General features: G+C 45.0%; 1 protein-coding gene and 1 pseudogene across 1 annotated transcript; one reads left to right on the forward strand and one right to left on the reverse strand.

Annotated features, from left to right (window-relative positions):
• Positions 1 to 19,776: 19,776 nt before the first annotated feature.
• LOC120645637 lies at positions 19,777 to 24,713 on the reverse strand (annotated as a pseudogene).
• Positions 24,714 to 36,544: 11,831 nt separating this feature from the next.
• LOC120644436 lies at positions 36,545 to 37,112 on the forward strand. Its single transcript, XM_039921063.1, has one exon. The coding sequence runs from the start codon at positions 36,606 to 36,608 to the stop codon at positions 36,909 to 36,911; it is 306 nt and encodes a 101-aa protein (XP_039776997.1). The 5' UTR covers positions 36,545 to 36,605; the 3' UTR covers positions 36,912 to 37,112.
• The last annotated feature ends 28,686 nt before the right edge of the window (positions 37,113 to 65,798 follow it).

Consider the following 65,798-nt stretch of genomic DNA (forward strand, 5'->3'; position numbering starts at 1 on the left):
GAAGCGACAGAAGTAGAGTGTGTGCTCTGCGCGTGAGTGCAAGTGAGGGAGCGGAGCTGGGCAGGTGCGCGCGGGGGAAGAAAAGAGGGGCGCCGGTGAGTGCGGCCGTGGCGCGCTGCGAGCGAGCGCGTAGAGCCCCGGCGACAACAGCAGCGCAGAGGGTTGTGGAGGTGTGCGTGAGGGTGCAGAGCAGGAACGATGCGGTCGACAAGGCGCGACGTGGCGGTCGGCTGGGAATGGCCGGCACGACACGATGCGGTGGCACGGTGACAGTATAAGTGGCGATGGCGTGAGCGAGACAGCGTGGATAGGCGGAGTTGCTGGCAGCCGGTCGGCGCGCATGATTGGGCGAAGTCACGGTGCGGCAGGCGAGGCGGGGTAGCAGCGCAGGCATCACCAGGCACGCGGCCGGTGAGCTCTGGCGTGCACGTGAGCGCCCGTGAACTGGGCCAGGAAGAGAGAGGGAGGGAGAAGAGAGAGAGGGAGAGGCGGTCAATGCCGGTTGACTGCAGATTTCTCCAAATTTTCAATTGAAACTTGAAAAAAAATTTGAATACGAAAGTTGTTCAAAATTTTAAATCCTACAACTTTTGTTTCAAACACTTTTTCATTTGAAGCTTTGCTTGACAGTTACAATTTTAAAATCAAACGTATATGAAAATACCCTATACATGACATATTTCAAATTTTTCTTCAAATTTTGTGTAGCAACTTGAAAAACTTTGAACATGAAAGTTGTTTGTTATTCAAAACTCTACAACTTTGGTTTTGCAAAAAGTTCATTTGAGCTACGGTTTGAATTTTTACTTTTAAGCCTAATTAACACAATTTCCAAATAATTAACTGTTTGAAAATTGGAGTTTAAACAACTCGTCATTTCATGTGCAAAATTTCATTTTCTCCACCTGACTTCAACTAAACTTTGCTTTGTCATGACATTGGTGATATGCCTATTCAATTTCATCTGCATTCTTGCTGCGTTTTAAAAGTTATTTGCACCCCCTAACTTATGTTCGAAATGAGAGAGATAAATATTGTTTTATTTTTGGCATTCGTTTTAAATTTGTCTCTACGCTGTTATGAGTGAATTGGTTCTTATGGTCTTGACATAGCAATTTAAAACCCTGGGCTGTTACAGAGAGTTCCTATAATCTCCTATCTAAAGGATCCTGGTCGTGGTACAGAGAGAAATATTCAGCGTATGGCATTCAAATACATTTTGATCAACGATGAGCTTTATTGTCGGACCGCCGAAGATTTACTTCTTAAGTGTTTAAACTCGGATCAGGCCAAAGTCGCCATAGGCACAGTTAATGAAGGCATTTGTGATACTTACCAATCAGCTCTTAAAATGAATTAGTTGCTTAGGAGAGCCGGTTTTTATTGGCATTTCATGATATCGGATTGTTTTAGATATTATAAAGGGTGTGAAGAATGTCAGCGGTTTGGTGATTTACAATTGGTGCCCGCTGCGTTAATGTATCCTATTATTAAACCATGTCCGTTCCGAGGTTGGGGATTGGACTTTATTGGGCAGATCAATCCTCCATCTTCAAAGGGGCATTGCTTCATGTTGGTTGCTACAGATTATTTCACTAAGTGGACCAAAGCGGTTCCTTTGAAGAATATGACAAATAGAGAGGTGATTGAGTTTATAACTGAGCATATTATTCATAGATTCGGTATTCCTCATACTTCGACAATGGATCAAGGATCTTCATTTATATCAAAGGAGGTACCGGCATTTATCGAATCTTATAAGATTAAATTGCTCAATTCATCTCCATATAATGCTTAGGCCAATGGTCAGGCCGAGTCAAGTAATAAGATATTGATCAGAAGAAAACTAAAGAGAATCCTAAGAGGTGGCATGAAGTATTATCCGAAACATTATGGGCTATCGTATATCTCGTCATGGTGCTACTAAGGTCACTCCATTTCAGCGTATGTATGGTCAAGAGGGTGTTTTACCCGTTGAGGTGAATCTGGACGCTTATAGATTGGCTAAGCAAAATGACCTTTCCGCTGTTGATTCCCATAATTTGATGATAGATAATATTGATGAGGTAATGAAGCGACCCATCATAAGAGAGAACTTAAATGTGATATAAACATCAGTCCCAGGAGGCTGATGCCACATTTATTACATCAGATGGTTCATTACCGTACAAACCTCCGAGGAGGACACTCGATACAGATAATAATAATAAGTAACCAAGCTACGATATAACACCAGACCGCAACCCACATGGGGTCTAGCTCGGGCTCAGAGTACTGCGTCAGCGAAAACATCTCGAACAGGGCCGGTTCCACAGGCAAGGTTGGGTGTAGAACGATAACCCTACTCGGCGTCTTCTGGTACGAAGTCTGGGTCTTCTTCTGTAAAAAGTAAGAATGGGGTGAGTATAAACGTACTCAGCAAGTCCAACCACACCCACGGAGGGGGTTATATCATAATAACATGCACGGGTAAAACAAGGATAAGGTTACGGTTTAATTTGCAGAAAGCTCAATTTTTATGCAGGGGTTCGTTTAGCCGAAAACATTTAAGAAATCAGTTTTTATATTGAGTAAAACGGAGTTCAAGTTTTAAACTGCTACCGGACTCCCCGTCCGTCGTAGCACACGGCACAACTGCCGGACACAATTCCAAATCAACTCACGCTAGCCCAACCCAAGATAAACACTAGTTATGTGACCACACCGTAACTCGCCCAATACCGTGGGCACGGACTATTCGAATAGATTCTTAACTCTGCAGAGGTGTGCAACTTTACCCACAAGTGGGTACCACAACACGAGCACCGAAGTGTCGGTGTAGATCCCGACATAGCCATTACCCACCTTAACTAGACCTGATTCGCCATCACGGGATTTACCAAGGGGTCATCGACCCAACTCTGAGGTATAACCGGGGTATAAGTCACACTGAGCCTATCCCTTCTCCTTGGTCACCCGTTGCTCTCAGCCCTCATGATGGCTATCACATCAACTAGTGGGGTTTATGCAAAGCCGTTGCCCATTCAACGGTCGAGTGGTTTGCACGATAGTGGAGTTAGGTGAGATGACGCACCAACTCGGTCCTTAGTTGTGACAAGATGGATATCTCCCTTTCTTGCCTTGCCATACAGGCACGAGCACACCAAATGGCAAATCTCGCGGAAATGCCATCCATCCTGTCTAAACTCACTTTTCAAAAACACCACTTTTATCCCTTCCCACATACTCACACATTTTCTTTTATAAAACAAATAGCATTATGTGTGAAGCCCTAAGCATTCTAATGGCGATTAACGTCCTAGCAAAATCAGATATTAATCTAGGTGGTCAAGGAATGGTTATAGCAAATCAAGGGGTGGCTATCCAACCGTGTTTTCATGCAGTCAGAACATATGCAATTTTATAAAACAGGCCAATAGGTTATGTTTATAAAAACTAGGACTGAAACATGCATCAAAGGGCGGGATTGAACTTGCCGTCTTCAAAGCCTTCTGGGATGTCCTGTCCTTCGGGCTCGGGGTCGCGGAACGAGTCCTCGTTCATCTGCTCACAGTACTGCTCGTCGACGGGCTCTCCTTCATTCACTCTGTGGTCTACAGCGCACACAAACAAGCACACAATCAATACACAGAAAATAAAGATCTATCGTTGAGCTCGAATCGGGAACACATAAGATATGGAGTATGGAGTAATATATTCAAGCGGTTTCCCAATGGCATGGTCGAAACTAGGTTATGAGAGGCGTGGTAGAGTTTCGGGTTGATCAGAGTTCATTTGGTGCATGAAATGATAGGTTACATAAAGGGTTAGGGGTTAAATCAGGGTCCAGGGGCCTATTTGTAATTAAATTTAAGAAGGCAGGGGCTTGGTTTGTATTTTAGAAATTCTTTGGGTTATTCTAAAAAGGGTCAGGGCTTATTTATAAGTATGTTGCATAGTGGAGGGGTCTGTTTGTGAATATCATACAGTGTAGGGATGTTTTTGCATAAAAGCCAAAAGGTGGAGTGATTCTTTAATAAATATAATAGAAGGGAGGTGGTTATGAGCAAAATGCCCTGTCTTCCCCCTTCCCTCGTGCTGGAAAACAGGGGAGGGGGACGGCGCTCGCCGGCGGCGCCCGGGCGGCGGCTCTGGGGTTCGGGAGCGGCCAGGAAGAGGGGGAAAAGGGGAGGGCGATGTGGGAGGTCGATCCCCCCCTCGATTTGAGAAAATGGTGGCCCGTAGGGGTGGTTCTACGGCGGCGGGTGGCAGCAGGCGGTGGCGAGTGTGGGGCGACGCCACGGAGCTCGTCGGCGGGCCGGTCCCGGGGGAAAATGAGGAGGGGATCTCGGGGATCCCAAAGCCTACCTTGGCTCGGGCCGTGATGTTGCGGGGAGGGGAGCTCCATGGTGGCTGGCGTTCGGGAGCGGCAGCAATGGTGAGTGGCGGCGCTAGGAGGTCAGGGGGGCGGCGGTGGAGGTTGAGGGGGTGGCTGTCGAGCTTGGGGGTGCTATGCGGCCCTTTTTATAGGCGGCCAAGGCGGTGGAGGCGAGGGTGCAGCGGTGGCGGCCTGACGGACTCCGCGGCCGGCTTTAATGGCGGGGGCGGGGGGCGGCTCAGCACTATGAGGCACTGGCGTGGCGTCAACGGCGGCGGTGGTGCGGTCGGCGAAGCGAGCGCCGGTGACGCGACGCCTCGGGCGACTGGCGCATGCGGCGCTGTGCCAAGGTCGCCGGCGCTGTACGTGCGCAGGGCGATGGCGCGTGCGGCGAGGTGGGATGTGATGCGTCGGGCAGGCGGCGACCGGGTGCAGGCGGCGCTGTGCGGCCGTCAACGGCGGTGGTGTGCGCGCGGGCGGGGCGGTGTGTGTGTCGCGGCGTGGCCAGGCGGTGCTGGTGCGCGAGCGTCGCAGCGTGCGCGGGCCGATGGCCACGACGTGGCATGGGACAGGTGGCCGTGGCATGGCACGGCTTGACGCGGCGAGCGCGTGCGTGCGGGCGCACGGCTCGGGGGGTGGCTCGGCGCGGCGCGGCGGGGCCTGGGAGGGTGTGCGGGGTGAACGGGAGGCAGGGACGCGGCGGTGCGTGGGTGACCGGTGGCGAGGGTAGGGCGCGGCTCAGGTGCAGTGGGGGCGCGTTCAGAGGGAAGGGAGGCGTGCATGGGAGGGGGTGAGCGGAAGGCGGCCGGTGGCGAGGTGTGGACCGGGGCGAGCGGGCGTTCGGGGGCGCGCGGAGGTGAGCCGAGCAGGAGGGGGAGGCCGGGTCGGGCGGCGCTCGGGAGCAGAGAGGGAGGAGGAGGGAGGAGAGAGGAAAAGAAAAGAAGAAAAGGAAAAATAAAATGGGAGAGAAAAAGAAAAAGAAAAAGAGGGGAGAGAGAGAAAGAAGAGAGAGGGAGAGAGATTCGCGCCGGATCCACAGCACGCGGTCGGCCATGCGCAGTGCCGATTATGCGTGCTCGGTCGGGTGCGTGCGCGGGTCAAGGGCGAACAGGGTGGTGGATTCGGATGTCGGGTCTTTCGGGGATCGGGAGATCGGGCGGAAAAGTTCCGAGCTCAACGACGAAAAACTTTTTAAACCATTTTATCGCGTGAATTATTTTGGTGGATTTTTGGGATGTTACATGTAACCAATAAGCGGTTGAAGGCTTCAAAGGAGATTGAGAAGGACAAGCTTCGAGTAGCCAGAGCTTGCAACAAAAAGGTAAAAAGTAAATATTTTCAGGTTGGAGATCTAGTTTGGAAGACTATTTTGCCTCTTGGGATGAAGAGTAATAAGTTTGGTAAATGGTTGCCAAGTTGGGAGGGTCCATATAAGATTATCAAAATTATCTTCAGGAATTCTTATATGATAACGACGCTGCAAGGAGATCGTCTACCTTGGGCAATCAATAGGAGATACTTGAAGAAATACTACCACAGCGTATGGCAAGATGCATAAAGATAAATATGGGCGACATATTAATATCGCCCTTAGCATTATTTTTTGGGCATGTGCATTCTATGTAATACATGTAAAATAGGCTAGATTTTGATGCTTGCTTTTTGGCTTGCAAAACTCATGAAAAAGTAGGGGGACATATGCTGACAGCCAAAATTGGCATGCACCGAGGCCGACCGGTCTGAGCGGTTGGGCCGACCGGTCAGACTGGTCTGAGCCTGTAATCCGAGTAGGTTTAGATTTAGAGATAGAATTCCTTTTGTAAATCAACTTGTAAAGAGGTACGTCTTTCTGAGCCTACATATATGAAGGCTAAGGCCGATTGAGGTTATTCCCAATTGAATCACAAACAATCAAGTCTCAACGGTGTTTCAAGGCATTATGAGTGGCCTGCTGATCTTAGAGCAACTCTAGCATCAACGAGCTCTGATGGGTCCCTCACGAGCTTGTTGTTCTAGGTCTATGCGAAGCCCTGCACGCACCGGTCAGACCGGTCGGCGCAACTGGTCAGACTGGTCCACCTAGAGCTTCGTCGGTGTTGATCGTTTTGACAACTGTTCACACGTTCTAGCGCATCCGAGTGTGCTCGATGCGATTCTGTGTCAATAGGGTGGTGTCCTCTCATGAACAATGCCATGTTCTTCACAAAACAAATTGAACTCATTTGAGAAATACTCTCCACCGCGATCCGACCTAATATTTTCTATATTTCTCTCAAGTTGATTTTCAACCTCGACTTTATAGACCTTAAAATAATATAAGAAATAATGTAAGGCTTCATCTTTTGATTTTAACAAGTACACATAGCAAAATCTAGTGCAATCATCTAAAAGTGTCATGAAATATCTTTGCCACCTTTGGTCAACTCGCCATTCATTTCACACAAAATCGGAATGAATTAGTTCTAATGGTGCCAATTTTCTCGACGCATCAACCTTGTAAGGCTTGCGAGGTTGTTTTGATTGCACACATACATGGCATTTAGAACCTTTGACCAAATCAAATTTGGAATTAAATTCATACAAGCTAAGTGTGTTATAGAACCAAAATTTATTTGACATAAACACGAATGCCAAATATTTATCTTAGTGTCATGGCACAGAATTAAAATAAGCATCTAATAAAGACAAGCAGAACAAGTCTCCGCTCTCATAGCCTTTATCAATAAAAGTTCCATACTTAGACAGAATACATTTATTGGACTCAAACACAAGTTTATAGCCATATTAACACATCAAGGAACCACTAACTAAATTCTTCCCTATTGACGGGACATGTTGCATGTTCTTCAGTTGTACGATCTTTCCCGAAGTAAGTTTCAGATCAACCAAACACCATGAACAGCCGCACGCGCTCCATTCTCCATTAACAAGGAGGAAGTCCTCCTGACCTGATAAGAAGAAAACAAAGAAATATCAGCACACATATGAATATTGGCGGCAGTATCAATCCACTAATCAGGTGTATGACAAGCTAAAAGAACTGTAGGCAATAAATTGCCATACCTCGATGTTCCTTCATCAGCCTCAATCATGTTTGTAGATTTCTTGGGCCTATACATGCTGTTCTTGCATTCTATGGCATAGTGTCCCTCGACACCACAAGTATAGCACTTGCGCTTTCCTTTGTTCTACTGATTCTTCTTCTTCTTCTTCTTCTTCTTCTTCTTCTTCTTCTTCTTCTTCTTCTTCTTCTTCTTCTTCTTCTTCTTCTTCTTAAAAGGAGTGGTGTTCTTTTATTTGAGCACTTGCTTGAATTTCTTCTTGTGGGAATTTTGAGGACCTTTCTATACCACATGGGCACTAGAATTTGCCTCAACAACTTTCTTGCCACGGAAATCTTTAGCTCTCGCTTTCTCTTCAACGTTCAAAGAGGCAATGAGATCAGCAATACCAAACTCTTGTCTCTTATGTTTTAGACAAGTAGCAAAATCAGTCAAAGTTTGTGGTAGCTTGGCAATGATGCAGCCCGCCACTAACTATTCCAGCAGCACACAACCAAAATTCTCGAGTTCTTTCACCAGTGTTTATATATCATGAGCTTGTTCTACTACAGAACGGTCCTCAACCATTCTGTAGTCATGAAACTGTTCCATGATGTACAACTCGCTACCAGCGTTAGAAGCTCCATATTTGGCCTCTAGTGCATCCCACATCTCTTTACCACTGGTCGTCGGCACGTATGTATCCACTATGGAGTCCCCTAGCATGCTGTTCATTGCCCCATTGAACGTAGTATCTGTATCTATGAACCACTGCTCATCCTCAGCAATATGTGGTCCAAGCGGTCTAGGTTTGACAATGAAATAGCAGTGCATAGCAGTCAACCATAGAACACACCTCTGACGTCACCTCTTGTAAAGAGCACCCTTCAAAAGCATTCAGTTTCAACATTTGTGCAAAGCCGATAACCGAAAAATGCCTATCACATTTTTGGATTGTTAGAAATTTTGGCAATTTTAGTAGTAATTTAATCCAAAAAAGATAAACAACATATTTGTGACATCATATATGTGAACATGTGATCTAAACATGATGAACATATAGATGATATTGATTATCATAAGAAAAATGTACCCAGCGGCAGAGCCGGATGCACTAGTCAACATAGTGCTTGTTGGTATAGTCATCACGCTCGATGCAATGCAGAAGGAAAGCAATGCCGATCACCAGAGACACCGGGAAGAAGACGATCACCTCACCACCAGGAAGGAGAGGATGAAGCGAATAGTCATGCCACTTGCGGACACTCCCCAAAATCGTGCTTGCCTGCCTTCACTTGAGCAGGCGATCTCATGGACAACATATTTTGGAGGCCGACTCTTCCAGTTCTTGTGCACATAAGGACTTGAACGGGGTAGCAGGAACGCAACATAATAGTGGAGAAGCTATTACCTCGTATGTGTATGCGTATATATGTGTATGCTGGGATGAAGGTGCAACAAGAATGCAGCAATTACTCAACGTTCAAGCATATCTTGGCACACAACACACCCATTTTATTGTCACGCAGGGAGATAGAAAGCCATTAGACAAAACGCTGCATGCATGTCCTTTCACCTGTGCAACGGAGCCCAACAAATATATTGGCACTCAACACACCTGTGCATTAATGTTGCATGCACCAAATGACTCCACAGCTACCAGCACTAATGCATGCATGCAACATTCATCCTTTATCTATAATGCTCTCATTTACACATATCACTATTAGCATTGAAATAGCCCTTGGTATTTAACTGATTAATTAGATTTTATTACACCATAGGCCTAATTAATCTAACATATAATCAATCTCAGAGGATGATGTGCTGGTGGGTTATCATTTATCAGATGGACGGCTCCTATTTTTTTCAATCATTGTAAAATTTCTCTTGATATGATGCACTGAAAATTTATTACTTGCGCATGCAAAATACAGTTACTGCAAACTAGCTCGGCTACTGCGCGGGCGATTCACAGGCTTTGTACTACAAACAAAACATACCTGCGTGTTGCAGGAAGTATTTGCTCATCAAGAGTGTATTTATCAGAGATCTTCTCCGTCCGTGATTGATTTCTGTGGTGGCAAATATCCTCCTTGTTTTGTGTTGTGGCATCATGATCCGTCGACTGAAATTGGTAGAGGGATGGAATTAAGTTGTATTGTGACCATAATCAACAAGGCCGCCATGATGAGTAGTATGTATTATTCGAACAAAACTGTTAACAAGATGGCCATTCACCTCTTTTTCTCCTGTAAACGATGCATCATTTCTTCTTCACCAAACCTTTCCATTTCAAGGATGACATTATTTTTTTTTAGAGCAAGGATGACATTATTGGGATGGACGTGGACTGCGCGCCTCAGCGCCGCATCCACTCGCGAAACCTCCGATGGTGTAGCATATAAACAGTAGATGTGAGCGGTGACTTTCTCCGGTGAAGCCAATTTTGTAAAATCAAAACGAACACTGGTCTTCCTGAACATCCATACTGTGGGTTTAACTCCATGAGAGACCTCCTGAGAGAATAAGGAATTAGTATTAGCACATGAACAATCTTGGCGGATTTAACTCCAGTATTCATGAACAATAATGTGGGTTTTGATTCATATTGTTTTCAGGATCTCAGTCCAAATTTTTACGATGTTTTTCAAGTTCCAGCGAAGGGCCTGATGAGATGCTATAACAATTACATTCGGAAGTACGGAAGGTTTACACCTGCTAAAACAATAACAGTTTCCCATGTAGAAACCATGATAGAGAGAATAATAATAAAATTATGGAACCACCACTGCCGTTCATGGTTTATAGTTGACTTTGTTCAGTTAACTCAACTCCCAGGACATAACTCAACCAAAGTTTATAATAATTTCAGGTGGTACTGATAAAATGTTCTTTTACAGTTGGTGGGAAGTTCAGGTGGTACCAAATTCTGTACCTAGCTATAGCTCTACTACACCCTAAATGTAATTGTAAAAAAAGGCTTCTATATATATTTTTATTTGTAATAATAAAATAGGTTATAATAGCCAATTAAATACTTCTTTGTGAAAGTTAAAAAAGTACAATTCACTGTATCACATCATTCCTTTTGTTAAAGTAAGAAAATATAACAGAACACCAAATTAACAGTGATGGATATGCACCTTTCTCTGCACTTGTCCCCTGGTTGAGGCTATCCGCACTCGTGGTACTCTAAATCCAACCTCTAAACGGAATATTTCATCTTGGTCAGCGAGATTCTCTCATCTATATCCAGTTCTTCCGCACCCGTCCATACTCAAAATCTACCTCTATACTAACTACCATATATTTTATTCAATCATCTTCAGCTACCATCTCATTTCATCAAACACATTTCTTTTTTCTTCTTCCCCATATCTTTTTCTTTTTCTCTCTTTTCTTCTCTCCTTTTCTTTTCCCCTCTGCCCCCTGCTCTCTCTCGTCCTCCCTCTCCACGCCTCCCACCTCCTCCCTCCTCCCTCCCTCCCTCCCTCCCCTGCTCCTCGGCTGCCCCAATGGCTCCACGCCCGCCGCGCGGAGGCCTCGACTGGCTGGCAGCGTAGGAGCCGGGACTGAGGGATGCAGGGCCGGCAGGGAGGAGCCAAGCTGCGCGGGTCACGGCGCACGAGGCCGGCGGCGAAGGGACCGAGCCATGCTGGCTGCGGGGACGGCGGTAGGGCCGTTAGGGCGCACGAAGATGCATAGAGGTACGGGACTGGTGGCCGCGCGGTGGACCAGAGCCGCCGGTGCGCACGGAGGCCAGATCTGCGCCGGACTCGAGCTCCCCAGTGTGGAGGCCATGGCCGCGGGCCGTCTGCGCCGCCCCGGTCTCTCTCTCCCTCCGTCCGGACCACAGGGGTGCTGAGCTCCAATGGCGGCGGCCGGATCCGGGCGGCGGCGGAGCAAGGGAAGGAGGCACGGGGGCGAGGCGGCAGAGGCGTGCGGCGTTCAGCGGAGCTCACGGTGGCGGCGGATCCACGAGGTGGAGGAGAAGCTGCGACCAGCGTGGCGGATGAGTAGGGACGCGGCGGGCGCGGAGGTCGGCGGAGTGGCGTGCGCCGGAGCAAGGCCGGCGGTTCGGATGGCGCGCAAAGGCCGTGGATGTGCGGGACCCGCGCCACGCGTGCAATAGCAGACGAACGCCAATTCGCTGTATTTGGAGGACCGGCGGGCTTGCGCTATTTTAACGTACCCTTTAGTGTATGCCACTGCGGGGCATTTTCAGCTATCCTCGTCCTGGAGGACGGGATAGCGGAAGGCGACCAGTAGCCGCTGCGGGTAGCCTATGCACCGGTAAATCTCTCCTCCAGGACCACTATCAGCTGTGCTGTACTCTACAGTCTTCAATGAAGGAAGGTAGTTCCATCCAATAATTGATAGTAACCATGATATACTCTGACAATAAAGAACGCATAAATCCTTCAAAAGGCTGTCACAGAGACTGAATTCGAGATTTTCAAGGATTGGCATAACAGGAGCACCAAGTTTGCGCCCTGTAAACATGACAAGAAAACTCCATTTCAATTCAAATGACTTCAGCCTGCGAAAGTATCCATCACCTCCATACACAACTAACAACTTCGTCCTCGACGATGTGTGCACTGTGAGGCGGCAGAGCTCTGGAAACTTCCCAATGATTCTCATGTCCTGAGAACTAGAAAATTGACAGGCATAGACAAATCCGAGAGTTTTGGAACAAGAGAGGAGTCAATGTCAATGCACGTCGGCAGAATGGGGAATCTGTAGTCAGCTAATAACAGAACTCGGATGTGTCGAGAGAGGACTGCACCTGGAGCATTCCATCTGGACACCTTCTCCACCTTAATGGATCGCCACGAAAGATCTTGAACTTCAAGGTACTGCAGCTTGCACAAACTATTACGTAGTGAGTCCCCTAAAACTACCTTCCCGCAATCCAGCCCTTTGAATTCAACCTTGAGCACCCTCAGTTCCCTCAAGTTACCCAGCCCCTCACAAAACAGCATGTATCCTGATTCAAGTTTCCCCAAATCTATTGAGTTGTGATCCAAATCCAGTTTGACACTACTCGAAAACAAGTCTTAGGTCTACCAGTAGTACTGGTATAGAGATGAACAGGTACCTATGGATGAAATCTTTAAATGAGCCTTAGGTACCGGTTGGTATTATCAACCGGTACCTAAGGCTCTCCATAGGTACCTGGTGGTAACTTTTATATTAGTACCGGGTGGTACCACCAACCGGTACCTTTAGACGAGCCTTAGGTACCGGTTGGTGTTACCAACTAGTACCTTAGGAGCCTTAGGTACCGGTTGGTGTTCAAAAGGAAAGCATCTCCTTCTCAATCAGAAGAACTGTGTAGCTGAGATGGTAAAGGAGCAACGCGCAAGGCTAGAGGTCGCGAGTTCAAATCCCAGCCAAAGAGAATATTTTTCGTGAATTTTGAAGGCCTTAGGTACCGGTTAATTTACCCGGTACTAAAGGCTCAAGCCTTTGGTACCACTTTCGGGGTACCGGTTCAAAAAACCGGTACCAAAGGGCACCTGCAACCGGTGCCTTAAGGCATTTTTCTAGTAGTGTGAGGTGGCCAGGTTGGGAGTGTAGCGGAGGCCCATCGCCGGAGCCTTGGGCCGGAGCGGAGCGATTAGGGTTTCGGATTTATTATTCATCGTCTTGTAAGCCGCCGCCGCCGCAAGCGTGGCGTTCCTGTAAACACTCCAGATATAGTGAAATTGTGACTGGCTGGTGCCCGTAGTTTTTCCCTTCGCATTGAAGGGTTTTCCACGTAAAAATCTGCGTGTCGTGGTCTGTGTTCTTGGTTGATCATCTTCGTTTTGCCTCTTGATTCGCTAACAAAATCTACCCTCATGCGCAGCTACTGAAGTGATGTCAGCTTCTCAATGACGGCCCCGCCTGCATCCATGCTACAACGACCACAAAGGCACAATAGTTGTGTCAGCTTGTTGATTGTTGATGGCAATTGAGGAATGTGAGTACTCTATCCTGCCTGTGATGAGTGAATTGTCAACCGTGCGGTGTGATCGTGCGCCTGGTCTTTGGATTGCAGGTACACGGGCGTCGAGTGTCGACGGGGAGCTGCCGTGGAGGTGCTGTGGCCGATGGACCGTGAGGTGGACGGCGGTGAAGGGCAGCCGGGACCAGAGCTCGGACCGGGCGGCAGCTGTGGGTTCCACTCCTGGATCGAGGGCACAAGCGGCGACGGAAGGCGGGTTTCTTGGTTTGCGCCACAAAACCAAAGAGGCGGACGGCGGTTGAAGACGCCAAGTCGTGGAGGCACGGGCATCGGTCTCGGGACTGACAGAGGCGACGGGCGTCGACGGCGTCTAGGGCCTCGTTGCGGGCGAGGAGGTGACGGGTGTCGGGCGGCGTCTAGGGCCGTCAGAAAGCCGAGGCGGGAATGGCGTCTAGGGCCACGGCGTGGAGGCGGGAATCTTCCCGCGCGTGAGGTTTTGGCGGTTTTCTCAAAACCGGCCACCTACCCGAGTTTCGCGGACCCTCCAAAACCGCGGACCGGATCTTCGTCGATGTGGCGGCATCGCAGCAAAGACTTCGAGTCGAAGAAAGAAGCTCCGCCGTCGATCGAGGCTGTACAGCAGGGTGCTGCTGACCCAACTGGTCTGACCGGTCTGGCTGTAGCAGCCGGGTATAAATACCCCCACCAGCCCGTGGCTGGGGGAGTCTCTTGAGTCTTTTGTTTTCTCTGTGTTTTTCCTTCTCCCTGCCCCTGCTCTAGGTTAGGGCCAAGGACTCCAACGCAAAGAGAGTTTAGATTATAGCTATTCTCTTCAATCTAGTGGGTGGATGATGGGCGGATGGCTCTAGCTGTTGTATAGGTGAATTCCTCTGAGAATTAATGGTCTCTGAAACCGGTCTGACCGGTCTGGATTTTTGAATCTCCAGCCCGACCGGTCTGACCGGTCTGTGAAACCGGTCTGACCGGTCTCTGCAGTTCAGTTCTGCGATTTGCATCGTGTTGGCTCTTTTGCTTCCGCGCAGCTACCTAGGGCTTTTCAATAGGAGATAGCTAGTCCATAGCTACTCTCTCATATCCTAGGTTCAAGGGCTTGCGGTGATTTTGGGATATAGGCCGACGGATCGATTTCGGAAGAAATTTTGATCGGCTCCCATTCACCCCCCTCTGGTCGCCGGTTTCGGTCCCTCAGCAATTTTCTAATTTTTGTTTCTCCCAAGTCAAGTGTCTGTAAAAACTTTAGATCTCCTATTCCTTCTGGGCGCTCAGAAAATTTCATGCCATATAACATGAGGTATCTCAATTGGATTAGTGCTTCCAAATGTTTTATATGATTGTTCTGGGCGTCACAATCTTCCAAGGCTAATACACGTAAAACTTGAAAGCACGAAAATGATACCATCTCAGAAATAGTACATGGAAGGGAAACAAAGGACCTCATCTTTTTTATATCAACTGCAGGCTCAGGCTTGCACTCTATTCTTGTACTCTGATGGGATAACCTACGGATATTTGTATGTGCTGATGTGCCATGCTCATTGTCCAGTATTGTAACAAAGTTTACTTCACAGGACCAAGAACGGATTAGTTCGAGCACCATATCATGGAGACGGCAACCACCAGATGCATAGTCCATGTAACCCCATTGTTGGATCATGCTTCTGTTAATGAGTGCATTGAAGTATCTCTCCAACCTCAAATAACCTAACTCCTTGTTGCCCATGGACAAAACCTTCAGCTATCCACATTCATATCAAAGTCTCTTTCTTGATAACATAATAATCTTCTGGAAATATGCTTAGATATAATAAGCATGTCCGTAAATGAGAAGGCATATCATAGTAGCTCAAAGACAATATCTTCATAGTAGTGTCCACCTGACTATTACTTTGGCGGCTGAGACTTATAGAACTGTACACTTCGAGCCATTGCTCCCTTGGTAATGGTAGCCAAAGGTATACCACCACATTTCTTCAGAATTTTATCAGTTAACTATCATCCTGCAGATTATCCAAAAAAATTATTCCACTATGGAGTATCCTCGTGAACAACAATTCCCTTGAATAAAAAGAAGAAAGTGGCCTTAGGTTGTAAACAACGCCAGCTTCTTTGGCAACTTCAAGATTACGAGTAGTTGTGATTAATCTACTTCCACAATTATTATCAACAAGAGCCATTTTGATTATTTGCCAAGATTGTGTATCCCATATATACGTCATCAATTACGGTAAAGTACCTGTCCAGAAAACACATATTGCATGACAGATGAAAAAGTATAGACATTAAGAGCATCTTTATAAACTAGATTTTTGCGATATGAAAAATTTCAAAGTTACAAACAATTATCATGTCTTGTCCGGCAATGTTTATAGAAGAGGCACATATTAATTATGTCACTGCAGATTTAATTTGCACCAGACAAGATTTAAAGAAGGCAGCATGGATGTTTATGCAGGTAAATAATTTCATATCACAATATCCCCTACTTATTTGTGGACATTTTTGAATTTTTCAGTTGACGAATCTCATTAACTGGTTTTGGATTATACCATGAAGGTATTAATATTGTTCTTCGTTGGGATCCGTCCTGTACATCTTATTTGTTGGATTATAGGTTGCACGTGCTCCTCCACCCCGCTATCCACCACCACCTCTAGGAAATTCCCCATGGCCTCACAGCATGAGCTGCCCCGTGCTCACAACCACCACCCTACTGGCCTTCTACTTGCATCCCTCAATATACCATCCCATGTTCACACCCATTAAGTACTACCAACTGAGAAAATTCACCGATCAATTAATGGCAGTTGAAGGATATAATTAAGGAGTGATTTATTTATGTATTGTTGCAGTACATGAAGGCTGAGCCTGGCCTTTTATTTTCGTAAATGATATATGGAGGACACTTGAAAATAGCTGTACACTCGAGCCAATTCTCCGTAGAAGCCAATAAACTAACCATTGTAAGGACAGCCAACGATGAGCTTTTTTACAATGATTATAAAGTACCAATTGGATACTTTCAGGTATTTTTACCTTGAATTTTTTCTGGCCATTGATCAATGTAAGGTATTTGCAAAAATTAAATTAAATTAGTATTCAGACAATTTTTTTGGTATTTGGTCTCATATTTTTATACCACCAGGTACTTTAGTCTAGATATTTTTAGGTACTTCATACCTTTACCATGGTACGATTCTGTCAGATGGATGGCTCTTATTTTTTCAATTATTGTAAAAATTCTCGTGAACGATATACCACTAAATTTCAGCTCTTCAAATTCTTGTCAGTTAACTCATCAAACGTTTGATTATACAGAATATTTTTACACTATATATAGAATATCCTTGTGTAAAATAATTGTCTTGGATAATACACTACTACAGATCGGGCCATTTGTCCCAGTTCCAAAGGGCTATTTGTCCCGGTTTTGGAACCGGGATTCGGCCGCCGGGACAAAAGCCCCGGGTGGTAGAACCGGGACAAAATGTCCCTCGCGCTAAAAATCTTTACGCCCTGCGGGATTCGAACCCAAGACCTATTGCCTAGCGTATGGCTTCCTTGCCAACTCACCTAAGTAGTACATGTGACTCAGTAAAGAATAACTCTCTTTTGAACTAACACGTAGAGGGGCCTTTTGTCCGGGTTGGTACCCTTTTGTCCCGGTTGGTGTTACCAACAGGGATAAAAGGGTTGGGCCTTTTGTCCCGGGTGGAGCCACCAACCGGGACAAAAGGGGGACCTTTTGTCCGGGTTGGTACCTCCAACCAGGACAAAAGGCCCCTGTCCCCCCGCTGGCCCGGCTAGCCTTTGGACCCGGAACAAAAGCCACCTATTGTCCCAGGGCCAAAGGCAACCGTGACAAATGGCCTGGAACAAAGGCCTATTCTGTAGTAGTGATAAAACAGAGATGACTCTAGATGGAAAACAACACCAGCTTATTTGGCACCTTAAAAAATAAGAGTTGTACCAGAATAATAGCCAAATTAATTGTTTGGAAACATTGTCTATCCCATATCCTCTAACTGTCCCCATAAAGGAGCAGTAAGAATGTTTGGTATGTAACAATGAAAAAAGTGGTAAAACGAGGGTTTTCCAGTGTTAAAAAATTTAGTAACAGATAAAATTATTTAGAAATTTTGAAGTATTTATCTTTAAAAAAATATTAGACTTAAAATCTCAATGAAGGATATAATAGTCGACACTAATTGAATACAGAATACAATCAAGAAACATAACGAACAAATACAAACCCTGCCGGCCTGCCAATCATTAAGAGATGCTACAGTGACAAATTTCTTTACCATCATTTAGTGCTGCTGCATGTTCACAAAAAAAATACAAAGAGCAAAAGAGAAAAAAATCCATACATCAACCACAGAAAGAATATATTAATTTTAGAGCATACAAATCTACATACTCGATAACCGATGCAAGTGAAACATTCACATCACAGTATACAATACTCTATTTGGCTGGCTGTGGCTGGTGGCTTGTGTTGTTTTGTTGCGAGAGAAAAGTACTGTTGGCTGGCTGGTGGCTTGTGCTGTTTTGTTGTGAGAAAAAAGTACTGTTGGCTGGCTGGTGGCTATTGCTGATTTGATGCGAAAGAAAAGCATTGCTGGCTAGTTAGCTAACAAGCCAGCCGAACAGAGTGCATTGGGTGGGTGACTCATACCTCTTGTTGCCGAGGAATTCCAGGAGTAAGTCGATAAGCTGTTTTACATCCCTTGTTAAGCTGTGAATGTCCCTGAACTTCTCCTTGTCAAGCTCAAGTAGAACGTCTTTGAGAACTTTCTTCACGTCAGGATTCTGGCCCACCGAAACGAAGACATGCCATTTAGTGCTGCTGCATGTTCACAAAAAAATACAAAGAGCAAAAGAGAACAAATCTATATATCAACCACAGAAAGAATATATTAATTTTAGAGCATACAAATCTACATACTCGATAACCGATGCAAGTGAAACATTCACATCTCAGTATACAACACTCTATTCGGCTGCCTGTGGCTGGTGGCCTGTCCTAATTTGTTGTGAGAGAAAAGTACTATTGGCTGGTGGCTGGTGGCTGATTCTGATTTGGTACGAAAGAAAAGCACTGCTGGCTAGTTGGCTAACAAGCCAGCCGAATAGAGTGCATTGGGTGGGTGACTCATACCTCTTGTTGCCAAGGAATTCCTGGAGTAAGTCGATAAGCTGTTTTACATCCCTTGTTAAACTGTGAATGTTCCTGAACAACTCCTTGTCAAGCTCAAGTAGAACATCTTTGAGAACTTTATTCACGTCAGGATTCTGGCCCACCGAAACGAAGGCACGACATTAAAATCCCACTGTGAGTGTATCATCATACACAGCTTTTACTACAATTGTCTTGCTTAATCCCCCATCTCCAACAACAGAGACGCTCTTGAGGCTTTCCGTGGACTCCAGTTCCAACATGTGTCTTATTTCACTCTTCGGCTCATCGATACCAACAAGGTCGGTCATCTTTTTGTACATAGCTTCTAGGCGTGGATCTACATACTCGGTGGTACGACTAGCAACAATACAATCAACTTTGTTCCTATCGTACCTTTCCTTTGCCTCCTTGACAAGGGACTCAAAGTCCCTTACCTTGGCGGCCATATTGTGACGTCTTCTGATATTATACAGCGAGTTGAGGGTTCTCTCGACCAACACTTTGATGTTATGCAGTTTTCCTGCTTTCTTGCTCTCTACACGCACAAGGTAGCTGTCAATACTGTCCTCGATGTCGTAGGACAGCTCCCGGACATCCCTGGCCCAAAGTCTCGTGTTCTCATCAAGCTCATCTGCCGGTACACCGGACACCTTCTCGAAGGCAGCCTGCATGCTCTCAAGCTAGGCCTTCAGGAACCTGATTCCTCCCTTCACACTCTTCGTCAGGTCGTACTCCTCTTTCAGTAGCTTGACAAGCTTGGGGATGAGTGTGCCCAGCGCCCCTATGGCAAACTCCGCCATGATTATTGGCGAAGGTTGTGATGATTCTGGAGGAAGAGCTCAGATTGGGTCAAACACTCACGTTGGTGGCTCAGAGTCGGAGAGATCCAACCTCTGGCCGTCGGGATCAGCCATCTGCAGATCACATCTGCAGATGAATGAACCTGGCCGTGGACTATTGAGATGACAGCATTGAGTTGGATTCAGGAGGAAAGGCGGACTGTCGGGGAACCAGACGGTGATGGCGAGCTTTGACGTGGGTGGTGATGAAAAGCGCAGCTCGGTGGAGAGGTGTTGAGAGAGGCGATGGCAGATGTGGTCTGCTCAATAATAGAGCAGTAGAACAGGAAGGGGAAGGATAAATGCGGTATACACCGATCTTCTGGCTCACTCTGACTAAACAAAAACAAATCAAATAAATGTTTCAGGAGGAGATCATCTGGAACAAAGACATCTTCTACCTCCCGCAGGATGATCTGCCACCAGAAAGAATAGGAACCCTTGTGAGAGACCCTGAAAGGAGCTTTGCTGTGGTCGCATTCCAACGGTTTCCAATGAACTCCCAGAAAAATGAACAGCTAGCAGGCGTTAGCTCGAAACATGTGCACTCCCACGAGCGCCACAGAATGCAGTGATCTGGTACTCTAGGGCAGTGCCTGACACCAAGAACAGTGGAGAAGAACCCAAGCAAATCCTTTTCATAGTACTTATCCAAGACTGAGAAATGAGTGCTAAACAGACCGTTCCTGTCATGAAGAGTACAATCTGCAGGGCGCACCCATTGGCCCCTGTTTCCTACATTGGGTATCCATATCCAGGTATCACGTTTATTTCTTGGTTCCCATTTAAAAACTGACAAGTATTTGTATATCCTTGTTATGGTATCCACTCTCGAGAAGTGCTTCAAGTCTTGCGCCAACAGAGAGCATCCATAGCCAACATCAACAACTACTCCAATCAGTCTGAACTCTGTCCTGTACGATAATATCTCGGGGCCATAGAATGCTTCATCGATAAAAGGACCATCTTCTCTGCGGAGATATGAAGACCATGCCGAGTCATACAAGATACATTGATCTGCATACCTATATCCAAGATTTGACTTCATCTGCATCTTTCTAATTTGTGGAGCAAAACTTTGTGGATTGGCACTTCTTTGCATGAATTTTAACAAACATAAAAGAGTTGTGCTCGCTAGTAAAGGCGGGCTTTCAGCAGCGTTCAAAGCTACTACATTCTCTTTGGTGCTCTCACTAGTGTTCCCGGAGTCATTACTGATATGCAGTCCAATACAAGGGCTAACATCATTGGTGTTATTAGGCATCTGAGGTCCTTCCACAGTAGATAGGCATGACAAGACAAAGTCTGCTCCCTGGTTGAAATCTACAGTAGCACCCAAAGCCTTGAGCTCTTTCTTATATTTATATATTTCCTTCCCTGTTCCACTGCTTGAGTCACTGTCATCAATGAATGGTAGGATCGCAACTGCCATTATTGGTCCCCACGAGGAATCAAAGAGCACACATTTGTTTGGAGGCCTGAAACCTTGTGTAGTATGCAGCCACTTCTCTGTTCGCATAAACTTGAGAATATTGGCTGGGAATGTCTTGTTCTCATCACTCAGATCCTGGTAGCAGGAGAGCAGAGCAAGCCTGATTTCCTTTGTAAAGGAAGATGTTGACAAGAGTTGTTTCAGATAATAAATTATGTTATTGCTCGCCTGTTCCAGACTACCAATGACACCAATCTTCATCAGTTCATCCCGATATGTCAGGATTTCATTACCATAGAAAGTCAAATCAATCAGTGGAACAACATCGGCAAATTTAATAAGGCATTTCCACTCGGGTTCTAGCAGAAATGTCTCCCAGGGAGCTCTAAACCCAGCATTAGTCTTCAACCATTGGCGCTTCTTCAGGCCCCTCACCAATTTCTTGCATGAGTCAGCATATCTAATACATTTCAATAATAGAACAGCTGCTCCAGAACTAACTGGACCTGTTGGAAGGTTGATATTATCAACAATGATATGGTAATTTTGTTTGAATGTGACATGAACACCTAGATGCTGAAGCTCTGACTTGCATTCACCGATTTCATGGCCATAGAAGTCGATATCGACAAAAGGTAAACAGCTGATTTCAGACGGTATTGTCCATTCTGAACTGAAAAGAACAGATCCGGCAGGGGATCTATAGCCAGAACAGGTCTTGAGCCAATCCCCTCCTCTAATGGTCTTAATGAGATGATCAGTTGACATGTGTTCCTTCTTAAGGAATCTGATGAAACGGAGCAGTAAGAGCACCATGTCACCTGTCGGAGTGCTTGTTACAATTGACATAAAACGGTTGCCAATGTATGACATTGCTTGAGAAAATTCAAACTTTACACCTAGTGTTCCCAGTACTTCCTTGAAATCAACAATTTGGCCCCTGTAGTACTCTTGATCAATCATTGGCACATCAACAAAGGCAAGTTTTGCCTGAAACAAACAACCCCATTCTGCATTTGGCATGAATGAGTCTGCTGGTGAACGGTAACCAACAGATGTCATGAGCCAATTCCCATGCATGATGCAACTTATGAATTTTATAGGTAACCCTACACCCCTTGACCTTAAATTCTCAATCCACTCCAGAAGGAGAAGTGCATTCTGTGCCATTAAGGAGGAGGACGCAGCAGGAAAACTAGCATCTGGAGGAATCAGAAACGGCATATCAGTGGCTTGTAAATATACCTTGATAAATGATAGAAACTGATCTTCACATATATGCTCCGGCTGATCCCCAGAAGAATCTCCAAAACAGAGGTAATCATCTCCAAGTTCAACATAATTTTGTGGTCTCCATGGATTTTCTCCCAATAATGCAGCCCACTTACTCACTTTTGATGGAACAAGAACTATGCTTCTTGTGACAACAACATGCCCACAATTATTGACTAGGGGTATTAAGTTGCACACATGTTTCACACTCCATTCCGGCATTAACTTCTGTGAATGCAAGTGATAAATAAATCGAGTAAAAGCAAGAACCAAGCTTTTCTCAAGCAAAGCTTTCACAACCATAAGAGCATACTCATGTAGGGTCAGGGTCTTCACTGCTACATACTTCTCAAGCCATTCCATTACAGTTGTTTTCTTACTGAATAGACCCAGTGCTTTCTGAGTAGATAGCGGCATAAATAGTGTTCGAGAGACTGTTGAGAAATAATCATTGTTCCAGTTAATTATCAATGGTGCACATTCCTCATCAGATAGCATGCAAAGCCTCTTATCTGATGTTGTGGCTTCATACACACTCCTATAAGTCTTGACACCACCCCCACCAACACACTTTACAAGTGGTATATGCACCATTTTTGTGCCAACAAACTTATCATTCCAGTTCTGAGCAACAAAAATGAGAAGATCAAAATAAATATCTTCAGGCAGAAGTTTCACAAGATCTGATCCTTGAATGCACCTGCCATTCCATTCAGAATCAACAAAACCAATTCCAAGAAATCCCAACACATCATCATATGCTTCACTGTCAAAGTAGGAGTTCAGAATATTAGTGCCATGGGATGAAATGTTTGGAACATCCACTCCTAACTTCAGTGCTCTGTTTATGATGCTCCAGAATGCAGAGTTTAGCCGGTAAACCTCTGTAGGCTTACCAAATGATTTGACTGAAGAACAGGTCTCGCGTGGGACTATATCCACATCAATCAGCTTCTTTCTTATGGACAATCTGACAGAATCCATCAGCTCTATGGAAGAGTGATTAAGTGGCAAAAACTTGAATACAGGTGGGAGCGCAAATACTGGTGCACTTTCTGTTAATTTCACTAGTGCCAGGAAAGCATTTATAAAAGCTGAAGGTACACTTTCTAGTATTCCTCGGTTCCACCGGCTGTCAAGAAGAATAGACTCTCGGGATGATGACAGCAAAAAGTCAGCCTGGATAATGAAAGGGAAGTTTGTTGCCATTTCAGTTGGCAAGAATGCATAAACACCAGGTGATCCCACCCCCTTGCTCAACCTCTGGCCATGCGGGAATGCTAGCATGATAACCCACTGATCTATCCCTTCTCTCTTCTGCACATAGCATTCTGGTTTCACAGGGAAATGTTGCTTCCAGATGTAGTAGCTTCAATGTTGCTCAACAGTCTTGTCCTCATCAGCTGATAGGTGAAGAGTATATGACTCTGCACCAATATCCGTCCTCGTCAAAGCATCAGCTTCACTTGATATAGAAATTTGACTCAGACTAGTATCGTTCAGATCATCATTAACCTCCCTGACAGAAATTTCCCTAATCTTTGAAAGAAACAATAGTACTTCAGGATGTGTGTTTGATAGCTCCTTCTTCACAACATCTATTTTATCACATTTCAGAGGTAATATAAAAGTTGTGGTTGGAAGATTTTTCAAGCTGCCGTATATTTTGGCAATGTCCGAATTACTTGGATTTTCTTCAACCCACTTGGGAACAATATACCCAATACCACATTCTGTGCACGGATCTTCGCTGAATTTAATTTGATACCCGTTGCTAAATATGTGAGGATTGCGGGATACTAGAAACACACTTTTAAAGCCAATGCCTGCATCACAAATTGTAGAGCCATTCTTAAAACTAACAAAGTAGGTCTTCTAAGTTTCTACAATAGCAATGAGTGACTGAGAAAACAACAAACTGAAAGGTTTAAGTTTAAAAGTTTCTGCCAAAAATAACATATGGATGTACCTTTCTCCCCGATATAACCACTGCTCCGGTTACCCCTTTTTGTAGATTTCCCAATCCTGCAGATGGATTCAATGTTTGCTTGAGTAAAGCCATTCTCATTGTTGAACACCAGGAGGGTGGCAGTAGCTCCACTACAGGTGATGTCTTTGGATGTAATTACAAACTCCAAAGCTGGAGTAGCTCCAGATGGATAATCATTATCTTCAGCATTCTGCACCATTTGTAAAGTTGTTACAATACGATTGAACCATGAATATACTTCAAGTCTCTAGTAATTAAATTATTTCATTGATTATCTAAGGTGTACTTACTTTTTTGTTTTTTTCCCAATTCGCAGTATTAAATTAAAGAAGGGCAAAGACGCCAAGAAACAAGATCTGCTGACCTTCACGAGCTCCATGAGGAAGTGGATGTCCTTGGAGTAGAGCTCCTGGCTGAGGTAGTTCACTGCCTGGTGCATGTCCTCCGCCAGCGGGTTCCGCTCGCCGCGCTCGATGAAGTAGCGCTCGCGCCGGATCCTCTCCACGTGCTCCCGCGGCGATAGCGGCGCCGCCGCCGGCGACGAAGAGGACGACATGACCGCGGCGAACGATCGAAGAATGATGCGCGCTCGATCACTCCTGTTGTTGATGATGAAGGTGGTCGAACTGGTGGCAGTCTGGCAGATGAACACGAAGAAGAGGAAGACGAAGTGGCAGCTGGAGAGAGGAAGCCGCGCGTGCTGGGCGGCGTGCGTGGTTTGGGAAGCGGAGGCGGCGAAGCAGGCGAGTGGGCGAGCAGTTATTGAGCTGCCTTGGAAGGCCAAGAGGCTGCTGCCGCGCACGGCTGCTCCATATATATGTTATTTCGAATTTGCCACCGTGCCGCTGCAAGGTGGGTACCACCTGCCAGCGGCGGAGAGCGGGACCACCTGTCACGCAAGCGTTTGGCGTGCGCGCGGATTCCACAGTGACACTCTGATTCGGCTAGCTGTGGCTGGTAGCTGATGCTGATTTATTGTGAGAGAAAAATACTGCTGACTGGTTGGTAGCTGGTGGTTGGTACTGATTTGGTATGAGAGAATAATACTATTGGCTGATTGCAGCGAATAGAGTGTGAGCGGCAGTTCCAAAAATGTGCGCGTCAATGGCCCTGTTTGGTTCACGCTTTATGCTAGGCACTTTGACCGCTACTAATTAGGACTATTAAATAAAGTCAGTTTGCAAAACCAACTCTAGAAACCATGTGTTAAGAATCCTAAAGAATCTAATGAGGCCTTTGACCGCGTGATCGGGTGCTCTAGCCTAAGAGAGGGAGGGGGTTAATTAGACAACTTGAAACTTTAATCTATGGTTCCAACTAATTTGCACAACAAATTAAACTATTGCATGCTATCTAGATGTGCAACTACGGTTCAACTAGTGTGAAACCCTCGTCCCAAAAGAGTTATGCAACATATAGTCAATCATATCAAGATTCTACTCTATGAAAATAAAGGAGGGATGAGAAAAAATAAAATCTCGACACGAGGATTTATCCCGTGGTTCGATTTGACACTAAGTCGCCCCTACATCCATATTGTTGAAGCACTCAATTAAGAATGTTATTTCTCTGCTACCAAGTCTCGGGACTCTTCTCGACTCACCACCGTGGCTTATCAAGTCACCACGGTCACCTTGATAGCACCTTCCACTAAGGAGCTTCACCACGAAGGATGGGGTCTCCACGTCCCCCGCACAATGGTTGTCAATGCCGCTCCTTACCAAGCCGGAGGGTCGTTGACGTGCCGGTGAGCCACCAATGCACCAAGAGACCGGCGCACCGAGATACACTTGTTGGTTCAGTCTAGAACCACTCACAAGGCAGCAACACCTTGCTCACTCACTCACTTAAGAGTTAACCTACTCTAACACTCTCAAATATGTGCTGAGGATTAAAGATTTGATAACTAAACTCTTGGATGGCTTGGAGTCATTCTTTGCTGTGTATGAGACTTCTAGGAACTCCAGCAATTACAAAATGGCCGGGAGATGCCATATATATAACCCACAAATTTGAAGTAGCCGTTTATAACCTTTGGGAGCATTTCTACGTAAGTATCGGTTTAACCTATGCCTAGTTATTGGTTTAACCGATTGCTAATAGCTTGAACTAGCCGTTGGCCCTTTCTGACAAGTTCTGCAGCTGAAATATTGTACCATCGGTTTATCAGGTGATAGCATCAGTTTAATCAGTACTAAATAAACTTTTTGGAGTAAAAAATATGCACTATGAATAATAGTACGATACATTGCACCAACGCTTTTTCTGTTAACCGGTGCTTATAGGAATTCTCCATATATGGACAACATTCTTTCTCTTCGTATCTCTCTATGTATGTGCTATATATTTTTCTCTCGGGGATGAGAGAGAGAAAAAATGTTGACATTGTCAATTCTTTCTTATAATCATATCGAGGACACATATATTTTCAAACAATTTTATCTATAGCTATAGAATCATATTTTTTAACTTTCAACAATTATTCAATTAAACATTTCACATCTAAATGCATGTATACAAGTAAATCACATCTACTCTACATACTCATTTTATAAAATCTGTGATGATTTTTGACGAAATTTTCGTAACGCTTTCAGATATCGTCACGAATCTACAACTATGGATACAAAGCCCATAACATAGTGACAGTTAATTGATTTCGTCATGAATGAGCCTAAAACCTGTGACATTATAGCAAATCCGTCGCAATTAATAAATTTTGAATTATTGTCATAGCACAATGTGAGAATACAAAAAGAAAAAAGAAAAAAGGTATCACAAGGTGAGAAAACAATCTAGGCGCGCCGTCCGGCCCTGGGAAAAAAAAATCTTGGCTCGCAAAACAATTTGATGGAGCCAACACTCGAACTCCAGACCACAGGCTTAAGTTCAAGCAACACTACCACTGCACCAAATGTATGCATGTGGTAGGGATGCAAGTTACAATTATTTTGTACTTAAATTTTAATAAAAGAAATTAAAAAGGCCCAGAGTTTGGCGAGCAAACTCGAACCTAGACCTCAGGTATGGAGGAAGCTTCCATTACCATTACACTACTAGAGGATTTGCGGTTAAGCATGGTATCAAATTTACTTAAACACTTTAAGTTACTCAAACAAAAGTCTGCGCCAACTGCGATGAAGAACAATACATGTGTGACTCATTTTCTCTTTTTAATTCAGAATTAAAATTTGTAGTTAGTATTTATACCTCATAATAACTCCAAATCCGATGCTTTTTTTTCACTTTTTTCTAAAATCATGATCTTTCATTTAATGCCATTTGTTTTATGTAAATTGCTATTTACTGGATAATTTTTATATGGCTTATTTTTACACCTAAGTAGAGTATGAATTAAAAAATATTTTTTTTATAACAATTGATAATGTAACTTCACATTCTCTAATGTTATGGTAAACCTAAGGTTGTGTCGAAATTTGAAGTTCATACAAGTTCAAAAAAGTTATATGGTACTTAAATCTCAAAGTTTGAGTTGAGTTGTAAGAAACAATATTAGAGATGTAACTATTTGTGAACAATGTGTGGTTCCATTTTAGTGAAATCATTTAAGTTTTTTATGGATAGAATATGGACCAAAAATATATTGTCATGTCAATTTTTATAATTTTTCAACCAGCTTTACATATTATTGCAATTATTGTGTAATAACTTGGAGATAGAAGTTTGAATTGTCCCTAGAAGATAATTAAATTTTTTATCTATCTCCAAGACATGGGCTAGACTTGAACATATGAGACTAAATATAATTTTTCTATAATATTTTGAATTGGTTTAGAGGTACATAGTTCAACTTGGAATTACTTTCGAAAAGCACATAGAAATTCATTTAATTCACAAAATATATCAAATCTATTCAAAAAATCTTGAAACTCCTACTAGTCAACTTAAATATTGTCTATTACATGTAAAAAATAAGTTGGTGTATACAAGATAATTATTTTTATATGTTACTTCACTAAAGTGCAATAAAATTAAAAAAAAAAGAAAATGTTATGCAAACCAGGCCCATTTCAACCCAAATGGCCCAACTGTTTTTAACCATCCATCTCCGATCCAATGGCTCCAATCGCTCTCCCATGATATAAAAGCAGTAGAACCCTAGCCCCTCCTCTCCACGCTCCGATCCCCTCCCTCTAGCCGGCGCTCCCTCCTTGCCGCCCCTCCATCCTCTCGCGATCTCTTCTCTCCGCGCCGCCGTCCGTCGCCACCCTATCTTCCTGTCAGAGGTCCTCCACATCGACGAGCCCCCTAGCGTCGCCATCTCCTCACCTCACCCGCCCTCCTCCTCGCCATCCCAGCCCCGGAGCCCAGCCATGGGGGCCTTGTCAAGTTGCATTACTACAGAGCAAGCTGAGCGTGAAAACCTGTGTGATCTATTGTTGGTGTTGCAGGTCCGGTTGGTGCTCTGGAACATTTGCTACTTTGCTTCTGGAATCAAATTGCTACTTGTATCATGTGCTTTGATTTTTGGTGTTGTAGGTCTTGCTGGTGTATTTTGGGCTGTTGTATCTCTTTTCAATGTAAACATGAGATTATATGACTTATTTTGGGCTGCTAAAATTTGATATGTATTTTGGGTTGTACTGATATTCTGGTGTATGGTATGAGAAATTGGATTAAATTGATGGGCTCAATTTTTTATGGGTCTTTTTTGTGGTCTTTGATTTGATAGTGGTTCAAAAAATGGCCCAACTGACCGGCCCAATTAAAAAATGGGCCTGCTAACCAATGGGCCGTCATCATCATTTATCTACATCACTATTCATGCTGGCTACCACGTGGTAAACATCTGTGACAAATATTTGTGACGTTTAATTTTGTCATGAATGATGGGCTTGGGCTTGGATGCACGAGCCTAAGAGTGTTTTATGACAGTAAAAAAACATCATAAATTGTGCTGATCTGTGACGATTTCGAAGAAAACGTCATTCGATTTAATCTGCGACGCTTAATACATGACGCTGCTCGAAAACGTCACGAACAAAATTTTATGACAAATTTTCAACGATCTATGACGAAATTATTCCGTCACGGAATAAATGGTTTCTTGTAGTGTTCATTCATAATACAAAATAAATACATAGTATAGTATACATCTTTTTCCACATTCAATAATTATTCCTTTGAAATCCACATATGTACATACATACTCTCATTCTAAAATTTAAAAATTTCTACTACTCATTTGAATTTAACATTTCATATTTAGAATCCACATATGGTCATATATACATACATATCTCATTCTAAACAAAAATCTAGTATACTCATTTGTAATATCAACTCACTATGCAAGAAAATCGCATCAACTCTCTATACTCATTTGGACGAACTCATATAAGTAAATCACATCTATAAATGCACATCTTAAGTACCATATTTGAGCTCAAATGGTGTAAAAATCAAGAAAACTATCCCAATCCAAAAACTTCACATTTCTATATCCCCAAACCATAATATGAGCTACAAAATAAATAAAAGATGAGAGGAACAAGCTCCTAACTTTTAGAGCAGTTGGAAGGACCGTGGAATCAAGAGTCTTCACAAAATCATGGAGAAAATGGGCTTGAAATCCCCCACCCGAGCTAAGAACAGCAAGAACAAACGAGCTGAATGGCTCGGGGGAGGGGGGGGGTTGCTGGGGGAGTTTTGTCCATGTTGGAGCCACTAACCATGACCAAAGAGTGACCAAACAAGTGGCCCTCGATATGACAACACGAACGAGTGAAAGAATTGAATCGAAATGCTGAAGTTGGGCGGACAGCAGACTAAATTGAACCTTTTAAGAGTTGAGGGATGAAGTTAACCCTTGGATGAAAGTTTGAGAATACATTTGCCTATTTTGATAGTAATCAAGCATCAACCGTCATGCCATCCGAGTTACATTAAAGCAATTAAATCACTACTAAAAAAAATTAAGAGGCAGGTAAAAGTGTATTTTTAGGGGCGGGTGTGCTACCTACCCCTACTTCTCGCAGCTAAAAATCAGTTTGTAGGAATGGCTAACATGAGCACCCCTATAAATCAATTTCAGGAAAAGGAAGAAATTAGAAAAAGCTTGAAAACAACAAAATAAAAAGCTGAAAATACTCCAGCCAACTGGCAACCACCACAAGCCCCTCTACCACCGAGGTATAATTTTATTGACGAAATATGCACACTTGCGTAAATCGGGGTTTGAACCGCTTACCTCAAGCCTCGCGAGTACTCTACTCTCCACCACATGTACAACATAGTCACTTGTCACTTTGTGAGATATGCTACTCTTTATATTAAGAATGAAATTGATTTGCAGGGGCGGTGACACCGTTACCCAGCCCTATTTTACTATTTTATTCTGAAAATGCATTAAAATATTTAAATATATAACAATAAAAAATGTGAAACTTCTATAGTATAGTTATTGTGAACTATAGATATAGAAAAAATATGCCAAATACATTTTAGTGTATATAAAGGTTAATATTGTGAAAACTTGAAAATATAATTTGAGCTGTATGAGATAGTATATAGTCATAGCCATATGTAGGGCACAACTAGTAAATGATCTTGTGATCCTAAATGGTCTTAAATGAATAATGTATAAACTGTAAAATTTTAGATCTTACCACTACAACTATAAATGGAACTACTCTACATCCGAGGTTGTTTGAAAACAAATTAAAACTTGTAGATTTGAATCTACAAAATTTATAATAATTTTTTAGACTATTAAATTACCTTAAATGAAAAAGTTATCAACTACAAAATTTTGGATCCCGTCAAGCTCTACAATTTTTGTATAAAGTTAGTCTTCATCAGAGATCATATAAAAAGGCAATGAACATTTTTGCATGAGACCATTTATAGGGCCGGGTCATGCCACCACCCACCCCTGAAAATAATTTTTATGGGTGGGTGATGGCGTCATCGGCCCTCAAAAGTCGATTTTTAGGGGCCATTTCCAAGGAAGGGTGACCCTATCACCCACCCTTAGAATTACATTTTCAAGGGCTGCTACAGTAGCTCCATTCTTTTTGAAGGAGCGGGTTCCCTTTTGACCTGTCATTGAAAAAAGGTTTTTCATGAATCTTTTTTAGTAGTGAATGAGGCGTTGAATGTTTGGTGAATGTAGCACTTGCCATGCCAATGTGTAAAGGTACGAGGAAGACAAAGAGGAGTGGCTCATTGCCTAAACCTCAAAGTGAAAAAGAGTCGACCCATCTGTAACGTGGACAATTCTTGATATATGTTTTGACGCCAATTCAGGGCCAACACACAAACACGCTCGGTCACAAAAGTGCGAGGAGGAGCTCGCTGCAGCGTCCCCTGCGCAGGACGGTAAGATCGGTTTTAGGGATCGGTCAGATCGGTTCGCCGGTGAACCAGTGAAGATCCGACAAACGCTTACCCTGGAGGGAACCCTTCAGGGCAAGCACACACAGGATTGTTCTAGGGTCGGCAGGCCACCTAGAACACATTCAAACCTTAGCAAGACGAAGGAAGAACAACAGATAATGGGATTCAAAGAGCAAGGATTTGGAGATAAAAGTAAAGGCAATAAAGTAGTAGATTGGTTTTGTTTTTGATTGCTTGGATGTTCTCAATTAGTTGGGGCCCTTTATATTTATAGAGTGGGGAGGTCTTGCCCTGTAAGAAATCCTATTACAGATCTAAATCTATGAAAATCTCTAATTGCACTCGGACTCTATGTAGACCGGTTTTGGACCAACCGGTCAAACTGGTTAGCCCTTGCTGGATCGGCTATAGGATTCCAGACTGGTCAGACCGCCTGGACACACCGATCAGACCGGTTTGCTTAACCTAATCTGGATTGCTGTCAAATTCAGGTGCCAACATATGCCCCCCTACTTTTTGGTAAGCTTGCACACCAAAAAGTAAGTCTAAGGATGATGATTAATAATACACCGGCCATTTTGTCTAAGGGCAATAAAAATTGATATGAAGCAATGTGCTTTGGCTACCAAATCTTCTTCATAGTTGTTGACTTCATGGCACAACCTCCGCTTGTTGCTCCGTCAATTCTTTCTTATCCATCCGTTGCAGCCTTCTCTTTTGAGTATCAGATAAGCCTGAGGAACACCATCTCGGCTGTAAATACTTTGAATCTTGTTTCAAATTCTTCTCACCCTTCTTGCTGCAATCAAAACTCCTTTTGACCAAATTGTTACTAGCTACAATCAGTCTTTATGAGGTACAACTTGGACATACAGAAGCATATTGAATGTAATATGACTGCATATGCATCCTGCTATAATTCAAAGGCGTATAATAACAAGGATATGGCCAAAACCATAGAGCAATCGGTACATCAAATGAATATGGCACAACAACACAATTACCTTGAGAATCCGATTGCTCTTGACGCCCAAACGATGCCTTTGTATCCTTAGCTTTGTTTGGCCGTCCCTTCTGCTCTTGAGAGTCTCCTTTATTGTCCAAGAGCTCCTTGAAGCTCGACCTTGCCTTGTTCTTGGCCTTGGAGGAACCTCTAGGCTCACTAGACGCATCAGCCAGACTGGTCTGAGTACTGGTCAGATTGGTTGGCGCACCTGTCAGACCGACTTGAGAACCGATCAAACCAGTTGTCTTGTCAATGGTCTTCTTATCCTTGCTTTGCCCCCCGGGCATTCAAGCCTCTGTTGCAGCTCGAGGGGTCTCCTTCTGCAGCATCTTTTTCTCTGGTCTCTCTTCCCTAATGATGACATTTTCCCCTTTTTTGGTTTCAGCTTCTTGGTCGAATTAACACTTTGGGATTATTCAATTCAAGCTGCATTGCAGGAAGAGCCAATCGTCCTTCGTTTATGGCCGATTGAATTTGTCTACGCATAACATTGCAATCATTGATTGCATGTGAGAAAGTATTATGAAGTTTGTAATAAGCTCGCTGCTTTAATTCCTCAAGCGGCGGTATGGTATGCGACATCTTAATGTTTCCATTCTTATACAATTCATCAAATATCCTATCAGACTTGAATACATCAAAAGTAAACTTCTCTTCTTGCTAATTTTTGTGAATCGACTTAAGAGCAGAACAAACAAATGATTTGGCTTGGGATGGCCAAACAAATTCAGCATCATACACTTCTTTAGACTCATCGTCCGAACAATCTGAATTATATTCAAGAGTATGTGTATTACGACGATGATGCCTATGACTTTCTTGAGATTCTTTGCTTTGGCTTTCTGCAACCAAAGCTCTTTTGATACACTTAATTAATAGGAAAAGTTATAAACCTCACATTTTTCTTTAGTGTGAGAGCGCATGCCACTAAAAGCTAAATCTTTTTCAGCAAGATTCACATTAAAGCATCAATTTTTTGTATCTCAAAATCTTCTAATGTAATCATTAACATATTCATCATGCATCTGCTTAACCGATATTAAATGGGACAATAGCTCATAATTTCTAGAAAAGAAATGATCATGAAATTTCTGCTCTAATTTTTCCCATAAGCTAATAGAGTTAGGCCAAAGAACTAAACCATGAAAAAGCCGTTCCAATTAAAGATAAAGAAAATAATTCACTTTCGATTCATTGTAGAAACCACTTCTCTTAGTTGGGCAAGATATTGGCTAATATGCTCAAAAGTACTCTTATTATCTTCTCCATTGAATTTAACAAACTCAGGCAACCTAAAACCAGAAGGGTATTGAACTGAATCAAAAGAACTAGGATACAATTTTTGATAAACTTGAGTTTTGCCTCTAACATCTGCTCCAAGATTTTCTTTAATCAATTTAGCCAAATCATTCTTATATTCAGCAAATACTTCCTCAAAACTATTTGAAGAATTTGGTTGTGCGGATGTAGATGCAGTATGCTGGCTTGGAGTCATATGACTTGGGGGGAACCGGTCTGACCAGTTGGAGGAGTCGGTTCGACTGGTCGTTGCCTGTTTTGCAATCTTTGCACATATCGGTCAAATATCTCATGTGTGATAGGACCGATAGGTGGCATAGCACCTCTGGGAGGTACAGGTGGTGCGTTGTACGCATGAGCGGAATATGAGGGTACAAAATTATTCAATTCATCTGTTCGGTGAAAGTTAGCCAACTAGAGATGCTTGTAATAGGATCAGAATACGTTTGCTCAGCCACCATCGCATTAGTAGGTGTTACCATCTGACTACCAAAAAAAATTCAACGGCATTCCATGCTATGGTTGACTCACAGGTAATTTTGCCAATGGTTGAGAAACAGGAACCTCAGCAGTAATAGCGATAGAAACAGGTGATGTATCATTGGTTATCTCTAGTTGTTTATGGGCTGCTGCCAGCATTTTAGAACTAAGCAGATTAGCCAATTTTACATCCCACTCAGCTAAGAAATTCTTAACTTGATCAAGGGTGACACCAGACGATGATTGACTCATAGTGGGTGTTACCTCAGTGGAGGTAGAAGATAAGTCTATCTCCTTGACCTTGGTGATTTCGCCAAGTCGATCAACCTTAATACATGCAAGCGCCGCCTTCAGATCCTCTTCATTGCGCTTCTTCTTGCGCTCCTCCAGCATCTACCGAATGTCTTCAGGAAGATGCTCAACCTTTGTCGGGATGATATTGTCCTTGTCAACTTCAATAGTAGAGCTCATCTTCTTGTGATAAGTTAGACCGGTTTTTGATAACCAAGATCTTTCTTCTCCAGCAGAGTCGCCAAATTGTGTTGACGCCAATTAAGGGCCAACACACAAACGTGCTCGATGGCGTAGCATGAGGAGGAGCTTGCTGCAGTGCCTCCTACTTAGGGCGGTCAGACACGTCTTAGGGAGCGGTCAGACCTTTTTGCTGGTGAACCAGGAAAGATCCGACGAACGCTCACCCGGGAGGGACCCCTTTAGGGCAAGCGCACGCAGGGTTGTTCTAGGGTTGGCAGGCTACCTAGAACAACTTCAGACATCGTCATGAAAGAAGAACGACAGATAATGAGATTGGAAGAGCTAGGGTTTGGAGACAAAAATAGAGGCAATAAAGTAGTAGATTGATTTTGTTTTGGGCTTTGCTACGATACTCCCAAATGACTGTGAGGCGTCCATTTATGTAGGTCTAGGTGGTGAGAATGAACTATTACCACTTAGGAGGTAATACAATAAGTTTCTTAAGATTACACAGTATAACTAAGATACTCATAACGGACGCACACTCACACCTTATGAATACACGTACGCAAATCCTGCCTCTATGAGCATCTTCGAAGACTGAGCCGGCAAATCCTCGAGATTAACGAAGTCACCACAGGCGCCTCGCTATCGACGGGAACGTCGCTTACTACTGAATGCACAACACCGTTAAATCCCAGAATATTCGGTCCCATAGGGAGTCAAACCCAGGACCTCAGGTGCTACCGAGGCTCTTGTAACCACTAGGCTACAAACCCTTTCGCAGATAATACAATAAGTATTAATTTATATATTTTTAAATTTTAAAAATATGAAAATATCTGCACATGTAACCACCTACATGTACGGATGACTGACGGAATTGGTTAGAATAAGTGCAGTTCTCTATGTGGCCATGCCTTTTTTTTAAGATAACGTGAACGTGACGAGCTGTGAGACAAAAAAAATGTGACACATGACATGGCTGTCTATTTTTTTATAATGTTTACGTGATATGATGTTAGAAGGAAAAAATTATGTTAGTTACAATTTTTTTTTTGCTAATGTGGCATCGGTGAGTTATAACATTTTTTTCCTAATATAACATGGCTGAATTGTAATATTTTTTTCCTAATGTGACATGGGTGAGTTGTAACATTTTTTCCCTAACGTGACATGGGTGAGTTGTAACATTTTTTTTGTAGGGAGGTAACATGGGTGAGTTGTAACGTGACATGATTCAATCAGCCGTAATCCTATTATACATCTAAATCTATGAAAATCTCTAATTGTACAGGGATTCTATGCAGACCAGTTACCCCTTGTTGGATCGGCTAAAGAATTCCAGGCTAGTCAGACCACCTGAACACACCGATCAGATCGGTTTGCTTAACCTGATCCGGATTGGTGCCAAATTCGGGTGCCAACAATATGTTTGGACAATCAGAAAGACATGTAATGGTCACGGATCATCAGAAAAACTGAGTTGTAAATTTGCTAGCAACCATTGCGGTGCCTACCTACCCTCCCTAATGGACTTATGGATTTGCTAACAACCATACATTGGGTATGATGCCTACACTAGACGGCACGGAACTGAGAACTCCGTCGTTAGTTACACAATAGAGCAGGGTACGCTGCACAGCCACAAGCCCACAACCAGATCCACATGGTTCCGGCGGAAAAAAAGTGCTTCTTTAATCATGCAAGAGCAAGAAAGGGCTCGTCGGCAGACACCATCGTCGTCTAGCTTCACGTGTGTGGTTAGGCGCGCCGTTGCTGTCGCACCGCACGCATCAACCACCCGATTGCGCCAATACAAAAACCAGCCTAGCGCTCCCTGCCGCTCTACACAGTCCCGGCAGCACGCACTGCACTGTAGTTGTAGCAACAAAAGAAAATGCCGCGGCGAACTCGAGTGCTGCTCGTTCTCGCCTTCGCTGCCGCGTTGCTGCTTGCCAGCGGCGGCGCCGCTCCAGAGGCCGGAGGACTCTCGGCTGAGGCGATGCCGGCCCTGCGCGCGAGCAGCTTCGTGCTGGAGGGCGAGGAGGAGGTGGCGTACCCGCGGAGGAGGGCGCTGTACAGCGGCGGGTTCATCGACTACGGCGCTCTTACCGCGAGCAAGGCCGCCTGCTATGGCCCGTGCCCCGCCCGCGGGCAGCCCTACAGCAGCGGCTGCCAGGCCATATACCAGTGCCGCGGTTAAGCAGCGCTGCAGTCAGTCGATTTGTACGTTTCTTGCGTATGTTGAGGCGCGGTTATTTGATCTAGGTGTCAGCCTCTTATGTTCCTTTTCCATTTAATATTGTTGTGAAAAGAGTTCACTACTCAGTAAGAACAATTATTCATAGTTTGATTTAGATTAACTTTTTCCATAGCGATTTTAGAGTAACTTGATGATCTGGCACTTTCTCTTCTAATTTTTCTTTATGGGAACAGTGATTCCATTAACTGAGAGACGCGAGGGAAGTTCTCCATGCCCGAGGGCACTCCGTACCAAAGAAGCACGGAGTTAGAAGAGCACTTACAACCACATGCAGCCAGTACATGGGCCATGCTATTACAGACACAAGGACATTACATAACAGAAAAAGATATAAAACTTGACGCAGCTAGCGCCTTGATCTCATGTATGAGCCCTCCACTGGGTGCCAACGAGAAAGTATTGCGCTCAATAGCCAGCCAAAGCATCATGGAATCAGTCTCCACCACAATTCTCGTCATCCCCTTCTCACTTGCCGCTTTCAGAGCAGCTAGACATGCTAGAACTTCAGAGTGGAAGTCATCCATCGAATACAAGATAGCTCCAGCACCGGCGTGAATGACTGCACCAATGGCATCCCTAATCACAAAGCCCCAGCCTCCACAGCTTGTTTCTGCAATATATGAAGCATCGACATTGATTTTCAGGGAATCTCCTGTCGGTTTACACCAACGTTTGGGGGTGCCCGTCTGAACTCGATAGCTTATTTTCAGATATTCGTCAGATTGAGCAGTGATAATGTATGCCAACTCTGAAGCTGTTCTCCTTCCCGAACACGATTTCTTTCCAGCCACCAATGCCATAGCAGTGTGATTACTTTCAGCTGCTCGTGCTCCTCCAGTTCCTATATCAATTTTTTTGAAGGTTCAACGGGGGGATCCCCACCTGGTTCATTCATCATAGTGGCCCCTAACGGCCAGATGCAAAGATTTACAGCATTTTAAGTTTTACAATGCCGAAGAGAAAGCACTGCACCAAAGATCGCTAACGCTGAGGTCCCACTTTGGGAGACGGCAACTCCAGGCTCTAGCCTCTAATTTACAGCTTTGTAGAAATTATGGGAGGGTCATGCTTTCCTACCTGAAGACGATCCCATTGCGACATTTCCAAAGCTGCCAACAGCACAGTAGAACAAAAGTATCAAAGTGAGTCGGCGGCAGGTTTCCCGGCTTCTGAAAGTGATGGAGGTCGCGGACTGCCGTGTCTGGTTCTAACTGCACACCCAGTCTCTGCCAAAACGCAGCCGAGAAGGGGCAGAAGAAGAGGAGGTGCTCTGCTGTCTCTGGCGCTCCATCACATAGTTCACAGGTGGCATCATCCACAATCTTTTTGGTGAGGAGGTTGGACTTGCATTGCAGGGTCCAGTTCCTATATCATGGACATGAATGACTGGACCGTTTCCTGATCGGCCAATCTGCATCTCACATCCTCCAAATTCAGTTCCCTCCAGATATGCTTAACAAATTTGCACTTGCAGAACAAGTGCCCTCCATCCTCGTCCACTCGGATGCACATCACACATTGAGTGTCTAATTCCATTCCCTTCCGTTTCAAATTCTTATGCACAGCCACAGTGTTGTGTCCCAATCTCCACAGAAAATGTTTGATTTTTCCCAGGGCATTTAAGCCTCCACAGCTTTTTCCAGAATGTATCCTCCCTTTTGCTGTTAGCAGCAGTGTAGGGTTGACCTCTTTTGCTCTCACACTGCAACTGATCCCTATGGACCTTGTAAGCTGATATCACTTAGAAAATTCCACGAGGGTCAAAGTGCCCAGCCAACACATCATCCATGTCAGTGTGAACCGGGATGGCTCTAATCACGTCTGCATCTTCTGGCCAAAAGGTCTGGTTCAGCAATTCCTCATCCCACTCTCCCGAAACAGTATCAATTAGCTCTGACACTCGACTTAGTAGGTTGCTACCTCTCGGTGTGATCAGTCTTCCGGTAGTTCCTCGCGGCATCCAGGGATCCTTCCAGATGTTCACCCTATCTCCATTACCAATTCTCCAAATCACCCTTTTCTCCAGGACTTTCACTCCTTGCAATATGCTTCTCCATGTGTAAGACATTGCGCCTGCCCTTTTGGCTTTGAACAGGTCGCCATGGGAGAAATATTTAGCGTGGAGTATATCCTTACACACAGAGAATCAGGATTTTGGACAAGTCTCCATCTCTGTTTTCCCAATATGGCTAGATTGAAAGTGTAAATGTCCCGGAAACCCAGACCTCCTTTGCATTTGGGCATAGTTAGCTTCTCTCAACTAACCCAGTGGATTTTGTTCTCCTCCTGCTGGCTCCACCAGTACTTTCCGATCATCATGCTTATCTGATCACACAGCTCCTTCGTCAGGTCGAAGCATCCCATGGCAAAGGTGGTGATAGCTTGTGCCACGGCCTTTATCTTCTAACTGATCTTGGGTGAAGGGGTCGTTGACCCCTTCAACACTGGGCTTCAATACAAGTCGATGAATTCTAGAATTTTTATTATCACACTAAATTTGTGCCTATGCGTTGCTAAGTGAGGAATGTTGAGTACTCTATCCTGATTGTGATGAGTGAATTGTCAACCGTGCGGTGTGATCGTGAGCTTGGTCTTTGGTTGTAGGTACACGGGCGTCGAGTGTCGACGGAGAGTTGCCGTGGAGGAGCTCAGGCCGGGCGGTAGCTGTGGCGTCCACTCCTGGATCGAGGACACAACCGGCGACGGAAGGCGGGTTTCTTGGTTTGCGCCACAAAACCAAGGAGGCGGACGGCGATTGAAGACGCCAAGTCGTGGACGCACGAGCGTCGGTCTCGGGACTGACGGAGGCGACGGGCGTCGACGGCGTCTAGGGCCTCGCTGCGGGCGAGGAGGTGACGGGAGTCGGGCGGCGTCTAGGGCCGTCAGAAGGCCGAGGCGGGAACAGCGTCTAGGGCCACGGCGTGGAGGCGGGAATCTTCCCGCGCGTGGAGTTTTGGCGGTTTTCTCAAAACCGGCCACCTACCCGGGTTTCGCGGACCCCCCAAAACCGCGAACCGGATCTTCATCGACATGGCGGCATCGCGGAGAAGGCTTCGAGTCGAAGAAAGAAACTCCGCCGTCGGATGAGATCGTGTACATATTTCCGGTTTTGCCCCTACGGGCGTTTTAGTGTCTATTTGAGTTTAGGGGTAGTTTAGTCTTTTGGGTTGAGAGTTGTTGGGGTTAAATACCCCCTCACCCCTCTCCCTCTGCTCTCTCCTTTTTCACCTGGCGCAAGAAACAGCCGCCCCTCTCCTGGAGCCTGGCACCCCTCTCTCCCTCTCTGTTCTTCCTCCCTCTCCTCTCTTAGGGATGGATTTTTGAGTTTTTGTACTGAGATTGATCGGGAAAGGAGGCCCATCCCTCCTTGTGCCCTCCAGGGTTTTGAATTCACTTCGATTTCATTCATCTTGAGCCTCGTTTGTTTGAAATTCGATTTTCCTTTGTCGATTCATGAGCACGAGTTGATGGCGTGGTTCTTGATGATTTCATGACTCTTTGTAGTGATTCAAAACCTTCTAGCCTAGTGCAATACCCTCTGGAATCACGACTCCTCCCGAATCGAAGTTGTTGCGTTCTTGAGAAAACCCCAATCTTGTTCGAAATTCTTCGGTTCCTCCCAAACCATGGAGTGATTCGTCGATTCCTTCCGTGGTCATGTTCACAAGTCCTTTGTGATCGTGCCTACGAATTTTGGTGAGATTTGGACTTGATTTGATCCTTCGATCATCGAGTTTTTGTGCGAGGCGCGGACTGGAAAATCGTTTCTGGGCTCGAACAGAGTTTTTACCTATCACCGGTTAAACCGACGCTTGTGGTCATGTTGCGTCGGTTCAACCGGTGAGAAGGTTTTTCGCTCGTTAGGGTTTTCTGCTCTTCGCATGGTTGCACCGGTGCATTAAGTCCACGTACATCGGATCAACCGGTGATACTTATTTGCTGTGCTGCTTTGAGTGTTTAACCGGCGTATTGGAGTTTCTTAACGTCGGCTCATCCGGTGCTCTGTTGGGTCCTTTTGTTGCCTCTCTGGACAACTGCATCGGCGTTTTAGATTTGATTACGTCGGTTTAACCGGTGCTCAAGAAAATTTATTTTAGTGTTCCTCTGGACAACTGCACCAGTGTTTTGGAGTTGAATTCGTCGGTTCAACCGGTGCTCAGTTGTTCATTTTGAGGTATCTCTGGACAACTGCACCGACGTGTTAAGTCGATTTGGTCGGATCATCTGGTGCAGGATCGTCAGTTGAACCGACGATGTCTAAGACACTGCATCGGATCAACCGGTGCTTGCTTTCTCGTGCTGCCGGCTCTGCTCGTCGGTTGAACCGACGCCATTCAAACTCAAGCGTCGGATCAACCGGTGAGGTATACCGTGCGTTGTTTCATCTACTTCTTCTCGCTGTTTGTGTCCGCGCCACTTCTCGTTTGTCCTAGAATTGTTTTGCGTTAATGTAGCTCCTCTATAGCTACTCTACACTTCACCTAGGACTCAAGGGTTGGGTGTGTTCTTGGGATCTTAAGCCGAGCTTTCAATTGCGATAAATTTCGATCGGCTCCCATTCACCCCCCTCTGGTCGCCTTTTCATTCCCTCAATTGGTATCAGAGCTTGGTTGAGGTTTTTAGTACCTTAACCGGTTCGAAAATTACTTAGCGACTATGGCGAGTCTTGGTAAGAATCCAGTGTTTTCCGGCGAGGACTATGCTTATTGGAAGGTTCACATGCATGCCTTCTTGCAAAGCATGGGAGCCGAGGTCTGGGATATCACCAAGAACCAGGCGTACGAGGTGCTTGCCGTTCGGACCTCTCCTCTTCAGTTGTCCGAGCACGAGGCTAACGCCAAGGCTGTCAATGCCTTGTTCACTGGTGTTTCTCGTGCGGAGTTCTCACGCGTCCAGGGTTTTCAGGAAGCCCACAAAGTTTGGACGTGCCTTGAGAACTACCACGAGGGCACACCTCAGGTCAAGGTCAGACTGTTCGAGACTCACCGGCGTGAATATGAGAATTTCACACAGGGGCCGGTTGAGAGCATTAGAGACATGTTCAGTCGGTTTCAATCGATTGTGAACAGAGTCAATGCAAACAGATCTGCTGATGCCCTTGAGTACACAGAGCATGAGAAGGCCCTCAAGTTGTTCTACACAGTTGACCGCTCTGTGTGGGATCTCAAGGTGAACACGATCATCGAGTCTGCAGGCTATGAGACTCTGACCGTGAATGATCTTTTCAGCAAGCTCAAGGCCATAGAGGTGGATAACCAGACCCGAGCTAAGCTCAATGGTGCCCCACCTTCCAAGAGCATCGCTCTTGTGACTGGCCCAGGTGGATCGAGCTCTAACGCTAACTCTGCTCTTGGCTTTTCTCTTGCCTCTTTGCCTTCTGTTACAGATGAGCAGCTAGAGACGCTGGGCGACGACGACTTGTGCCTCCTCATCAATAAGTTCCAGCGTGTCTACCACAACAGGCAGAGGAAGAAGAACCCCGGGTGCTACCACTGCGGCGATCTGAACCACTTCATCGCCAATTGCCCCAAGAAGTCCGGCGGTGGCCAGAACAACAACTTCGACTACTACCGCCACTGTGACCGCGACGGGGGAGGCTCCAACAAGGAGCGTCGGCGCCACAAGCACCGCAGTCGTGACCGGGGAGGACATTTCGACAAGGAGTCGCTCAAGAAGCGCTTCCAGTACAAGGCCAAGAAGTAGGAGAAGGCTTTCCTGGCGCAGCTCAGCGACCTCGACAAGAGCTCCGACACCGACCACTCTTCTTCACCGACCTCCGATGACGATGACCACCGTCATCATCGGCCTTTGCTTGGCGGCCGGTCGGCGCAAGGGTTTCTGCACCATGGCGGGCAAGGCCAATGGTGCTCGTGCGTCTCCAGGTGGACATGCTACACCGACGCACGTCGACTCTTCTCCTGGATCCGAGAGTGATTCAGAGGTAAACTCCACGATTGACCTGCTTGATACGGAGGTTAGAGAGTTGTATGCCGCTCTAGACAATCAGAAAAGGCTGCTTAAGGAAGCAGCTAGAGAGCGTAGAAAGCTTAGGGCTGAGCTGGCTTGCGCTAGAGAGAAATCTGGTGAGGATGAGTGCGCTGGCTGCATATCTCACATGAATGATCTTGTTGCTCTCCGTGTGAAGCATGATGAGAACGTCGTGAACTTAGATGTTGCTAAGACTTCACTTGCTGACGTATCTCATGAGCTAGCTAAGGCCAAGCATGAACTTGAACTGGCTAAGGATGCTCCCATTGTTAGTGATGTGCTTGAATGCGATGAGTGTCCTGTTTTTAAGTCTGATCTAGCCTCTTTGCAATCTAAGTTTGCCACTGTTGTTTGTGAGCCAGAGGAGCTTAGATCTAGGCCTGTTCTGCTTAGTGCCTGTAAGATTTGTCCCATGCTTAGGTCGGAGCTAGATGAGAAGAACGCCTTGATTAAGTCTTTAGGGAAGACTAAGGTCGGGGAGTCTAGCCCACCTATTGATTGTCATGTTTGCCCTGGTTTGATTTCTGATTTGGATAATCTTGCGGTAGAGAAAGTCAACTTGGAGAATGAGAATACATATCTTAGGGCGATTCTGAGTTGGGTTTCTAGCAGTGAGCCGCAGTTGGGCATGATGATCAAGCAGTTTAAGCGTGGTGATGGTTTGGGGGTCGGTTACACATACACGAAGTCAGACTTTGACAAGCTGTATGGTAAGATCGGCAAGACTGCTGGAGCTCCAAGTGCTCTAAACACTGCTAGCACGAGCACGCAGCCTTCGCTTGTTGACCTCGTGGATGGTGTGCTTAAAGAACCATCGAAAGCACCTCCACAGAAGCAGGTTTGGGTTCCAAAGCCCAATGAGCTGAGGAATCCCCTCGATACGCTCCCTGCTACCACAGCCCAGGTTGCCCAAAAGAAGGGGGCTGCTCCTTCCCGTCCGCAGGCGAGGCCTCCACCTCCCAAGAGAGAGGTGAGGTACCACTGCGAGTACGGTGACAGAGAGGGTCACTTGGAGGAGTTTTGCTTCAGGAGGAAGCGGGCTGTGAGGCGTGAGCAGGAGAGACGCAACCTGGACATGTACTCTGCTCGGGTGCATGGTCCTCCTCGGCGTGATAGTAGGCAAGAAGCTAGGGCGCGCCGTGTAGGTGGAGGACAGGGAGACGGTGGTGGTTGCCGTGCTCCAGCGGGTGGTCGCTTTGCCGGTCGTGCTCCTGGTCGTCCTCAGTACGGCTATGGACCACGGGACCGAGGCTTTGGAGGAGGTTACAATGCACCATGCTTTCCTCGCGGTGGTGGTCATCAGCCTCACGGTAGATAGGATAGGGGATACGCTTTTACTGATTTTGCTAACCCTTCTGTAGAGCAAATGGCTCGACACTGGTTTGCTTCACACTTTGCTAACCTCAGTGTTGAGACATCACTACTGATGTGTAGGTTGGAGGCTTGGAGAACAGGTGCATCATGGACTCCGGTTGTTCGCGCCATAGGACCGGGAATGACAAATGGTTCTCCGGCCTCACCTCAATGCGCCACAAAGAATACATCATATTTGGGGATAATGGTAAGGGCAAGGTACGTGGTGTTGGCGCTGTTAGAGTTTCTAATCGCTTCACCCTGAGAGAGGTTGCTTTGGTCTCGAATCTTGGCTTTAATTTGCTTTCGGTTTCGCAACTTCTTGAGGATGGGTTTGAAGTTCGCTTCAAGGAGGGTTGTTCTCGAGTTTTGGATTCTAGAGGAGACTTGGTTTGCCGGATCGTTCCTCGTGACCGAGTTTTCTTGGTCGATTTCTCTGGAACTCCTTTTGGCCCTTCTCGTTGCTTGTTGGCTGATCCTTCTTCTGATCTGTGGAAGTGGCATAGGAGACTTGGACATTTGAGCTTTGACTTGTTGTCGAGACTTAGCTCACTTGGTCTAATCCGAGGATTGCCCAAATTGAAGCTTGAAAAGGACCTTGTTTGCCACCCGTGTCGCCACGGGAAGATGATTGCTACTTCTCATCCGCCTGTTAATCAGATGATGACCACTCACCCTGGAGAGTTGCTACACATGGACACAGTTGGTCCTTCTAGGGTGATGTCAGTTGGTGGGAAGTGGTACGTTCTTGTGATCGTGGACGACTTTTCTCGCTATTTTTGGGTCTTTTTCATGAGAACCAAGGATGAGGCTTTCGAGTTTGTTCGAGACTTGATCTTGAGGTTGAAAAACGAGCTACCCCAGGCCATGCGGGCAAGTCGTAGTGATAATGGCACAGAATTCAAAAACGCTCGTTTTGACACCTTTTGCAGTGATCAAGGGCTTGAACACCAGTATTCTCCTCCCTACACTCCACAACAGAATGGAGTTGTAGAACGGAAGAATCGAACGCTGGTGGAGATGGCTAGGACGATGCTCGATGAGCATAGGACTCCTAGAAAGTACTGGGCTGAGGCGGTTAACACCGCTTGTTATGTGTCCAACCGCATTTTCTTGCGTGCTTTCATGCACAAGACTTCTTATGAGTTGCGATTTGGATGCTAGCCCCGTGTTGACCATCTCAGAGTTTTCGGTTGCCGGTGTTTTGTGCTGAAAGAAGGAAATCTTGATAAGTTTGAGTCTCGCTCGTCTGACGGCATTTTTCTCGGTTATGCATCTCATTCCAGAGCATACCGTGTGTTGCTTATTGATTCTAACATCGTCAGAGAGACTTGTGAAGTCACTTTCGACGAGACTGCACCGTGCAATGCCTCTGTCTTTGAAGTTGCAAGAGAGGATGAGCTCGACACCTCCATCTTTGAAGATGAAGAGGAAGAAGCTACGGAGGGTGATGCTGAGGCTACCACGCGTGCTGTGGACCCAGTCGCCTCCGCCACGAGCTCGGACGATGATGACGGCCCCGATCCTACTACGTCTGCTTCCTGGGGGCCGATCGAGCATGTGCCTCAGCCTTCCCCAGCTGCACATGAGGAGACACCAGCTTTGGTTGAGGAGGAGGCGACTTCGACAAGGGAAGCACCGCGACACATTCAGCGTCGTCATCCATCTCAACAGATGCTAGGTGACCTCAATAAGCGAGTCACACGGTCCAAGGTAACAAGTATCGCTGGCTTTGCACATTCAGCTTTTGTTGCCTCTTTTGAGCCCAAAGATATTGGACACGCTCTTTCTAATTCAAATTGGGTCAATGCCATGCATGAGGAACTCGAAAATTTTGAAAGAAACCAAGTTTGGGTTTTAGTCGAGCCTCCACCTGCTTGTAATCCCATCGGAACGAAGTGGATTTTCAAAAACAAGCAGGGTGAGGATGGGTTGGTTGTTCGAAACAAGGCTCGTCTTGTTGCCCAGGGGTTTTGCCAGAAAGAAGGGATTGATTTTGAGGAAACTTTTGCCCCTGTTGCTCGTTTGGAAGCGATTCGGATTTTTCTTGCATTTGCTGCTTCTAAGGGTTTTAAAGTTTTCCAAATGGACGTTAAATCTGCCTTCTTAAATGGTTTTATCGAAGAAGAGGTTTATGTGAAACAACCCCCTGGTTTCGAAAATCCCAAGTTTCCAAACCGTGTTTATAAACTTCAGAAAGCACTTTATGGTTTGAAACAGACACCTAGAGCTTGGTATGATATACTGAAAACATTTTTGCTGGCTCAGGGTTTTAAAATGGGATGTGTGGATAAAACTTTGTTCCTCATGCGGTCTAGCACTGATTTTCTATTAGTTCAGATATACGTGGATGATATTATCTTTGGTGGCTCTTCTCACGCTCTTGTCTCCAAGTTTTCTGAGCAGTTGTCTAGGGAGTTCGAGATGAGTATGATGGGTGAGCTGCAGTTCTTCCTCGGGCTGCAGATCAAGCAAACTCCTCAAGGCACGTTCGTCCATCAAGCCAAGTACACCAGGGACTTGCTGCGGAAGTTCGACATGAGTGACTTGTCACCTCAGCCGACTCCGATCAGCACTTCGACGGCGCTTGATGAGGACTTGGACGGTGAGGTGGTGGACCAGAAGGAGTATAGGAGTATGATCGGCTCTCTCCTGTATCTGACGGCGACGCAACCGGACATTCAGTTCGGCGTCGGTCTTTGTGCGTGGTATCAGGCTTCGCTGCGCACATCTCATCTCACAGTCAGGTGGTGAAACGCATCTTCAGGTATCTGAAATTCACCCTTGAGTTTGGCCTTTGGTGCTCTGCGGATTCTTCTCTGGTTTTGGTTGGCTTTTCTGATGCCGATTTCGGTGGGTGTCGGTTGTATCGCAAGTCGACATCCGGCACCTGTCAATTTCTCGGTACATCTTTGGTGTCTTGGTCCTCTCGCAAGCAGGGTAGCGTAGCGCTTTCTTCCACAGAAGCTGAGTATGTTGCCGCTGCTAGCTGTTGCTCCCAGATACTTTGGATGAAATAAACCTTGTAGGATTATGGACTGAGTTTTGATAGGGTTCCCATCTTTGTAGACAACATGTCCGCTATTAGCATTGCAAAGAACCCTATCATACACTCCAGAACCAAACACATAAATATCCGGTTCCACTTCCTGCGAGACAATCATGAGAGAGGCCACATAGACTTGATCCATGTCCCTTCAGAGAGGCAAACCGCAGATATCCTAACCAAACCTCTTTAGCAGGACATCTTTGCTTGCTTGCGAGGGGAGCTTGGTGTTTGTTACCCGTTTTGATCGCTAATTTTTCTTTGGTTAGCTTTGTAGGGTTTATTTGTTCTTCTCTTTGTTTTCTAGGTTTGGTAGTTGCATTGTGCATATGCATTGTACTTTTATGCATTTTGCATTGCTTCACTTGCACTTGCATTCTTGTATACATTGCTATGTTCTCCTAGTGCTTGCTATTGTGAGTTTATAAATGTGATCATGTATAGCTTGCTCCACTGTGTATATGACTTCATCTGAGTTAAGCTATTTTGATTTGAAAATTTGAAAACATGGCCACCCTGTCTTGGCTACTAGCATGTTAGGGCGTGTTAATATGCTTTGCTATCTCATTCATGCTAGTGTAGCCTTTCGTTCAGCAATTCATACTTGACATGATCTAAAATTGATAAAATTGCTTGAATTGTGCTTGAAATGGAATGGAAAGATCCAGGTGGGATTGCTTATCGCACTGATCGAGCTTTCGGGACGGCTCACTTTGCACTTGTGAGAACCCGGGCAAGGCTGTGCATGACTGAAACGGGTGTCTTAAGCTTGTGATTCCCTTTGGCATAGGCTTGGCCTCGTTGCTAAGTAAAGCATGACAAGTTTTCAACCCCTGGCACTAATAATTTGATTGACAAATGAATTTTTGCAACTTGCTATGGCTATTTTTAGCTCACATGTATGAGTTGTTTAGCACTGTCTTTCATTCCCTACTTGGTAGTGCTAGATCATGGGTGATACTTTTATTTCTCCTAAATTGAATTTGCCTAGCTCTAGACTGATTTGATATACTCTGTTGAGCTAGATGCAGGTCTTGTTTATGGATGCACACGTGCTTGTGACTAGTTGTTGCTCATATCTTTGTATCCCTGAATGCTTTCACTTCCACCTCCTGCATTGCATTCATTGCATAGCATATGTTCAGGGGGAGTCATAGTTTCAGGGGGAGCTTTAGGTCTGTTTAGCCTTGATGTGTGCATGTGCCAACAAGGGGGAGAAGTTTAGTGATCGAACAATGGGGAGAATTGTTTGCTTTTTGAGAGAACCAAAAACTTGTTGTGCACAGGGCTTTGAGAGTGCATACACATGGTGAGAGTTGCACTGGTGAGGGGGAAATGCATTTTAGGGGGAGTTTCTGCTTTGTTTAGCTCCTGGTTTTCCCTCCGCTTCTGGCATGACTGTGTCGAGACCTGCCTGTCTTTGAGGAGTCATGCTTGTGTTTGATCGATTGCGTCGAGTCGTTGCCCTTGTCTGAGGGAATCGATCTTTGCTTGGTCAAGTGACTTGTTCTTACTTCTTTCGAGCTTTTGTCACTTGTTCAAGTTCTCTCTTGCTTCTTTGTTCTTCACTGCTTTTGTTTCAATTTTGGTTCGTTTGTGGTGTGTTTACAATGCACTCATCAAGGGGGAGATTGAGGAATGTTGAGTATTCTATCCTGCTTGTGATGAGTGAATTGTCAACCGTACGGTGTGATCGTGCGCTTGGTCTTTGGTTGCTGGTACATGGGCATCGAGTGTCGACAGAGAGTTGCCGTGGAGGAGCTCAGGCCGGGCGGCAGCTGTGGCATCCACTCCTGGATCGAGGACGCAAGCGGCGACGGAAGGTGGGTTTCTTGGTTTGCGCCACATAACCAAGGAGGCAGACGGTAGTTGAAGAAGTCAAGTCGTGGAGGCATGGGCGTCGGTCTCGGGACTGACAGAGGCGACGGGCGTCGACGGCGTCTAGGGCCTCGCTGCGGGTGAGGAGGTGACGGGCGTCGGAAGGTGTCTAGGGCCGTCAGAAGGCCGAGGCGGGAATGGCGTCTAGGGCCACGGCGTGGAGGCGGGAATCTCCCCACACGTGGAGTTTTAGCGGTTTTCTCAAAACCGGCCACCTACCCGGGTTTCGCGGACCCCCCAAAACCGCGAACCGGATCTTCATCGACATGGCGGCATCGCGGAGAAGGCTTCGAGTCAAAGAAAGAAACTCTGCCATCGGATGAGATTGTGTACATATTTCCGGTTTTGCCCCTACGGGCCTTTTAGTGTCTATTTGAGTTTAGGGGTAGTTTAGTCTTTTGGGTTGAGAGTTGTTGGGGTTAAATAGCCCCTCACCCCCTCTCCTTTTGCTCTCTCCTTTTTCCCCTGGTGCAAGAAACAGCCGCCCCTCTCCTGGAGCCTGGCGCCCCTCTCTCCCCCTCTGTTCTTCCTCCCTCTCCTCTCTTAGGGATGGATTTTTGAGTTTTTGTACTGGGATTGATCGGGAAAGGAGGCCCATCCCACCTTGTGCCCTCCGGGGTTTTGAATTCACTTCGATTTCATTCACTTCGATTTCATTCATCTTGAGCCTCATTTGTTTGAAATTCGATTTTCCTTTGTCGATTCATGAGCACGAGTTGATGGCGTGGTTCTTGATGATTTCGTGACTCTTTGTAGTGATTCAAAACCTTCTAGCCTAGTGCAATACCCTCTGGAATCACGAGTCCTCCCGAATCGAAGTTGTTGCGTTCTTGAGAAAACCCCAATCTTGCTCAGAATTCTTCGATTCCTCCCAAACTATGGAGTGATTCGTCGATTCCTTCCGTGGTCATGTTCACAAGTCCTTTGTGATCGTGCCTACGAATTTTGGTGATATTTGGACTTCATTTGATCCTTCGATCATCGAGTTTTTGGGCGAGGCGCGGACTGGAAAATCGTTTCTGGGCTCCAACAGAGTTTTTACCTATCACCGGTTAAACCGACGCTTGTGGTCATGTTGCGTCGGTTCAACCGGTGAGAAGGTTTTTCGTTCATTAGGGTTTTCTGCTCTTCGCATGGTTGCACCGGTGCATTAACTCCACGTACATCGGATCAACCGGTGATACTTATTTGCTGTGCTGCTATGAGCTTTTAACTGGCGTATTGAAGTTTCTTAACTTTGGTTCATCCGGTGCTCTACTGGGTCCTTTTGTTGCCTCTCTGGACAACTGCACCGGCATTTTAGATTTGATTACGTCGGTTTAACCGGTGCTCAAGAAAATTTGTTTTAGTGTTCCTCTAGACAACTGCACCAGTGTTTTGGAGTTGAATTCGTCGGTTCAACCCGTGCTCAGTTGTTCATTTTGAGGTATCTCTGGACAACTGCACCGACGTGTTAAGTCGATTTGGTCGGATCATCCGGTGCAGGATCGTTAGTTGAACCGACGCTGTCTAAGACACTGTATCGGATCAACCGGTGCTTGCTTTCTCGTGCTGCCGGCTCTGCTCGTTGGTTGAACCAACGCCATTCAAACTCAAGCGTCGGATCAACCGGTGAGGTATACCGTGCGTTGTTTCATCTGCTTCTTATCGCTGTTTGTGTCCGCGCCACTTCTCGTTTGTCCTAGAATTGTTTTGCGTTAATGTAGCTCCTCTATAGCTACTCTACACTTCACCTAGGACTCAAGGGTTGGGTGTGTTCTTGGGATCTTAAGCCGAGCTTTCAATTGCGATAAATTTCGATCGGCTCCCATTCACCCCCCTCTGGTCGCCTTTTCGATCCCTCACTAAGGGCAATAAATTTATTAACCCAAATGGATCTATACGTTGCTAGGGGCAACAAATGAATTAACTAATTTGTTTGCACAAGATTTGTGCCTTTATGCATGTTCTCAGACTTAACATCAGCGATTATTAGTTTCTTCCCTCCACAGCAGCTGACTATACATATGCATGTTTTTTTTTGCAAAATATATGTCTCCTCTCTAAATATATATATACATTATGTAACTTGAGATTTACACTTAAGCGTTATGTCAGTTGGGAGCCGTAGAAGTTCAATCCAGCACAATAATTGCAATTTTTCATGTACTAAAAAATTTAGTCTTCCTTGGTAAGGACACATACAAATTCTCAAGAACTACAGACATGAAGTCCAATCACATATTCACAGCAAAATATGCAACCAAATGAATCGATGACTTGAGCGTGCCAACCTCAAGCAAAGCCATCATCATGACTTACATATATTATTCATTTGAACTGGATCGGCCAAAAACTTGATTAATGGTTTCTTTAGGAATTTCACATAAGAAAGAAATATAATACACTCTAAAAACAATAAAGTCATTGTAGAATACATTTAACATTTCACTATATAAGAAAAGGCCTATAGTGATGGGCATCATCTCCCTAAGGTGACGGACATCGCGCCCGTCACTTCTACGACGTCACTGTTTAGAACAGAAAGGTGATGGGTTTGCCCGTCACCTTTGTAAGTTAAAGGTGACTGTCTTCACTAGATAACCATCACCTTATTTGGTGAACAGGCTCCCCGTATGAGGTCTGCAGCCGTCACCTTTGTTCAATACAGGTGACGGGCGTAACACAACATTCATCAGCTATGATTACAAAAAAGGTGACAGACATCACTGGAGAACCGTCACCTTTCTTGGTGACCAGGCCCGCATTATGAGGTCTAAGACCGTCACCTTTGTTCTGTAAAGGCGACGGGCTGAGAACAACACCCGTCACCTGTGATTGGAGCATAAGTGACAGGCAAAAGAGAGCGCACGTCATCTAAGATTCGTGCATAAGTGACAGGCTTAGGGCAATGCCGTCACTTGTAGTTTTTAAAGGTGACGGGCTGTGCTTCCAGGTGCCGTCACCTGGTGAATAGGAAAAGGTGAATGGCTTTGGTTGTTGCCCGTCACCTTGGAGCTAGACCCCTGCAGGCTCATTTTTTTGTTCCGGCTGCATCCTAGAGCACAGCTAGTATTTGGCAGCCTTCTTGATCCAGCAGACATACAGAATAAAACTCAATTCATATATCACACAGGTTACATAAAAAACAACCACCAATTAGAACTCAATTCATATATCACAAATGTATTACATCATAAACAACCACCAATTGTACATGACAAACTATATATTCTATCTTTCCACAACACAGCAAACTGTACAATAATCACACAAATCAAAAAGTCCATGAAAGGAATCAGTTCAACGTCTACCAGCAAGGAGGCAACCTTTTCTATAATAGCCAAGAGCTGCTGCTTCTCCAATCTCATCCTTATTATCCCACATGTCCTAGCAAGAAGTAGGAATCAAATGATGAGTGCATATGACAACAAAGGTGGAAAAATAGGCAACAAATTAAATCACTATTTGCAAAATTCAACATGAACAACAAGTATACATATGACAGCAAGAACAGTATTTAGCATTTCAAAAAATGCATCAGAACTGGGAGAGTTAGGTTTGGATTATAACAATCCATGAAGACCTCAGCCTCCAAAGGCATAATAAGCTACTGTATACTTGCCATAAACATCTCTGCCTCGTTGTGTGGCATATGGTTCATGTTTTTTGAGGCCGAGGTGTATATGTGCAACTACACAATAGCTTATAAGAATAATCTGCTTTAATTTGTACTCTTGTATCGATCTCTCAATCTCTCATATCCTCATATGCCTCTATTTGCATGAACCACTCTCAAGAATCCATGAAGACCTCAGCCTTGAAAGGCAGAAGCAGATGCCACACTCCAGCGAGTGTACATGGCATCTGTTTCATGTCTTTTGAGGCCAACCTATTCATGGCAAGTACACAGTTCAGGTTGAGGTTGAGGATGAGGTTGAGGTGGATGTTATTTAGCAAAGGTTGAGGTTGAGGTGCTTCACTCTCCAATATCATCATTTGCCAACAAGTATCAGTAAAATTTCTAGCAAGAACATTATTTCCGTGAACAAAATGAACAATAAGTATATATATGATAGCAAGAACAGTATTGCATGGAGGCGGAGGCGTGGATCTGGATCTTGCCTGTGCGACGGCGTGCCTGGGTCTGGATCTTGCCTGTGGGCGGCGGCGCGGCTCTGGATCTTGGCTGCGCGATGGCATGCCTGGCTCTGGATCTTGGCTGTGGGTGGCGGCGCAGCTCTGGATCTGATATCACTCTCAAGAATCCATGAAGACCTCAGCCTCAAAAGGCAAAAACATATGCCACACTCTAGCGAGTGTACATGGCATATGCTTCATGCCCTTTGAGGCCGACCTTTCATGGCGGCGGCACGGCTCTGGATCTGATATCACTCTCAATAATTCATGAAGACCTCTACCTCAAAAGACAGAAGCATATGCCACACTCCAGCGAGTGTATATGGCATATGCTTCATACCTTTCGAGGCCGACGTTTCATGGCTGCGGTGTGGCTCTGGATCCGATATCACTCTCAAGAATTCATGAAGATCTCTGCCTCAAAAGGCAGAAGCAGATGCCACACTCCAGCAAGTGTACATGGTATCTATTTCATGCCGTTCGAGGCCGACATTTCATGGCGGCGGTGCAGCTCTGGATCTCCTCCTTGCTGGCGGGCGGGCGTCTGCTGGCGAAGAGGGCGGCGCGACTGGCAGAGGCGAGGAGGTGGGCACTAACCTACGGTTTGAAATGGGAGACGTAAAGAACTGAGGCAAAGGGGTGGCTTCAAGTAGAGTTCCAACTTGGCCTAGGTGACGGGTGAGGTTTGTGGCCCATCACTTTGGATAGCACTATTTGAAGATTGTTTCCAGTGTGACCCGTCACCTTTGTCTTAGGTGATGGGCAAGTTTTGTGGTCCGTCACTAAACAGAAATAAATGATGGCTTCTTCTTGTTTGCAAACATCCGCTACAGCCTGGAAACCAAAGGAAAGTACCATGCAACTTTCCTAGGAGTCCCCTTCTTTCTCTCATTGATGTTGTCCTCTCCATTATCACCACCATCCTTTCGACGCTTGTACCTCGATGTTCCACATTCAAGGCAATTGTCTATATCTTCATTCTCTCCACGAAACAGGACACAATTATGATAGCATACATGAATTGTTTCAATTTTCAATCCCACGGGACACACAATCTGCTTGGCCTCGTACACAGTATCCAGTAGCAAGTTTCCCTCTGGCAGCATATTCTTCAGGAGAAGAAGCAATGCTTTGAAACTCTTGTCTGTCCAACCATGAGTAGCCTTTAGTTGCAGAAGCTTTAGGTCTCCGGTTACCCGCGAGTACTTCTCACAATGGGGATAAAGAGGTTTTTTGGAATCTTCAACAAATTGCTTATATTTACGTAGCTCAGCTTCCGTCATATCATCTTCTCCCCTGACATCATGGATCATCTCTTCAATATTGTCGACCAAGGCATCAAACTGGTCGTCATTGCACTCCAAAATTCACTCCTCATTGATGTCATCATAAGCTTGACCGTCATCACAGTTGCTTTGTTCCCCATCTTGATCATCATCTTCTCTACACCCTTCTTGATTATCGGGGACCCATTCCCCCCTTTCATTAGGCCCTTCCTCTCCGTGCTTATTCCAACAAGCGTGATTTGGTACAAATCCATGAACGATCAAATGCGCATATACCACTTCTGGTTCAGAGTATTTCTTATCATTTCCGCAATCGATACACGAACAGTAGATTGTTGTTTTAGACCTTGCTTCCATATCGGCCCTCGCAATATCAATGAAAGACTTCAAACCCCTCAAGTACTGCGGACAATAGTGGCTAGGAAGGCCCATCCAACTTTTATCCTCCATCTGCATCCGCAATAACACAAGACTTTTTAACAACTAATTGCAGATCGACAAACGAGGAGGGGAATCGACAAAAGAGAAGGGAGATCGAGGGGAATAATTTGGAGCTCTAACCTTGTCGGACCACAAAATCGCCCAAAATCGCCGCTGCCGCCGCAGCCTCTGCCCAAGATGGAGGGCAGCTGCCTGCCCGAGCGGCGGCTGCCATATGGGAAATACAAGGTCAAGATCAATTGTGACGGGCATCAAATGGAACTGCCACCTTTGTCCAATTAAAGGTGACGGTTATCATCAACAACCGTCACTTATAAACATGGCTCGTCACCTATGATATGATTATAGGTGACAGGCAAGGTTTCCCGATGGTCATCTATGTCATATAAAAGGTGACGGGTATCCTCAATTAAAGGTGATGGGTGTCATCATGATCCGTCACTTATACACCTGACCCGTCACCTTCCTCTCGGGAATCGCAACCGCCGGTGCCTGCTATCCACAACCACGGGCCCTCTCGGGAATCGCAACCGCCGGTGCCCTCTCCGCAACCACGTGCCCTCTCGGTTGCCGCGCACCGTTTCGAATTTGCCTCTCAATCCCACGATCTTGGCAACCGCGCGCCGTTTCGCATTCCTCTCTCGCCATTATATACAGGCCCGTCAATGCCCACGTGTGAGGTGGGCGAACGCACAGGGCCTCCAAAATTGGAGGGCCCCAAATTGTTCTTTCAAGGCCCATAGCAGATGGCAGTTTAGAGCAACAACGGCCCATGCCAGCTGGGACTAGAGGGGAATGAAGCAGCAGTGGCCCATTGTCGATTCCTTCCATGCGAAGACACCGTCGCCATCGCCGATGGCTTCGTTCGACCGATCGACGTGAATACAGACACCTTTACCGCATCACTCATCGCTCGACGGCAGATAGCCCAACACCTGCCTGTGCTGAGGTTGAGGTGCCGTCGCCGGTCGCCATGCCACCGGCCGCACCATTGCCGGCTTGCCGCGCCACAGCGTCGCCGGGCCGCGCCATCGCCGGCTCGCCGTGCCGCGCCATCGCCACTCCATCGCTGCTCCATCGCCGGCTCGCCACGCCACGCCATCATTGCACCGCGCCGCACCGCATTTGACATTTGAGGTGACAGGTGAGCACCGAGCTTTAAGCCTTTAACCTAGTTTTGTTGTTGCTTCCTAATTTCCAAATTCCAATCCAGTAGATATAATTTCATATATTTTAGGGCCCCCATTTGCGTTTCGCACACAGGCCTCCAAATCATTGAGACGGCCCTGTTTATATATATACTGCCTCATCACCTCCGCTCACACCACTGTTGCCATCCCCTCCGCTCACACCTCCACTCTCACGCCGCCTCCACCGCCGTGATGTCGGGTCGTTCAACCTCTCTCTCCAGCCACCTCCACTGCTGCCACTGCTACGTTGAAGCTGTGGACTCGTCGTTGTCGTCGCCCTAGTCATCATCGCCGCCCTCGCCTTCTTCCTCCCCCACCTACTGCGCCGCCCCCTGCTCCGGCCCCAAAGCCTGCGCCGGCCCCTGCTCCAGCGCCTGACATCCCGGGGTTCAATCCGGACCACCCATTCGGCTTCGGCGACGCCTGGGCAATTGGCGTCATGAAGGATTCGTTTAATGAGTTGAACGAATACCTTGTCCGCCTTGGGAGATGTCCGGTGAATGCGCCCCTCGTGGAGAACGTCTCCGGATTTGTCTACGCCATCTTCTGGATGGCGGAAGTTCTCAGGGAGCTGCCATGACTACATATGTATATCGTAGTTTGTATGTAGCTCTCTTTATATATATATATATATATATATATATATATATATATATATATATATATATATGATAAACTTCTACCTTCTTATATATCTTGCAATAATCTGTGCATTGTTACCTCACTATTTCCATCCTTTTGTTAGAATATGTACGACTGCGGCGACTTTGAATTGTTCGACAAAAAAATGGCTAATTTCCAGGGAAAGAAAAGGCATACACATAGATGATGAACTATACACGTAATGCGTCACCTTTCAAGGACCATAGGTTAAGCTCATCACAAGACGTGGTGACGTGCAAAGTAAAGGCCGTCACCTTTGCTACTTAGTTCTTGACCCGTCACCTTTGTATGGACAGAAGGTGACGGGCGAAGAATGTAGCGTGTCACCTGTAGTATAGGTGACAGTCAGTGTTGAAGACCGTCACCTGTGATCTCTCAAAGGTGACGGCCCATGTTTGTAGCGAGTCCTAGCAAGGCTCCAAACTGGACTAAGGTGACGTGTGGAGATGAAGCTCGTCAGTTTTACTTGAGGGGTGACGGCCGACAATTGCAGGTCACCTTAATGCGCGTCACAATAGGTCGTTTCTTACGTAGTGTTTCTTTGTTTAAAAATGTTAAACTCATACCACTAAAGCCTTTTGAGTTGCAATTTGTCCCAGGCAATCCAATGTAGTGAGTGACATTAGTCGGCTCCACTCCACCAATATCTACGAAGTCTGGACAAGAGAGGCCACCCCAATGGTTTCAATTGCCGCAGTGGGTGTAGTAGCACCAATTTGGGTAACTTATGAGAGACTAGCCATGGAGGTCTGCCTACTGCAGCTTCAGGATCATGGGTACTTTGTGCCTAACTTTTCATATTTTTCAATGAAGCAGCTCGAGGTGGGAGAAAGCAATACTATTCTGACTACTGAGAGGCTTTGTCAACTTAATCAACAAAACATAGTATGAGATATTCTTTTTATATTATTAACTTCAGTTATGTTACATATTTCAACTTTCACAACGTTATTGTCATCTTTTAGGATCTCATCTATGGTACTACTACCATTGCAGTAGCGAGCTTTCGAGCTATTCTAGATCAAGTCTTGAAAAAAGTTGGATTTAACCTACATGGATGGAGAGCCATTCTTCATCAGAGGTTTGAAGTTCCAAGCAAAACTCACCTTCTATAGGGAAAATCAGCTTAACACCGCATTGTTCAATATTTACAATTTTGAATATGAGTATCATTGGGAAGCTGAGAAGAGTGCACTCATCCGTGCCCTAGCTTATTTTGATGAAGTTCTAGACTGGACGATTGAAGATCTTAACTATCTTTCATATCTACAGAAGTAGGCCGAAATAGCATGAAATTTGTAATATGTATGGATGTACCTCTACCCTTTTCTTATGGATTTGAACAGCTTGTACAAACAAGTATTGATCGATGTATGAACTTAAGAACTAAAGTATTGATGTACAAAAGTAGTTATATATTTTGATTGCATATACATTGTTATTTGAGTGTTGGATCTGAATGGGTTAATTGCGAACCTCATTTTTAAAAATTTGTCATTAAAATGGTATAACTTTTTGGCGGGAAGGTTATGACAAGGGTGGGTCAGCCCCCACCCGTCCCTACAAATCGATTTTCAGGGGCGGTTTAGGGGATGACCCGCCTCTGGAAATGGATTTATAGGTGTGAGCGCATTATCCGCCTCTAAAAATAGCATTTCTAGTTGCGAGAACTAGGGGCTGGTATCGCACCCGCCCCTAAAAATTATTTTCGTAGTAGTGCGTGGAGTTAGGTTTCACGTCTGAAATAAATTTGTTTCTTCTTCTCTACCCAACTATTTGTTCCTTCTTTTGACGGGTACAATCTGTTTCAATGGATTGCAGCAGTTAGAACGCTACCTTTGGCTTGTGAAGACATAATTAAAGAACATATAGATGTATATGTATTGTAGATAGACACACACAAACAATTCTTCTTCTTTTTTTCTTTGCTTCGCGGAAGATGGGTGATAACTAATTCAATACAGGATAGCACACGAGGAAACTAACATAACAGCTCAAATGAAACAGAGGGAAAGCACAAGAAGCTAAGTGTAATATTTGATCAAAACATACATGCAACTTCTCTAGTTCTCTTAGTATTCTACATGTAGATAGCATTCTCGTGTTGTGCATTTAGAGGAAGCTTCAAAGGACGAATAATTTGCAGCTAATAAATATATATTGATCATCTCAGGGACATTTGCTGCATGGTCAGTTCAACTCATAGATCATGGATTAAGTAAGAACAACTATATATACTAGTAAACAATTTCTATTTGATTCTCTCCTTTTTTATCATGAAATTTAAGTATTGGTTCAACAACTGGCAAGCAGCCTGCATGGGCGGACCCAGGGCCCGGCGACCCTTGGCACGGCCCAGGCTCCGGTGTGATGACTGCAAGAGGCATGCTGAATCTGCTAGAGCCAAGCTACTCAAAATGGTTGCCCATGGTCTCAGAAAGCAATGGAAATCTTAGATTTTGTCCGGGCTTAATTTAATCCCTTGGTTCCCCACTGGCAGCCTGCATGCTGCTTCTGCAACTGATATTCCCCCTCTGTTGTGCTCTTTTTTTGCTGCCCGTGATTGGGCCGTGAATTGTTCCGGTATTGGGTAGATGGGCCATAACGGGCCATGCGACGCATGCCTTACCTAATATAAACTCCATTGTATCTATGGTCATATATCCATGCTTCAGGATCATGGGCCATGCTGAATCTTAAAATTTGCAGGATATCATAGTTTGATCTACGGAGAATCCAATTTTAATATTTTCCTACAAATTAGTGTGGAAGTTAAATTACTCAGGTACCCTAAATTTATTGCAGTCATAAGTGGCATCATGCTTGATATTAAGGCACTAGTGCAACTTCATTAAAACTACCTACACTCTCTTTTGATTGACCTATTATTTAAATTGAAATTTTCTCTTTTGATCATCTGTTTGAGTTGTCATTCACGTTTGACATGGACTGAGGAATATTCATGAAAAATCGTTGCTACTAACAAATAGTGCATGATAATTTAATTAATTGGATTATAAGTAGGATCAGTCTCCTTGATCATTGTGCTAAGGTGAAATAAGTCTTTTAAATGAGAATGGAGGGAGTATGTTTGAGAATCCATCGATCTAGGTTCCAAAGAAAAAAGAATCCATCAGTCCAGTCTTTCTAGTCATTTGTAGCGATAGCGAGTGCGTTTAGGGGTAAGTATACCTGCATAAAAGTTTAAGGATAGAGGAAAAGAAAAATAACATTGTACTGAAGTGTCATAGCATTTGGAACCCAATATAGAGGAACGAAGAGTTCCACTTCCATAGGGAGGAAATTATATGCATCGATCCTGCAAGCTAAGGGCTAGTTTGGGAGGAGGGGGGAGGCTTGCCCAGGGAACGCGTCCCCTTAGGGGGATTTTGCCGTACGTTGTTTTCCTGGGTTGCCTGTCCCGCTGGGGGGTTTTCTCCCCAGCACCATTTGGGAAGTAGGGAGGGGAAAGGGATTATCCAAGAATATATCTCGAAAATTAATGCAAAAATTGAGAAAAATTCAAGAAACAGTAATAATGCAATATCTGATAATGGGTCAATGCTAGGATCATTACAAGACAATAATAACTTTTGAATCAACATCACAGATTCATTATGCTATCTAACCCTATGCTTCACAATCATAAAAATACTTCAAACTTATACGACACAATCTGTCACCAAGACAACAGGCCATCACATAGCAAGATGCATGATGTTCTCGAATTTAGAAAGAGACTCAAATAATGTCAGTGAACATAATTTAGAGCCAGCTCCAACTAGCAGCTATGCATATCTGAAAAGCGATGACAAAACTATGCAATATCATGTAGCCGAGTCCCTGAAGAATCCTCTCGCTGGTGTGATCCCATAAGCCATCTGCACATGCCAATGAGATGAATTATCAGAAATTATTTCTCAAGCATCAAGCATAGTTTTTCTTAAACCAACGAGCATATCTGACCTACAATTTGAAGACTAGGCTGTTTTCACATTTTGACATGTGTCTGGTTTACATTGGCAGCTTCACAAATCTATGAGTGAGAGCTGGAATTATATTGAACACCTCCATAATTTTCCGATGTATTGTCTCTCCACTATGTTGGAATTTCTTTTTTAGCCTCTCGGTGCTAGCATTATGAGAGAGCATGAACATAAACATTCCTAATTGCTCCTCAATCTTAACACCACGAGTGTCACGTAACAAATTCTCCACTCTGAGAAAGTGTGCTATTTCTCTAAAAATATGAGACTCCATCCTAAACTCCACTTTGCACCACCTCTCATGACCTTCTAAAATTTCTTTCACCCTTTCTGCCCCAGATAGAGATGACTTGAGCTCTGGCATCTTCTCGTCGTATAGGCACAATTGAAGTGCAGGGACCATAACTAGAAATAGTTCATCGTCCTCTTCTTCCTCATCTAACATGAATCTTCTAACTTGATCCTCCCAAGAATCCATTTTCTAGTATAGATATAAAGGATCATGTAAAATAGAGTGTCATATTGGGTATGCAGAGTTGATAAATTCAGTTATGTACTTGGTTATTTCTATCTTAATTGTTAATTACAAAATGAAGGGTTAAATGGTTGCTATGTTAAGTCAGTGTGTCTCTTATGATGGAGTGCATCAAGAAAATCAGTAGTGCGGTTTACTTGGAATCTAGTGCAGTAAACACTTTTCTTTGGCAGTGTGTAGCATTAAAGTAGACATGTACACTCATAGTTTACATAAATTGAACGGATATATGTGTACAGACACACACAGCAAGATGACAGAAACAAAGCCATAGCAAGAGTTGCATAGCCCATTTGCCGACGAACCTAATAACTACCCAAATGAAGTGTATGCTAATGCTCAATGGACAACAAATACAACAATCTCAATGGATAGGATAAAGCAATCAAGAGAGGGTGCTTTCAGTCTAAAACCACGAGGCTAAACCCCACATAACTGATTGGGAATCTGATTGGGCTTTGAACCAGGCAGAAAAGCACACGGACATTATGCAGTACAAAGTTGGGAGGCTTACCTAGGCCAAGAGTAACCGGCAAAAAGATGAACAAGGAGTGGTTCTTGGAGAAGAGTAATGGCCGAGATCTGCAAGAGCTACACATGGGAATCAGGAGAGGTCAGAGGAGTACAAACCCTAGGAAATTAGGAGAGAAGGAGGGGGAGAACTCACATGTGCCGAGTTGGAGGCGTGGCTGTATATCGACGGGGAAGCCAAGCGGTTGCAGCGACGGGGAGGCCGAGCAACGGAGGTGCGGCGGAGGTGGAATGACTGACGGTGATGAAGGGGCGGAGGTGTCGGTGCCCGGATGTGAAGGAGGAGGGGCAGCAGGCCGTGCAGCCGGAGGCCGGAGGCAGAGGATGGATCAGGGCCGAGGCTGAGGGCAGAGGGCCGAGGCTGAGGGCAGAGTGCAGAGGCGGAGCTGCTCCCTTTCCCTCCCGTCGCGTCCCTCGTGACGCGATTAGGCCGGGGAAGCGGCGCCCGATGTCTCGAGGTGGGGTGGGTTCGCCCCGGGGAAAACGGGGGTTTCGAGCTCTCTAACCCGCTAGCGTGGGCTTCCAAATGGGAAGGCAATTTGACCCCGGACCAATTTCCGCGTGGGCTTCCGGCACCAAGAAAAGACCGGGAACGACCCGGTGGGATTTGGTGCTTCTAAACTAAACCTAAAGAGAAAATTTCCTTGCTCTAGAGTTCCATCCAAAAGAATTTCATCCACGAAGGCATATGATTAGCGGAGAAGCTATATATCGCCCGCGCTACATTTTTTGGTTCCATCGCCTGAAGAGGATAGATGGACTAATTCAGCCCAGTAAAGAATTTTGGCCCAACAATTCTTTTCCTTCCACGTGCAAGCTATGTTTTACTGGTACGGCCATCCTTGCTTGTGCATACGTACATGCAGCATGCAACACACGTCTAGGTCATGGCGGTAAGTTTTTTTTTCTTTTTTCTTATTCTTTAGCTTATATTTATTTCCTTCATTTTTTTCCTGTACTTATTTTGCTTTTATATCAATTTTTTCTACCTTTTCGAACTAGCTTCTACTCTCTTTTTATAATTTTATCATTCATCTTACATCTCTACAGTTAGATCTCAACAAATATATCTTTGACGCACTGTTCACCATGTGGAGCTATTTGGTCGTAGTGAGGAATGCTTCATGCTCGATGTAAACTGATTGATTACAGTACCTAATAAATGCATACTACCAATAATCAGAATTGAGCAGGCGCATGCACATGCATGCAAACCGATGCATCTTTCATCTTTCTTTCCTTTTGTTTGTTTATTTTTCTTTGGTTTTTTCTTAGTTTTTTCTTCTCTACTGATTTCCTTTCTATTTCTTTTTTACTGTTTATATGCAATGCATTGGTAGACATTTCTTTTTCATTTCATTTTCTATGTTGTTTATTTTGTATTTCTCCTAATATTTTCATCCATTATTCTCTATTTTCTTTTTTCTAAAAGTCTATAAACGCTGTCAATATAGTGATACTTAATGTTTCTTTTCTTATGTTTTCTTACGGTTTGCTCCTTATTCCCTATCTAATATTTTTCATTTCATTCTTTTCTTTCTTATTTCATTCACTATTTTTATTTAGTCAATGTCTCTTATCTTTTTTATTTAGTTTTTTTTGACTCAGTCCGTTGAACGACTTCGTTCTCCTTCATTTTTCTTTTACTTTTGAGCCCTCATAACTTTCTTTTCTTTCTTTTCTTATTTATTTTGTATTCTTATTTTGTCCTTTTCATATCATGAAGATATTTTTAATTTTTCTATTACAGTTTGTTTCCTTCTAATTTTAAGCTTTCTTTTTCCCTTAAAATTCTTAATATCCATACATGAATAGAGTAATTTTATCTGAAATTTTCTTATTTGGTATAATTTTCCCAAAATATCTTATTTTAATTTGATTTATTTGTGTGTGAATACATCTTGATCACTCTATAGAATAATTATATATCGCATGTGTGATTAAAACCTTTTGCTCCTGAAGCAAACGCTCTACGTGTGCAAGCCATGGCGAAAAGAGTTGACTGATTTGTTTTCCATACTGACTCATTTGGTACGTGTAGATGCTTGTAATTCTTCATGTAAAATTATCTATCTGCGTGTAACTTTGTTCATAATGCCAAATTATTTGTTCCCGTTGTAGACTAAATTGTTTGATGATGCTAACTTATTTGTTCGCGATATCCATTTTCCATTGTTTAGCCTGTAAATCAAATGTTGGTGATGTTTAATATTTTGTTCATAGTATATTATTATTTGTTCGTCATGTTTAATTTTTTGTTCGTAACACATAATCATTTGTTCATGTTGTTAAAATATTTATTCCCAGTAACTAAAAATAATTATTTAGTATTTAAAAATAATTTTAAAAAATATCATGGAAATATAGGCAAGTGTGGTCTTGTTTTGAAGATCTTGTAATAAGAAAAATGATGGTGCAATTAGAATTTAATTTAAATACACGGTTTAATATTTATAATTTTTTTAGTATGAACTCTTTTTTGCATATTGATGATGTCATCAATTTGTCCTCACATGCATGCATGCCTATACTAACGGCTTGAGATTGAGATTCGGCCCAAAGCAGCCCACCCGAGGGGGAAAATTAATCGGCCTTTCGGGTGATAGTTGGCCAAACCATCACCTCAAGTGATGCCTAATCGCACCCTATGATTAGTCAGACGAGCAGCTGATGAGATGCTCCCCATCCCATGACTTTTAATTTTGCGGAAAGGAGGGAGTTGTATTAAACCGTAAGAGAATAGTACATCTCCGCCCTTTTACAGAGAAGACCCTTAGAAAATTGAAAATTACAAACGCCACTCCAAGTTCCAGGGTCGGCTTCTTCCTCGATCCCGGCCACCGCAGTCCGCCGGAGCCAAGGCAATACCCGCCATCTGCACCAGCGACGAAGTCCACAAAGTGGAGACCGCAGAGGAGGACTTACTGCTAGGCGATGAAGCCGAGTAAATGGCCTCCCAAGCACATCGGCCATCTCCGTAATAAGTCAAGACCGGCATCCAATCCGCCACCGCCGGCCAAGAAGCCGACGATCGGAAGCAGACGGTCCCGGAGCTAGCACCGCCAGCCCCGCACCCAAGAAGCCCCCCACCGGGGACTGCAGAACTAACTTGGAAGATCCGCCGTCGCCGTCGCCGAGGACGCCCACCGCCAGCTCCTCCAGATCCCGAGCTCCAGCAACCAGCAGGAGGAGCAAAACATCGATTCGCCTGATCCCGCCGACGACACCGAAATAGGTCCCGAAGTCGTCGCCGTCTCCAATGAAGAGGAAGATGCAGATCAGACCGGAGAAGATGCAGACATCGACGCCGGAGAGACCCTTTGTTCGCCAACGAAGTAGCGTCCCTGCTGCCACCTCCGGCAACCCAAGCTTCACCGACAGCCGCGCCAGCAAGCAAACTCTAGGAGAAGCTAGAAACCTAACTACCCTATACAGTCCACCCGTCGATTCCCCCGGCTCCCCCGGCGCCCTCCCTCTCCGACACCATCCCGGCCAGCAGAGAGGAAGGGCACCAGCGCAATCGCTGGCGGAAGCGAGTCTCCCTCGCAGTCGCCTTTTTCCCCCTGCTCTCTACTGTAGAGGATAATGACCACCCCCATCCCATGACTTAGCAGGGAAGGAAATCGCTTCGCTGCACATCGTAAGGTACGAGCTCTTTCTGACTCGCTGTACTGCAAAGCATCTCGTCTGTGCGTGCGTCCAAGTGACCCAAAGAAAGCAGCTAGGGACTCGGCTGTCCCAGCACTCTTTCTTGGAGTCTTTATTAGAGCGGAATATTTTCGTACCAATTGCCTTTGGAAAAGCACAAAGG

The sequence above is a fragment of the Panicum virgatum genome, chromosome 8K (assembly GCF_016808335.1).
Source record: "Panicum virgatum strain AP13 chromosome 8K, P.virgatum_v5, whole genome shotgun sequence".
In the NCBI taxonomy this organism is placed as follows: domain Eukaryota; kingdom Viridiplantae; phylum Streptophyta; class Magnoliopsida; order Poales; family Poaceae; genus Panicum; species Panicum virgatum.

What these genes read in the sequence shown, in the direction of transcription:
- LOC120644436 (XM_039921063.1), top strand. Translation starts at nt 36,606, where the DNA reads ATGCCGCGGCGAACTCGAGTGCTGCTCGTTCTCGCCTTCGCTGCCGCG.